The 67,043-nt window shown below is 37.7% G+C and overlaps 1 protein-coding gene across 1 annotated transcript; it reads left to right on the top strand.

The window, feature by feature from the left end:
- The first annotated feature begins 15,153 nt into the window (after positions 1-15,153).
- LOC129741806 (uncharacterized) lies at positions 15,154-28,523 on the top strand. The gene is made up of 4 exons (XM_055733597.1): positions 15,154-16,653; positions 17,647-17,827; positions 24,550-25,432; positions 25,586-28,523. The coding sequence occupies exons 1-4, from the start codon at positions 15,154-15,156 to the stop codon at positions 28,521-28,523; spliced, it is 5,502 nt and encodes a 1,833-aa protein (XP_055589572.1).
- The last annotated feature ends 38,520 nt before the right edge of the window (positions 28,524-67,043 follow it).

Raw genomic sequence — 67,043 nt, 5'->3', positions numbered from 1 at the left:
TTTGTCATTTTTGTCATATTTGTCATTTTTGTCATTTTTGTCATTTTTGTCATTTTTGTCATTTTTGTCGTTTTTGTCATTTTTGTCATTTTTGTCATTTTTGTCATTTTTGTCATTTTTGTCATTTTTGTTATTTATGTCAGTTTTCTCATAAACATTGAACATATTCGTATTTTCTTGTTTTGTTTACAACTCATTGTCATTGAAATCGAAGTTAAATTTCTTTTCATCTCTTCAAGATTGTAGCATGAAATATGCAAATATTCTTAAAATTTGTCATGGAATTTGTTAAGGGATAGAAAAACCAGATTTGTTTGTGAATGTTAATTCATGTTAATGAAGCTTAAAAATAAAATACTTGCTCAAAACGTTAGCACAGATTAATGGATAAATAAATTTTATGCAGTTTTTCAATTAAACACTTTACGGAAACAAAAGTAAGGTGAGTTTAAAAAAAAAGTTGGTAGCTGAAAGCGACACCAACAAGTGGCACAAGCTTGATTCGAATTTATTCCATAAATTCGAAATCAAACCGAGCTTCCGTTTTGACAGCAAATTACAGTCCTCCAGTTTCGCGTTCCCACGTGGCAATCAATGAACAAAACCAGCACGAGTTGCTCCATTGTATCTGGGGAAATTTTAATTAAACGAAATAATCATTTTAATCCCTTCCTCTCCCTTGACAAATGCATTTAATCGATTCAAAAACAGACATCAGAGCTACTGTAGCAGGAAAAAAAGGTGTAGCAGAGAAAGCATATTTGGGTAGAGAAAACAGGACGATAATAAAAAATGGGAAAATCCGAATAAATGGATTCCATTACGTAACACAACGGAAAATGTAACATAAACAGAGAAATGTCATTCCATTTGGCTACAATTTCGCATACAGCAGAGTGCCTGGCTGGAGTCACGCTGTGATCGCCGTTAAACATTCATTATCGCAGTGATTACTTTTTCCCGTGGATAGCTTGCGTATCCTACTTTTGTTGAAACCATTTTGCTTTGCGTTATTTTTCTCATCGGAACGAAGGGGTTGGGAGAATTTAAACCACCCGTTGGCAGTCGATATCGGTAGAATTGCCATATGAGTGTTTTCTGAGGCACGAAGCAATTGATGTATTACACAGACATTTTTAAACACTTTGTACAACCTTTTTTTATTCAGATTTCCAGTCATCGGAGGAAATCGATATCGATCGTAATCTATAGTAACCTTTGAACGATGTTTTAAGGTCAACATGTTATAAAACACAGGATAGTACAATTTTTTTGATATGATTTACTTATTTGATTCATTCCTTAAAAATATAGATTACAATTCACCAATCGAAAGATAACCAGAATGCCATTCGAAAGCAATCACTTTAGAACAAATATCGGATTAGCATCTCGATAGAGGGTTTGTTCATTCTGGTTCAAACCGAAGATACCATTCCTCTATTTTCATTTTGTTATTTGGATGATAGAGGCTTAGGGCTTCGTTTTCGGAAATTTGTTCCATCGGAATAACATCGTAAAGGTACATAGCCGACCGATAGTCTGGCCCATTAGCGAGAGTTTCTCGTTTTATTTGATCTAATCGAACAGTGTGTTCGATTGGATTTGTCCCCTCTGGGGAGGGCAACAAAAAATGCTCAGTTGTTTGGTCTCGATAGCTGTGCTATTTTAATCTATTGGTTTCAGAGGCAGGCAATTTAAACAGTCTGGACATTTTTTTGTTTTCGAGTGCAGCAAAAGTCTTGTTCAGGTCTAGAACAGTGGTTTTTTCAATTTTTTTTCCTCAACGCCCCCCGGTCCCGACATTGATAAGCTTTCCACCCCCCTAGGAGTACTTTTGAAAAAAAAAAAATTTGTAGAAATACAACCCAAATTGGTAATTCTGAGCTCTTCCATCGCCCCCAGGGGGCGGTAGGGATCACTTTGAAAATCACTAGTCTACAAGATCCAGGAGAGTGGCATCTTTGATAGATGTTTTTAATACATATAGGATTGAAATCTGTTGAAAACGCAGGTTTCAGTGGGGGAATAGAGTTATCTTTATTCATGTTTCGTCAGTCTAGTCATTACATAACTACACAATTCATTAGCGATTACTATTGTCGCACTCTCCACTTATCATATTCCCTAACCGAGAAAGTACTCATTTCTCAAAGAAAACTTTGATACTCTTACCCAGATTATCTGGCAAGACTGTTGACTTTCTGTAGTTTTTTTCTGAGCTGGTGTTGCGCCGGGAAACGTGTGCAGAGACGTTCCTCGAGATCGATAACCCATTTACGAATCACCGTCAGTCTCTGATCTGAACTTGCGTTTCAAGGCCAAGTTAGGTTGAAGCTTCTCTGGCAATCGAGTTTTGCGAAACTCAGCAAACGCTTTGCACTTTTCTCTTCACGCGTGTCGTCAAATTCTCATTCCGTCTGACCTGTGCTCCGATTTCACATTCCACATTTGTACCGGAAATAAAACTTTATTCTGCCTCCGGAGGCAGTTCGTCCGTTGACTCGACGGCTTCAAAGACACCCGATACGTACTATTTACAATCTATGTATGTATATTCTTTCTGAGATCGTAAGGAATATTGATCTCTTAGGGTGGACTACGACCACTGATGATAGAAATATGGATAGGCAAATCATAGCTTCCCTGAGGGTCTTGGTTTACCTTCCACGTAAAATCCAAGCTCTGAGAGGAAGAAGCCGAAGAAAGGTCTGAAATACTATGCTGCTTTCCTGTGGAATGGCATTTCTTGATCCCCAAAAGAATGCCACCCCCTCTTTGACCATCACGATCCAGGCGAATAATATTGTGGCTGTGGAAGTTGAAATTCATGTTTGGAGAGAGCCAAGTTTCGCATAAAGCGAACACATCACAATCCACCCACCCTTTTCCTTGTACCTGATACACTTCGTGCGGGGAATATGTCTTCTCGACCTCAGTCGTTTATGGAGTCCTCACTATCTCACGGCTGGTGCCATTGTCTGCGATCACCAGTTAGTCAAGATAGACAAAGTCTTCGACTATCTCCAGCTCATTACCGTCGATCGTGACTTCGTTACTGCCGGACAAGCGGGCTCGATCGTTTCGGACGCGCAGACCAGCATATAGTTACATACATCCCTCTCCCAGAACCCGAGACAGGATGTATAAACGTGGCGCTCCCAAGCCACGCGCAACCACGCGGTGATCATAATTGCATCGTAAGCAAATATGATCACTTAAATACCGATAGCGAAGGCATGCTCGTTCTCTTTGGTTCCCGACCCGGCAGCAGTAAGTGGTTCAGCAGTAGGAAGTGCAGTTAGCAGTTAGTTTAGTGATAGTGATTAGTGAATAAGTATGAGGAATGTGAAAATAAAACTTTTTTAAAAACATCCTCGGAGACTCGGTCTCATAATTGGCGCAGCCGACGGAAGCAGCTTTAGTGAATTCTGATGATAAAAAAGTGGATAAAAGTCGATTAATAACCGACTTAAAAAAGTGATCTCGCGAAGAAAGCATCGGAACAACGCGGATGACCTGTCATCGTTTCGAGTTGAGGATCCCCCCGTCAGGACCACTACAGCAACCTACCGTCACGACAGCAAACCGAGGTAAGTGATATTTTTTTTATTACTTTTCACCTCAAATCAAAAAGATTAGTGTTTATCTTAGTGAAATTTGGTACTACCAGATAGGCCTCTTTTCACTCGAGTACTACCAGATAGGCTCGAAAACTAAGCTAATCGCTTATCTTTTTGCGTCCGGAAACTGCACTACCAGATAGACAGCTTTCGCGACAGGGAGTGAGGCGACACATTCTGTGTGCTCCCAGTTAAAACAAAGTGATAGCGTTTTATTTTTTCCCAGAGTACTACCAGATAGGCTCTGAAATTTAGAAAATTGCTAAAATTTTGTTGGTATTGATCTGTACTACCAGATAGGCAGATCTCTACAAAAAGTTAAAATAAACCACATAGTCACCATTTGAAACGCGCATAAGGCGGACTAAGCAAAAAGCTCGCGCTGCTAGTTCACGCCAAGTGTTTATAAAAGGAGACTGAAATAAGATTCCCTCTGCTCGTTCATACTGACTAAGCAAACTAAAGGGGTTTCATCAATTAAATTAATGCCAAAAGAAAGAAAGCTAAACGCTTTGAAAAAGGCAAGACAATTATTCAGTTCGGAAATTATCTTTAGTGATATTTCGGATTCAGAAATTTCGGAAGAATCTGGTGAATTTTCACACGTTCCTATAAAAAATCCCCCCGATTTAGGAGCACTGAAATTAGAACAAACAAAAATGGAAGACCTCGTGGCGCAAATCACGCACCTAACCACTATGGTCAGCCAAATTCATTCAACCCAAGACCAACAACAGTTGGCAATAAACGCACTAGCAAACAATAATCCAAATTCAGTTAATGAACCAACAGGGAGATTAGAAAATTTATTTGCTATACCAGACCCCATAAAATCAATTCCTAAATACGACGGAAACAGGAAGCAACTTCCAGCTTGGCTGGATAACGCTGAGAGAACACTTAACGTTTTCAAACCGCTGGTCACAACATGCCAGTATGAAATTTATGTTACAGCCGTCATAAATAAAATCGAAGGGAAAGCACGGGACATCATTTGTCTGGCGGGCAACCCGCGTACCTTCGAAGAAACAAGCGAAATCCTCAGGAACGCATTAGGCGACAAGCAGGAGCTGACCTTCTACAAAAGCCAATTGTGGCAAACGAAAATGAAGGATAACATGTCCCTTCATAAATATTACCAAATAATTACCGAAATTGGGCAAAACATAAAAAGTTTAGCCAAACAAAAAACTATATACAAACAAAATTGGGATGCAATAAGCTCATTTATTGACGAGGACATCCTTGCTGCATTCATTTCTGGCCTTAAAGAACCCTATTTTGGGTATGTGCAGGCCGCAAAACCGGAGAACATCGAGGAAGCTTACGCTTTCGTCTGCAAATTTAAAAGCAGAGAAAGTATTGCACAACAACCCCCATTCCAAAAGAAAAATTTCAAATATCCAGTAAATGACACCAATGATAAGGAAAAATCTAACGATCAGAAAAATACCTACAATAGTCCCCAACCAATGGAGATAGGCTCAGTTAAAAGTAGGTTAACGCTGAACCGAACCATAAATAATAACGAAATTAAAAACGAAGAAATAGATGATGAAATAGACGATTTAGACCTAAATTTTTGCTTCGTCCAGACAACCAAAGCTGAAAAACCAGTCATCAATGACCGAATCAACCTCACGGTAAACAACTTTGAAACAATTACACCAATCCCATTAAAACAAGGATCTGTAATTAATCAAACAATTCTAGAGAGCATAATTAGTACAGATCACCTCTCACATCTGGAAAAAGAAAAATTATTTGACACAGTATTAAAAAATCAAGGTGTCTTACTCAAACCATATCTTTTTTGTAACAAATTTACGTTATTAACAGATCACAAACCCCTTCAATTTATCAAAAATTGCAATAAAAATCAGAAAATCCTAAAATGGAGAATGGAGCTAGAAAGCTATGACTATACCCCTATTTACAAACCGGGTAAAACCAACGTAGTCGCAGATGCGTTGAGTAGAAAAATAGAAAACGAAGTCGAGTTAAACTTTAATAACACAAATTCTCCAATTTCAGAAGTCTCTCAAGATACATTTTCAGAAAATGGGTCGAGTCAAGGAGAGGCATCAACCAGCAACCCACCAGAAGAGGAACACAATCACACCGATGATGGCCAACCAGAAGAAAATCCATCACAATCTAACAATGTTCTTCCTGCAGCAACGGATAACATTTTAAAAGACAATGACGAAGATGACGATGACACTGAAACGATTCATTCAGCGCAAACTTCCGACGATCACTTTATTCATTTCACAGAAAGACCAATAAACTTTTATAGAAACCAAATCATATTTAAAAAAGCAAGCTTTACGAGCGACTTAATTTTCAACCCCTTTCCAAAATTTCGAAGAGTGACTATAGCTAGAAAAGAATTTAATCACGACATAATACGTGACTGCATAAAGAAATTTCATGATTACAAGCAAACGGCTATATTAGCACCAGAAAATATTACCCAACTTATCCAAGATGTATACAAGGAACACTTTAATGAACACGGACACTTTGTAATGACTCAAAACTTGGTAGAAGACGTTAACTCGGACGCCCGTCAAGACGCCATTGTGAGCAAAGAACATGACAGAGCCCACAGAGGAGTCACAGAAGTAGAAAGTCAAATTAGAAGAAGTTATTTTTGGCTCAAAATGATTGAAAAAATTAAAATGGTTACAAAAATGTGTAAGATTTGCAATATGCATAAATATGAACGTAAACCTTACAACATAAAAATTTCATCAAGACCCACGACAGACAGACCTTTTGAAAGAGTTCACATGGATATTTTCCAAATTAACAAACAAAATTTTTTATCTTTAGTTGACGCATTTTCAAAACATGCGCAATTGATCCCTATGGATACTAAAAATTTAACAGACGTCAAAAATGCCTTAGCACAATATTTTATGACTTTCGGAACCCCAAGACAAATCATAACTGATCACGAAACTACATTTTGTTCAATTCACTTGAAAAACTATCTCGACAATTTAAACGTTGACCTCAAATATGCATCGTGTTCAGAATCGAATGGACAAGTAGAAAAAACACATTCGACAATGATCGAGATCATAAACACTAATAAACACAAGCACCAACACTTGAACATAACATCAATCGTTCTATTAGCTACAGCACTTTACAATAATTCAATACATTCAGCGACACAATACTCGCCTAACGAGGTAATTTTTAGACAAAACAATATTCAAAACCCTCAACAAATTAACGAAGAATCTACTCAAATTTTCAATAAAATAAAAATTAATTTAGAAAAAGCTAAAAACAAACAAGATAAACAGAATAAGAACAGAATTGAACCACCAATCATAGAGGAAGGCAAAGAAGTATTCGTCATTCCTTACATTAGGAAAAAATTAGATCCAAGGGCAAAACCGACAAACGCTCAAGAAATTACAGATAAAACGTTCAAAAATAATAGGCGCGTTAAAAGGCACAAGAAAAACATAAAAAGACTTACATGACATGAAAATCATGTTTTCTAGATTATAAAAGAATAGTCAACCTTTTCTAATATCTTTTATTTTTCAGATGAAATCACTTGCGATCCTACTATTTGTCTCTTCAATCACCGGGTCAACAAAATGTAACTATTTAGGAATTAGAAACCTATCAAACGACCCGATGCTTTTGTTAAAAACCGGAAACTGTAAAATCCAATCAGGGATTGTCAAAATTATACATCCGATTAACATAACCAATTTGGAATCAAACGTATACAATTTTGTAAAAATATCAAGGAAACTAGATACAAACCATCCGATAACAAGTTTAGTTATTCAGAAAAGCAGACAGCTAGTAAATAACTTACACCTGTTGAAACCGCTGAAACCAAGAAGAAGCAAACGATGGGACCAGATTGGAACCGCCTGGAAATGGATAGCCGGAACCCCGGATGCACACGATTTGGACATCATCAACAAAACTATGAACGAACTCATAGAACAGAACAACCAGCAAGTCAGGATCAATTCTCTCATTGATTCTCGAATTTCGGAAATAACAGGGACGATCAACAAGCTATTGGAACATGAATCCATGGAAAACAAATTAATTATGGAAGAAATGGATGCAATAACCCTCCTCCTATACATGGACACGACGAATCAGATTCTAGAGCAACTAGAAAACACAATCCTGAAGACAAAAATTGAACTGCCAAACAGTAAGCTACTATCTCTCCAAGAAATCCTCTCAATCGAAGCTATTCTCAACGAACAAGGTATCGAAACGAAATTCCCCGAGGAAGCTCTAAAATATGCTAAGCCAAAAATAGCATTAAAACACGATACAATGCTATACATACTCGAAGTCCCTAAAATCAAAGGAGACTGTGACATAATCCAACTCATCCCATTAACAGTCAACAATCATGTGATTACCAACATTCCAAATCACATAGTGAAATACAAAGAACAACTATTTCAAACCGAATACCCAGAAAAATTGATTCAACGCGATGTCTTTCTTAATCCCCTGAAAGATAGCTGTACTAATTCAATTATATTTGGAAAGAAGGACAATGCAAATCTGTTTTAGAAGATGCCACAAGAATCTCATTAGTTGACAATAACAAGATTCTGATCAATAACGCAAGAGGCTCAAGATTAGAAACAGATTGTGGACCACATAATCGAGAGCTGCATGGCAATTTTATGCTTAAAATTTCTAACTGTAGCATTACTATAGACGGGCAGAAATTTTCTTCAGAAGAACGTGTTAGTAATACCGAAGAAATACAAGGAGCCTTTCCAAATCTTACGATGAAGTGGAATACTATTCAGGATCACAACATCTCATTAATCCACAACGAGACGATCCAGAATAGACTGAAGTTAGACTTGATCAAACTTGAACACTCTGGATTCCGAAAATTTTCGCTTCCAGCTTTCGGTATAATCATTTTGATAACTCTAACCTTTCTTTGTATCTTTAAGAAAAGAGTAACTATCAAAATAAGGAATAAACCACGGGAAGCAGCAGAAACCAAGAAATCAACAGGCGGCTAAGTGTCGAGGACGACACTTTTTCACCCCCCGGAGGAGTTACATACATCCCTCTCCCAGAACCCGAGACAGGATGTATAAACGTGGCGCTCCCAAGCCACGCGCAACCACGCGGTGATCATAATTGCATCGTAAGCAAATATGATCACTTAAATACCGATAGCGAAGGCATGCTCGTTCTCTTTGGTTCCCGACCCGGCAGCAGTAAGTGGTTCAGCAGTAGGAAGTGCAGTTAGCAGTTAGTTTAGTGATAGTGATTAGTGAATAAGTATGAGGAATGTGAAAATAAAACTTTTTTAAAAACATCCTCGGAGACTCGGTCTCATAATTATATACTTCGTCTTTTATCATCCCAAGCAACCAAAAGTCCTATAAAACAGGTACAAAAACGCTTACCCAGCCCTATCATTGATATGAAGTACGTTCTATGCAGCTCAAAATTTAAGTTCTTATTGATACTTTCAATTTCCAAAACAAGTCTTAATGATCTTCTATTCAGCTTTCAGCGGCCTCTTAATTCAGCTTCCAAAAAAATCACAAAATGAGCATAAAAATCTCGCTCTATCTAAAACTAAAACTCGAAGTGGTAATTTGATTTTGAAAGCACATCAATGCACTTTTTATGACTGGGGGGGGAGCTGGCAACCTTGTTGGCCATGCACGCGTTTTTTTCGGGTCGCGTTTAATCGGCATTTTTCCGAGGATTTATAAGTGTTTTTTCGCGTTGAATCAAACTGTGTTGTGTAGTTCGTAGTGCTTTGCTGAATGAGTGTTCAATTTCACTTGAAAAATCTTGCCGGTGCTTTAAATTATGATGAAAAAAAAAAAAATTTATTACATTTGTTCCACGTAAAAATAACACCAGTTGCCGACGCGAGTGTTGTTGTTTCTCTCTATCTTTTACATTACATACGCCGGAAAACGAAAACTATCCGTGTTATTCCGTCTTGCTCATACGAAAGACCTATCCCATGTCTGAAAAAGTTTTCACGAGTGTGTGAAGGATGGATTGAAAATACGTCCCGTCAAACAAAGAAGTCAACCCGAAGATAAGTACCTCACCCTATTTCTTCTTTTTATCTTCTTTTTATTTTCTTTATTTTGCGACAAGTTAAAAATATATTTCATGTTAATAATTTTTGTGGAAAAGTCAACTGGTTCACATTTTTTAAAATATAGATGATGTTTCACGTCAACATCAAGTGCATCTCGTCCGTCTATACCACTTCTTCCATCCTTGCTTATACTTTCATTCTTCTACATAGAGCACAGCAGTTCTCAAACCCAAAATGATTATTCAAAAAAAAATCTATTTTCATTCAAAGTATATTATTTTTATATTCCAAATTTCGCTTTTGTTTAGTTTAGTATTGATTATTACTTTAAATTTAATCTTCAATAGTGAAAAACCTTGAAAGTTCATTTTTTTTTAAATTGAACATATTAAGCTAGCTCGATGCAACATACTGAAAATTAATAGTAAATGGTAATGCAAAATTGTTTTTAAAATATTAGCTTTTTACCGTTGATCAAAAAAAAATATAAATTGGTACCGCAACATAACCACAACAATTTTATTGATACTTCTCAACACAATGTTTGGGCAACCCTGACGCACCTACTAGTGCCGGTCTTCAATGAGCGCAATGTAATGCAATAATTCATCCTGGAAGAAAGAGATAGAAAATTCCCTTTCGCATATTAAATACTGCAGCGTGACATTAGACTGGAAGGCGCGAAATGTTTCAGCATATGAAATATTTCGATATGTTTATTCCACACAATCTTGTGTACAAGTCAACATACAAGAAAAGTCTTCATTTAAAATGACAGTTATTGCAAACACACCCATACCTTCAGAGTTTATAATGGTAATATGAACAGCAAATTATTAAATACATTATTGAAGTAACAGGGTTGAGTAAATGATTATTATAAGATTAATTGGCAACTAAACGATATAGGATTTTATATCAATTATCCATTTTATTTAATCGAACCAATCATCATTAATCAGTTTTTTTGCATTTTATTGAACTCATATTACAAGTTCGATTACAAACATTGATTTAAAGTACTGCATCGCTTTTTTCATTGAACTTAAGACAAGAGTATGTAAAAACTTGATAGCACTAGATTAAAGTTTTGTTTTTGTTTTTAAACTTAACTAAATAACTATTTTTCCAGGTCATTGCTGATGGGTAGCAAATAAACAGTTAAATTTGTAGTACATAATTGGATAAATCCACGTCGGATAGCAATTAAAAGAACTTCAATAAGTTTTAATTTCTTACAGCTCATCGTTTATGGAATTGAGGGCATTATCACACCATTTTTTCATGCTACATATTATATTTTTCAGGCTTTTAATCTTTCCTTTTTCTTTTTTTTATTTTATTTAATCAACATCCGTCAACATACAATTTTTTTTTCCTCCAATTTTCAAGGATATAAGAGAGCAACATGAAAATTCAGAGGATCTATTAATAGTCAACGCTTTGAATGTCTTTCACATTAAACATTTTATTTCAGCTGTATGTCGTCGCTCATATTATCCCATGCTATCTTCATAACAGGTACTCTAGTTTTGAACATAATTTTAAGAACTCTTTTGACATTTTATAATCTAACATTTTGACTAGTTGTTCCTCATTATTTTGTAATTATGCTTCCAGTTCCCTCTTCTTAAATGTATTCCTAATTATACTCATTAAACTTATGTTAATATTTAACCTTGGTTTTTAACCGTTGTTCAGTAGTATTGACGGTAGTATTATGTAGTTATTTTAATTGAGGTCCTCAGGACCGGAGAGATGCAAATGCCGAAACCATTAATTTTAAATTTAATATATCAATCGATTCTTAATACCTAAAGATCTTAATATTTTTTTAAATATCTTAATTTTTTTATAACGGCTTTTTGATTGAACCAATATTGATAGAATTTTGAAAAATGAATGGGAAAAATAGAGCACCTCGACAAACTTGAAGAACGTGTTCTCGGAACTATCATTAGGGCACTGACACCTTTTGATCCTGAGCGCCTCAATTATTATGTATACAATTAATTAATCAATATTCTCAAAAAATGTTGTACGTATATTAACGATATTTCCATTCCAGCTCCGCTAAGTAGCATATTCATTTTTGTTTCAAAAATTGTCTTTCTATTTTTTTTTATTCAACACATACAATATAATAAATCTCATATATGAATTAAATCATTAACTAAATACACGTCCATCTTTTATTGGATATATTAGGGTACTAATTTAATATAATTGAGCAATTATATGTGGTTACTACTCGAATATGTCAACAATAAAAGTTGGAAAGTCTAATCATAATTACATGACCCATTTGGTCATGCGGCTATGATCAGGCGGGGCTTATTGACAAGGAAAGTAACCTCGGAATGTGCAGCTAGGTCTCTGTCATTCTGAAATGGGTTTCTGAAATTTCAATAGAGCTAACACCACCAGCACCCGCAATTGAACTATTTTAATCAGAATGATTAAAATTCACTCTTTTGCATAACATACCTGCCAGCTCAGGGGGTCGTTGGAAGGAACACACACACACACACACACACACATCAATGCACTTTTTATGACTTATCAAATCCCGTTTTGAGCACTTTTGTGCCCTTTATGTGACTTACCAAGTCCCGTTTTGAGCACCACTTTTGTGCCCTTTATGTGACTTTAGTCCCGTATAGCGTACGTATATATCACTTTTGCAACTTTCAAGTTCGTTGATGAGTACATATAGTTCACTCATGGGAATTGGGCAAAACAAGTCAAATACAACGTACACATTAATCACTTTTGCAACATTCAAGTTCATTAATGAGTACATAAAGTTCACTAAAGCGGAATGGGCAGTTGATTCTCTCCGTCAGCCAATATGTAACTTTCAATGCATTCATTAAAGTAAATATGTGACTTTTGGTTGCTTGGGCTATCATCTCCCGTTGTTCTCATCGTTCGATTATCTCATTTTATCATATTATCATCTCTACATTTCATTATAAAATCTTTACATTTACATCCATTCACATAATGTAATTTTTACATTAAAATTCAGACCTTTTATCACGTTATTTTCGATGTAGCGGCTACTCAACATGCTCTTTTTATTTTGCGGTCTTCGCGAACCCACAATCCACAGGCTGTCCTCTAAACTTGCCTTGTAATAAAATACAGCTGTCCTCTCAACGCGCGGGTTGTATTTTGCAGTCTTCCCATCTGGCAATTCAATGGCAGTCCTCTCAACTCGCAATTATTTCAATACAGCTGTCCTCTCGACACGTTCTTTTGATTGTGCGGTCCTCCCAAACCCACAATTCACAGGCTGTCTTCTCAATTCGCCTTCCAATTTCAAGCTGTCCTCTCAACTCGCTTGAAATTTCTATCGATACGTTCAGGCTGTCCTCTCAACTCACTTTTAAATTTCAAGCTGTCCTCTCAACTCGCTTGAAATTTTTATCGATACGGTCAGGCTGTCCTCTCAACTCGCCATCCAATTTCAAGCTGTCCTCTCAACCCGCTTGAAATTGTGAACATGATAAAGCTGTCTTTATGACTCGTTTATAATATCACTTTATATTTCATCATGTCTTCTCAATGAAGTTGGATTCATTATTTCCAGTTTTGGCAATGTTTCATAACCCGCTTATTTCCAAAACTATGTAAATATGTTAAGTTTTCAGTTTTTTTTCACTTCAATCTAGGTAGCCTCCAAAAATCATCCAACAGCGAAGCTTTTTGTTTCAACTACTTTTCATATTATGAGTTTTTCAATTATTTTACCACAGTTTTTTTTTATCGATGGGTAATTAATGAACTGTATGATTTTCAGGCAAGAATGATTAAACTGAATTAAGCGTGAATCAATCGCTGACCACACTTTTTCGATTCAATTTTTTTTTTCAAAAATTTCTGTTTTTGAAGAGAAATTACCTGCCACGGTCGCCAAATATGCAGACCTGTCCGGAGCTCCGAAGCTCGGAAACAGCACTAGTGGGCCATCGGATCGCTAACTGCAGCGGGAACGGCACGCATCACTCAGCTGGCTCGCTGACCGACCGACTGACTGAATCACTGCACGCTTGTGTGGGATGATGCAGTATCCGTTTATTCCATTCACATGGAGAGAATGTAAGATATACCCATACATCCATTCGTGCGCTACACAGGACGTACCGCAGCTGTTTACCAAGATGTTTCAAATTTGAACACCAGATAGTTTAATTCGGGTCCTAAGGGTCCAAACATGAAATCGTATAACAAATCATAACTGAAGTCGTTTACAATCGATCGTAAAAAATGTCGTCTGAAGTCAGTTTAAATCGGATATGATAGAAAGTCCGCCATATTTGTTCATTTTGAAATGATTTTGCTCCTCTGTTTGCTTCAAGTGAGAAATCGTCGTCACGTTCTCTCTGCTACAGCAGTGCGTCCAGATGGCTGAAAATCAGATAGGAATTGAGTAATATTGACCAATTAGAGAACTGGAAAACATTGTCGCTGGAAACGATTTGAAGTCTGTGAGCGTAATATCTTGCCTCCTCTTGTTTTCTTCCGATAGGTACGAATAAGCTGTCGGATAACACCCAATCGGTGTAGTTTTCGTCACTTAAAAAAAAGGAAATTTATGTAGTTACTAGCTGATTTACCCGGCCTTGCTCGGGTTTGCACAAAATATGAATCAAAATGAGTCGTTTGACTTTACGAAATTTTGGTAGCGTTGTATTCAATATATTTAATATATTTATTTTGAGAAAATTTTACCCATGTTGTGCCATGTGCCATGTATGTAAGCTTTGAAAGTTTTGTTAGTGTTTTGCAAGTTTGAATGAGAATATTTACTGTGTTTCCCTTTTTCATATTTTTGAAACACTTATAGGTAGTTATGAGGTTCGTATTCATAGAAATTAAAAATAATTTCCCATGAATGCTTTTTTATTTCATCACGAAAAACATGTTATACCCACTCTTTCTGTTACGGCCACGATTCCCTCTGGCTGCCCTAATAATTGAAACCTAAACAAATCATGGCACTGGAAGCCCGGCGAAGAAGGAGGAAAACGTCAACACCTATAAAAACAATATGGGATAGAATCTCGGGAAGCATGTGGATGGATTGTTAAACACGTTATATTATATCGGTTGAAGGATTATTTGATTATACTATATTATTGGAAACTAAGGCACTAAATTGTAAGTGAATTGAAAGCCATTGATAAAACCTATCTAAAATTAATAAATTTTCTAGCTTTAAAGCTGTTCATACTGCTACGGGAAAGTGTTTTTTGTCCGACCGAATCACATAACCTTGTCACGACGTCGAGCCGTGACAAAACTTTAAAGAATTTAACGTATTTGAAACCTCAAGTTAGTCGCAGATCTAATTTCGAGATGCCCGGAACGAGGAACCGTCCAAAGTCATCATGCAAGTTATGCAAGAACCCGGATACTCCAAATATGGTAGAATGCGAAAAATGCCTTGGATGGTTTCACTTCGACTGTGTTGGCGTGGGAGATTCTATAGCAGATCGTCCGTGGAGATGTCCTGACTGCGAAAAGGGCGGGAAAGATACGACGGAAGGTGTTCCGAAAAGTGTCGATGGTAGATCCCAGATATCTCGTGTAAGTAACACGTCATCTACGCGCGCTGCGAAAGCGGCTCTAGAACTGCAGGTGTTGGAGGAAAAAAGGCAGCTGGAACTTCGACGGATTGAGGAGGAGAAGCGCCAAGAAGAAGAAGAAGCCGCCCTTGAGCTAAAGCGCCGCGAAGAAGAGCGTGCATTCGCAAAATCCCAACTGGATCGGAATAAGGCTCGTCAAGAAACCCTTCGGAAGTTAGAAGAAATGTACCTGGAGAAAAAGCATAAAATTTTAAGTGCGCAAATCGACGAAGCAGGCAGCCGAAGAAGCGGTATAAGCAGTTTTCCACCCACACGAACCAAAGAATGGGTAGAAAGTCTGCCATCCATTAGCGGTGACGAAAACCAAGAACCGGTGCTCAAAAAAAATCCACCGATGAACTCAACGAGCCTTAACAAACCACCTGGAAGAAAACCAGAGTTCGACATTTCGGAACTTCATCCGGTTAGTAGTGGCCAAGAGGTTGCTACTCCGATGCCTCATCAGCAAGATCGAGAAGACCAAACTCCGCCAAGGAGACGAACACATACTGAAGCCCAGCTCGTGGCTCGTCAATACCTACCGAAGGACTTACCTCCCTTCACGGGTAGCCCAGAAGAATGGCCCGTGTTTTATAGTAGCTACGAGATCGGAAATAAGGAATGTGGATTTTCCAATGTGGAAAATCTCCTTCGGTTACAACGCAGCTTAAGTGGTGATGCTTTAGAAGCAGTACGAAGCAGTCTTCTAGTACCGGACATGGTTCCACATTTGATGGAAACTCTGCGCATGCTTTACGGCAGACCGGAAACGCTGATCAGCTCTCTTCTGGTCAAAATACGGAACACTCCAGCCCCAAGGGAGGGTAAGTTGGAAACGGTAATTTCCTACGGGTTGGCGATTCAAAATTATTGCAGTCACCTAGTGGCAGCAGGACTTGAAGCACATCTGTCGAATCAAACATTGCTTCAAGAGTTTGTCGAGAAGCTTCCATCAGACATCAAGTATAAGTGGGCAGAATATATTGAAGCAGCTCCGGTAGTCGACCTGGGGTTGTTTGGAAAGTTCATTTCCGGAGTAATTCGCAAAGCAAGTGCAGTCACCGTCTACACAGCACCAGGAACTAACTATAAGTCTTCGAAAGCAGAAGAAAATAGGTCGCGAGGAGCTGGAGCAAAACCAAAGAATTGTGCTCATCATAGCGACTACCGGTCAGGAGAAGGACCAAGTGAAGTTACAATGACACAGCGCAGCGGAAGGGTTTGCTCGGTCTGCAATGAAGGAAATCACTGGGCAGATAAGTGCGATAAGTTTAACAATATTTCGGTTGACGAACGTGTAAGGGGTTCATTTATAAGAATAATGTATTACAACACGCAAGGCGACATTAACTCTTGAGCACCCCTCGGTAAGTCGACATACAATATCCGTCTCATTCTTCGACCTCCTCTTCCTCTCTCCTCGGCAGTCGAATCAGTCAAAAGGCTCATCGAATTGGCGATGCAGGTCCGCGCGAGCAGAAAGCATCCTAGTAAATATTTAGGCGGTTGGAAAATATCGGAATGGAGATTTCCTTTAGATAGCAAAACTCGCATTTTACATTGGCGACCGTGACAGGACCTTTATTTTATTGAAATAAATTTACAACCTGAAATATCTAAAGGAAATCTCCAGGTCCATTTGGAAAAAAATGGCGGTTTTCGAAGAAAGTGATCCCGATTGTTTTTGTGAAACATTGTGAAAAGTCGTTCTAAGGTAGAAGCACCAGCTGAAAGCAAATAAGGTGAGTTGAATTAGGCTAAGTATCAACTGAAGTTGTTGTGAAATGATAACACTAGCGAGAGTCAAGCTAATATCTTAGAGAGAAAAGTCAGCGAAAAGTGAAGCAAAAAAAATGCCAGCTCCCCGGCAAGTACGCCAGCTTATCCGGCAGAATTGCCAGCTCTTCGGCGAGTACGCCAGCATACCCGGCAGAAATGCCAGCTCCCCGGCGAGTACGCCAGCTTACCCGGCAGAATTGCCAGCTCCCCGGCGAGTACGCCAGCTTATCCGGCAGAATTGCCAGCTCTTCGGCGAGTACGCCAGCTTACCCGGCAGAAATGCCAGCTCCCCGGCGAGTACGCCAGCTTATCCGGCAGAATTGCCAGGTCTTAGGCGAGTACGCCAGCTTACCCGGCAGAATTGCCAGCTCCCCGGCGGGTACGCCAGCTTATCCGGCAGAATTGCCAGCTCTTCGGCGAGTACGCCAGCTTACCCGGCAGAAATGCCAGCTCCCCGGCGAGTACGCCAGCTTACCCGACAGAATTGCCAGCTCCGCGGCGAGTACGCCAGCTAATCCGGCAGAAAATCCAGCTCCACGGCGAGTACGCCAGCATACCCGGCGGAATTGCCAGTTCCCCGGCGGGTACGCCAGCTTATCCGGCAGAAATGCCAGGCTACCCGACGAAAATGTCAGCTAATCCGGCAGAATTGCCAGCCTTCCGGCGAGTACGCCAGCTTGTCCGGCAGAAATGTTAGTCCTTGGTGAATACGCCAGCTTACCCGGCAAAATGCCAGCTATTCATGAGTAAACGTCAGCTTCAAGACAGTCATATTGTCAGTTTTTTAAGGTGGAAACGCCAGCTGAAAAGTCGAACGCCAATTGAAAAGTCCTGAAAGATCATTCCCGGCGTTATGGTCACCTAAGGAGAAACAATCTTTAAACAAGATTTCACGATATGCCGATTGCATGGGATCCATCGATACGATAGTTAGTAACTGCCAGCAGGTTCTGAATCAATACTTGTACAGTCAATAGCTTAATTTATAAATATTGAATTCACGAATACCACAAGTTAAAAAAATATAAAAGGATGATCAGGTCAGTAAAACTGAATTGTTGTTACTTAATTAAAAATAAATTTGGTCCTAAGATGGGTCATGTAATATACGAGGTTCAGGTAATGCGAAAGTAGCCACATCATGCTTTCTTTCGATAGGAAAGGAGAGTAGCGTCGCCTAGAAGACACTAGTAGTTTCTATCATGGGAAACGCGTTAATGTTGTTGGACGAAAAGCGTTAACTCGGGACAAAAGTCTGATCGTAAGTTTTGCTTTTACTGCTGTTTTCGGAATACATGCGCAAGTACGCCAGCCTAGGATGATATTTCAATCTGGGCGAGATTCGCCAGCACATTGAGGGATGAATGACATCCAGATGTTAAAATCCGAATGATCAAATAAATTTAAAAAATCGCCAGCACATTTCTAAGACGAAGAATGCCAGCTCAAGTTGAGGTTGTCAGCATATTTCTAAACTAAGTACGCCAACCAGAGTCCCATACACAAATCACTTACATGCTTAAATTTAGCAAAAAAATTGCCAACCTAGTCCATGAATGCCCTCCGATGTTTCAGGGAATAAAAGCCAGCTTAAGACAACGAAGGCCAGCTATCGTTGTTACATTATATTTTCATCCTTCGTTTTGGGTGATGAACAGTGGCTACCGAAATGAAGGCATTGATTTTGACTAGTTAGTTTAAGTCCCACGTTTAATCTTTATTAGCGGAATGATTTAGAATTGTTTGTGGAGCTGATAAGCTTGATGAAATGGTTAATGATAGCCGATATGGTTGTTTGTTGTAATTTTGAGTTGGATGCAATTTAATAAATTTATTAAATTTTAAGCATATTATACTGAGCTGCGGAAAATTAGCTAAATTCATTGTGCATTAATTTTTAGTAGCTCCTCATTGTTGATAAAATGATATCAACTGCCTGTTGACAAGTAAGCCGAATCACATGATCAAAAACGGCTGATGTGGATATTTGTTGCAATTTATAATTGGATGCAGTTTTATGAGCATTGTCTTGAAGATTGTTAAAACACTTTCTTTAGCATATTAGATGGTACTTCGGAAAGTTCCCAACAGATTACAAGACAGGAAACGTAAGATCCTTAGTCGTAGCTTTAAGACGATTCCAACTTGAATTCAAACTTTGGAGCATGAGTTTTTTTTAACAACAGCAATCATTCTCATTATTTCGTTTTTTTTTGTGATTGGCTATGTTGTTCTCATATAATTTCCCACAAACGCTAATTGAGCCATACAATCAATTACATTACATAAACAGGTGTCTAAATCAGCGTGGGAGTTTTACTGCTGTCTGTTTGCTTACGAGTACATTTCGCAAAACTCGATTAGCTTTAAGTTGATAAAACTAAGTACAGTTAGTAAGTTTTGCAGTATAGTTTGTATGATTTTTGCCTTTCTTTCAGAAAGGTATAGTTATCGGTCGATTTGGGAGATCATTAATTATGGGTCTTAGATATACCTTTATAGGTACCTATCGAATCAGCTCGACGAGTTCAGACGATGTCAGTGTATTTGTATGTATTGGTGTGATTTTTTATAAACTTTGTCACTACGTTTTTGCGAAACTGGGAAGTACAATAAAAATGATTTTTGTCTTAAAAAATTTGATTTTTTTCCCTCTTCAATGTATAAAAGAAAGAAAAAAAAACAAAATAGTTTGAAAAATAAATTTTCATAGTAATTATCATCAAATCATCACACCAAAAAACGTGTCAATTTAGCTGGCTGGCCACAACAAGCAATCACTAAAATCAAGATTATCGTATATATGACGTCAAATTATATGTGACGTCATAGATACGCGCTTGCTATCGAAAAGTATGGACCTGTCGATGTGTGAAAGGGGGAACAGACAGGCTTCACTCCCTCTCAGGTTTGATGTCATGGTGACAGAAACCGTATGGGAGGAAGACGCCAGTTTATATTTTCCCGGCCAATGATTGAAATTTTTTCATTTTAATGATTCAGTTTACACCGAACCATTTCAAAAAATTCGGAACCGAAGCTCCGAATTATAAATTATATAATGGTTTTCACCAAGGGGTACGACCCCGAAATTTGTGAAGTCGTTGGTGAGTACGTCATGCCCACACTGCATGGTACGAAAGCGATAGTAACTTCGCCCAACATTATATTCAGGAACAGATTGCTCTGAGAAGGGGAAAACAACACGGGTACGCGGACGATGTATGCACATCCTCTCATCTTCTCACTTGCCGGTCGTGCTTACGAAGCTTTTTCTTAAGCAGCAACGACAGGAGAGTATTTCGCCCGTGAAAGCAAATTAAATCTAATAAGACAAATGCTACTGAATCCTCTCGAGCTTTAAGCTCTCGAGCTTGTTTTTTTGTTCCCTTTTCTCTTCCTCTCTTCAGATCTAACGTTGCGTTGTTGTTGTTGGGGTTGGTGTCTAGAGAAAAACGATGACGGCTTGGAGGTCAATCTGAACTTTCACTTGCTGAAGCCAATGGAAGATGACAACCAAACAGTAGCGCCACCAAACCCTCCATAGTAGAGTTTGAAGCATTTGGGATTTTTTTTGGAACATGCATATAAAGCTAAAAACCTAATAATCATTATTGACAAAGTTGAAGAAACAGAAAAAAAAATTGACTAAATAGACCAATTTGACGAAATTGACAAATTTGACATAATTCATTGATTTGACAAAATTCACTTGATTGAAAAAATCATAAAATTGACAAAATTTATAAAATTGACAAAATCGAGAAAATTGGCAAAATTGACCAAATTGACGATGAAAAACTGGATTAAAATTAACTGAATTGACAATATTGATAAAACTGACAAAATCAACAAACTTGAAAAAATTGACAAAATTGACAAAATCGACAAAATTGACAAAATTGACTAAATTGACAAAATTAACAAAATTGACAAAAAAGATGACAAAATTCACTAAATTGACAAAATTGACAAGATTGATAAAACTGACAAAATTGAGAAAATTGATAAAAATGATTAAATTAACGATGACAAAATCGAAAAAATTCACTAAATTGACAAAATTGACAAGATTGATAAAACTGACAAAAATCGACAAAATTGACAAAATTGATTAAATTGACCAAATTGACCAAATTGACGAAATTGACAAACTTGGCTTAATTCATTGATTTGACAAAATTAACTTAGCTGAAAAAATCATAAAAATTGATAATATTTATAAATTTGACAAAACCGAGAAAATTGGCAGAATTGACAAAATTGACGATGACAAAATCGACAAAATTCACTGAATTGACAAAATTGACAAGATTGATAAAACTGACAAAAATCGACAAAATTGACAAAATTGACCAAATTGACCAAAATGACCAAATTGTCAAAATTCACAAAATTGACAAAGACAAAATTGACAAAATTCACTATATTTACAAAGTTGACAAAATTGAAAAGATTGACAAAATTGACTGGCGAAATTTACAAAATTGATCCAATTGACCAAATTGACAAAATTGACAAATTGACAAAATTTACAAAATCGAAGAAAATTGACAAAATTGAGAAAATTGGCCAAATTGACAATGACAAAATCGACAAAATACACTTAATTGACAAAGCTGACAAAATTGACAAAATTGACAAAATTGACAAAATTGACAAAATTGACAAGATTGACTAAATTGACTAATTTGATAAAACTGACAAAATTGACAAAATTAACAAAACTGACCAAATTGACAAATTTGACAAAATTGACAAAATTTTCAAATTTGAAAAAGTTGACAAAATCATGAAAATTGTTAAAATCGACAAAATTGACAAAATCTAGAAAATTGGTTAAATTGACAAAATTTATCAACTAAGAATGCTGACAAAATTATGAAAATTGAAAAAATTTACATTATTGACAAAATTGAAAAAATGACCAAATTAACAAAATTAACAAAATAGACCAAATCAACAAAACAGGATAAAAATCTCAAAATAACAAAATTAAAAATACTACGCTTTCAAAATTTTCAATACTTTTAATTTTCAAAATTTATTCTACCGATTTTCTGCATTTTGGTATCGTATTTTACTCTAGCAATTGAAATTTTGTTCCAATGATTTTATCTATGTATTTGATTCCTCTACTTGAGAGGTTGAATTATTTGAAATACATGGTCAGGCATCTTTTTTCAAATTGTATTCTTAATTTTTATACCCCTTCCATTTTGAAGATATCATATGCTGTAACTCCAAAAGGAGTAAATTGAGTTATTCCAGAATCTAGTCATTCAAAAATCTCCAACGAGTTGCAAATAAGGTTATTTATATGAAAATTATGATTATATAAAAATACTTTTATCCTAATAAAAACTTTGAATCTTTAATTCCTAAATTCATTTTGGATTTATTGCGTATGAAATTCATTTATCATAATTCATAATTCATTTTGTTTTATATGTACCCAAATCTAATTTACAGGCTGAAAGAAAGGCTACAATCCACTGTCAAGTGTATTAAATCGGGTTTTTTTATTGAAACTAGGATTTGTGACCAAGGAAAGCGTTTTCTGAACCGTCTCTCACGGTACCGCTGCTCAAACCTTTGGAGCTGTTGAGTGTTATGCCGAGTCGTGTGGTTTGAATAAGCTTGTTAAATTGTCGAAACAGGACAGTATTTGCTGAATGTAGTGCGTTAAGGTTCCACGCTTTGATAAGCTGAGTTTAAGGTCACAGTCCCAGCAGGAGACGCCGACTGTCGTGCATAGTAAAGGGCGGCGCCTTGCTCAAAATCGTCTGTGGTTCCTAAGGGTTTAGGTCCAAGAATGAATCTACCTTTCACTAATGCCATTGCCTCTTAAATGGGTTCATTCACAGACTCATTGAGAAAGGGATTCTTCCAGAAGTGGAGCGGGAGCTATAAGGGACATAGCGAGGTAGCTTTTGGCTTAGGTGCTGTTGATGGAGTCTCGGTGCTTTGTTTTGGAGGTTTTGGAGCTATGGTGATTCTTTTTGATTCCTGTTTCGAGTCGTTTTGTTTCACCCAGCAGCACAGGATGATAATTTCGTCGGGATTCCGTGGAGTAGCTTTGCTGTGAAGACCGGGCGTTGACGGGAGAGTCCATTTTCAGGGGTAGTTGAGTGTCCGATGAACGAATCCAGCTTCAGCTAACAAAAATTTCCCATCCTTTACGACGACTGTGTGCAAAATATGTTTGTTGATTTACAAACGTACACGATAAAATTAATTCAGTCTAGTCTAGATAGAAATAATGTTATCGGGTACCACATTTGAAAACGGTGTAAATATTATCATCCACATACACATTTTTAACAATGAAGAGGCATGCTTTGAGCTGTTGAACCTTTATTTAAAAAAAAACCTGGAAGTCAACTCAAATTAAAGCTAATCGAATATTCACTAATCAAGAGATGCATTACAGCTTTCTCTAGTACAATACACATTTTTTTTGGATAGTGTTTACATATTTTAAAGTACAAAACCCAGCGTTATAAAGTTCAGTATAATTCGACATCACTTTCTGTTTCAAGGATGTATAACCCGGCAGAGGCCACAAAATTGAAGTATCAAGTAAAATTAAATTGTCATTGAGAAGTCTATGGAGTAGATTGATTCGTACCTTTTTAATACACCATTTTCGATGGAGTTTAGTTTAGTTTAAGTCCGATTTTTTTTTTTTTGCGTTGATTTTTGAGAACCGTATCATTTAGCGATGTTGGAAAATATTAGCTCAGCAAACAGCAAGAGGCAACACTTTCTGTTGAACTGGCTCCAGCACTAGGAACTTTTTCGATAGTCGCCAGTTAATGTCGCCGGCGCTGATATTGGCGGAAACCCCAGTTTAGGATTCAGCGACAATACACGTAGATTTTTTTTTTCATTTTTTATGGAGAAGAAGGGGAATGTAAGGGGTTCATTTATAAGAATAATGTATTACAACACGCAAGGCGACATTAACTCTTGAGCACCCCTCGGTAAGTCGACATACAATATCCGTCTCATTCTTCGACCTCCTCTTCCTCTCTCCTCGGCAGTCGAATCAGTCAAAAGGCTCATCGAATTGGCGATGCAGGTCCGCGCGAGCAGAAAGCATCCTAGTAAATATTTAGGCGGTTGGAAAATATCGGAATGGAGATTTCCTTTAGATAGCAAAACTCGCATTTTACAGAACGCTTGAAGATGGTTCGCATCTATGGCTTGTGTAGAAGCTGTTTAAAGGCTCATTCTCCGTGGCCATGCCGCCGTCCAAAGGAATGCACATACGAAGGATGCCGCATACGTCATCACCCTTTACTCCACTTTCCCTCGCCTCAAAGTCCACAAAGTCAACCATCTCTCCCGCCTCCAAGTCCACAAAACCACCACAGGGTTAACTGTTCTGTTATCTATCGCATTCTTCCAGTTACCATATACAACCAATCTAAATCAGTTGATACCTTTGCTCTGTTCGACGAAGCTTCGGAAGTGACGATGATAGAGACAAGTCTGGCGCAGAAACTGGAGTTGAAAGGCTTTCCAGACCCTTTACATCTGAAGTGGACTGGAAATGTAACCCGTGTTGAAGACAATTCCCAGACAGTTCAAGTGGGAATATCGGAGAAGGGGAAAGGCATGAAGTACGTCCTGAAGAATGCACGAACCGTCGATGCCTTGGAGCTTCCCGTCCAATCGATTGATACAAAAAAACTGGTCGCAAACTACCAACATCTAAAGGGGTTGCCTATTCAAGATTATAGCTTTGCCCGACCACAGATCTTGATTGGGCTCGAAAATGTTCATTTAGCAACTCCACTCAAGGTGCGTGAAGGGTTTCAGGGCCACCCCATCGCAACGAAAACACGGCTAGGGTGGTGCTTATACGGAGGTGTTGTTGATTCTATTGAAAAGAGATCCCATCATGTACTACATAGTTGTTCTATCAAAGAAGACCGTTTTCTTCATGATTTGGTGAAAGATTACATCATGGTAGATAACTTGGGGGTAGTAGGAAATATACCAACACTAGAGTCCCGAGAGGATAAACAAGCCCGTGAAATTTTAGAATCTACAAGTCGACGTATCCCCGGAGGATTCGAAACCGGGTTGTTGTGGAAGAACGCGAATGCTGCCTTCCCTGATGGTTTTCCAATGGCGGTCAAGCGTCTTCAATGTTTTGAGAAAAGGATCTATAAAAATCCTGAACTTGTACGCAAAGTGAAGGCACAAATCGAAGATTACTTGGTGAAAGGCTACGCCCACAAAACAACGGCTTCAGAAATCGAGTCGGCAAACCCCAACAAAACTTGGTACTTGCCCCTAGGGTGTGTTTCAAATCCCAAAAAACCTGAAAAGCTAAGATTAATTTGGGATGCATCAGCCCAAGTAAAAGACGTCTCATTCAACTCGATGATACTTAAGGGACCGGACCTCCTAACACCACTACCGTCCGTTCTTTACAGGTTTCGAGCCAGAAGAATCGCTATATGTGGCGACGTGAAAGAGATGTTTCACCAAATCAAAATACGAAAAGAAGATAGATCAGCACAACGTTTCCTCTGGAGAGACAACCCCTCAGATCCACCTTGCATCTACACAATGGACGTGGCAACGTTTGGGTCAGCCTGCTCGCCATGCTCGGCTCAGTTTATTAAAAACCTCAACGCCGAAGAATTTAAACACCTGTTCCCAATGGCTACTGAAGCTATTATTCATGGAACCTACGTGGACGACTTCCTAGATAGCAGAAATACTGAAGAAGAAATCATCCGGCTGGTTGAAGAGGTTAAATATGTACATTCTCAAGGAGGGTTCGAGATACGAAACTTCGTGTCAAACTCTACGATCGTTCTAAATGAAATCGGCGAAGTTAATGCTCCTCTTTCGAAGGATTTCGGTCTGCTGACGTCAGAAAAGGCTCTTTCGGTGTTGGGTATTCGGTGGTTACCTAAACTTGACATTTTTACTTTTACGTTAAATCTCCCGCAACTGGACACTAGACTACTAAATGGTATGCTTCGCCCAACAAAACGCCAAGTGCTTAGTACAGTGATGAGTCTGTATGACCCACTCGGAATGCTCGCCGCCTTTGTGGTTCATGGGAAAATTATTATACAGACCCTATGGAAGACCGGGTGCAAGTGGGATGAACCAATCGATGATAGCACGTTTGCTAATTGGAAGCGCTGGACCAACTTATTTTCTCGTCTTGGTGAAGTTCGAATCTCTCGACCCTATTTCGGACAAGGTTCACCTGAAACTTGTCAGCCAATACAAATGCACACCTTCGTTGATGCCAGCGAAGAAGCGTATGCTTGTGTTATCTATTTTCGCTATTTCGATCGCGGTTTTCCGCGCTGTACTTTGGTAGGCGCTAAATCAAAGGTAGCTCCAGTAAAACCACTCTCGATTCCACGCCTCGAACTACTAGCTGCTGTTCTAGGAACACGAATGGCAAACTACATTCAAGAAAACCACCAAATATCGATCTCCCAGAGATTTTACTGGACCGATTCCTCAACTGTGCTTCACTGGATACATGCTGATGCTCGAAAATATCATTCCTACATCGCTTGTAGAATCGGAGAGATTCTCACATCCACGAACTTGAACGAATGGCGATGGGTCTCATCTCGTGATAACGTTGCGGATGAAGCCACAAAATGGGGGCATGGCCCCTGTTTCGAAGAAAGTAGTAGATGGTTCCACGCTCCTGAGTTTTTGTGGGAGCTCGAATCAACTTGGCCAAATCAGAAATGGCAAGCCGTAAATGTGCAAGAAGAACTACGATCTAGCTGCTTTCATCATCAGACGAGTAAGGAAATGTTAGTGGATTATACACGGTTCAGCAAATGGGAACGCATACATCGTACGATAGCCTATGTCTTCAGAATTTGTACGCGGAAAGAAGACGACCAAGTCAGCCCTCTTGAATATTTGAAACAAGAGCATCTTAAGAAAGCAGAGCTGGAGTTAATCCGAATCATTCAGCGGGAAACCTTCCAAGATGAGATAACTGTGTTGCAGAAGTGCCGAAATGGCAAGCGTGCGGGGGCGGTGCCGATCGCTAGTCCGCTGTATAAATTGTCGGCGTATATCGACGAAGAAGAAATTGTTAGAATGGACAGTCGTATCGGCGCTGCCCCCAACCTGCCGATCGAAGCTAAGTGTCCGATTATTCTAGCAAAAAACCATCGTCTAACTTTTCTTCTTGTAGATTTCTACCACCGTCGGTATCTGCACCGTAACCACGAGACCGTTTTCAACGAACTACGACAGCAGTTCTACGTGCCTGGATTGCGAAAACTGATTCGCACCGTTACAGCTCGATGCCAGTGGTGCAAGGTGTACCACAAAAATCCAACTCAACCGAAGATGGGACCTCTTCCAAGAGCGCGTCTCGTCGCGTTCCAGCGACCGTTTACTTTCGTGGGTCTAGATTACTTCGGCCCGCTCTTCGTTAAAGTAAAACGCTCCCATGCGAAACGATGGATCGCACTTTTTACGTGCCTTACCACCCGAGCTGTGCACATGGAGGTCGCTCATAGTTTATCAACAACATCCTGTAAAATGTGCATTCGAAGATTTATCGCGCGACGAGGGGCCCCTGCTGAGATATACTCGGATAATGGTACAAATTTTCGAGGAGCAGCGAATGAACTTCGAGAGCAATTGCAGAACATCAATCAACGATGTGCCGAATCTTTTACGAACACGAATACTAAATGGGTTTTCAACCCTCCAGCGGCTCCGCATACTGGCGGAGTCTGGGAACGTCTTGTGCGCTCGGTAAAGACGGCTCTAGAATGCTTTCATGATGCGCCTAAGGTCCCCGACGACGAAACTCTCGAAACTATCATACTAGAGGCCGAAAATATTGTCAACAGTCGACCTCTAACGTATATACCTCTCGATTCGACTAATCAAGAGGCTCTCACTCCGAACCACTTCCTGTTGGGCTCATCAACGGGTGCCAAGATGCCCTCACAAGAACCAGTCAGTCCACTTGAAGGTCTACGCAATAGCTGGAACCTCGCCAGAACCATTTCTGACAGCTTCTGGAAGCGGTGGTTGAAAGAGTACCTTCCGACGATTGCCAGACGAACCAAGTGGTTTGAAAAAACCAAACCCCTCGAGCCAGGTGACTTAGTGTTCGTGGCCGACGAGAAAAGGCGCAATAGCTGGATTCGGGGCCAAATTGAAGAGGTTTACCCCGGAAAAGATGGGGAGGTTAGACAGGCAATGGTGCGCACGAATCACGGCCGTATTCGACGAGCTGCAGGGAATCTAGCAGTAATCGACGTCGTTGATGATGGTAAGACCGAACTAGAAGCTGTGACCTCGTCTTACGCTGGGGGGAATGTTACGGCCACGATTCCCTCTGGCTGCCCTAATAATTGAAACCTAAACAAATCATGGCACTGGAAGCCCGGCGAAGAAGGAGGAAAACGTCAACACCTATAAAAACAATATGGGATAGAATCTCGGGAAGCATGTGGATGGATTGTTAAACACGTTATATTATATCGGTTGAAGGATTATTTGATTATACTATATTATTGGAAACTAAGGCACTAAATTGTAAGTGAATTGAAAGCCATTGATAAAACCTATCTAAAATTAATAAATTTTCTAGCTTTAAAGCTGTTCATACTAGATAATTGTTCTCGACTGGTAAAACTGTATAAACGGGAAAATATTTCGGCTTTTTCAGTCAATTCACGGATCCAAAACACCTTCTCTTCTTATTCCGACGTTTCGTTCTTTATTTGAACTTTTTCACAGGAATCTACAACAAACATTACAATCTCTTAAAGAACTAATTGACAACATAGAACAGTAGAAAACTTACAGAAAATTGTGTTTCTTCATCTGGAGGATCGATAACAATTAAATTCACATACAATAATTGGACACTTTTTACCATTAAAAACGCTAAAAGATATTAAAATGAAAACTTAGATGAAAAGGCTTACTTAAATATTTATAAAATGAAAATTACTGCCTAGAGCAAACTCCAAACACGAAAGAAAATCTCAAAAAAAAACTCAGCAAACAAACACTCCGATCACTAGCTGGTTGCACTACCAAATGATGTTGTTGATGTAGCAGTACCGGTCTGTTTGGGTATGTTTTTCTTCGGTCTATTTCCTTTCTTGATAGTGTTGAGGATCCCGGAATATGTAGAGCTCAGATGGTCAACATCGGATCTCTTATTCACTGTTGCATCTGTGTTGATGATGTGACAAACTTCCAGTATGGGCAATGCAGACTCCCGACGGCTTTCATCCAGAATGGCAGTACCTTTTAAATTGAAGCGATGTTCTGTCTCTATGCAATGTTGTAATAGAGCCGTTTTCCCTTTGAGTTCAGAAATTTCGTGTTGTTTCCTTGGGCTATTGTTGATGGCATATTCAGTCAGTAGCTGATTCAATTTGTTGATATTACTTGCATGGCCTCCTATGCGTGTTTTCAACGTGTTGGTGCTATATCCAACATATTTCGCTGGGCAATCGTTGCACGAAATGCAGTAAACAACGTTATTTTTCATATCTGGCGGAATTGGGTCTTTGGTTCTACTGAAAAGTTGGCTTGTAGTTTTTTCATAACGAGCAGCTAATTTTATGTTGGGAAAATCATTTTTCAAAACATTTTGTAGCTTATTCGTCAATCCGCTGACAAATGGACAATTTCTAGAGAAACATTTGAGGCTCATTACGACATCCAATAAAAAGAAATTCGACAACATTTTATCAGCTTCAACTCATCCTACTCGCCGTCGCAACAATTCACAAATCATCATACCCACTCCAGCACCAACCAACATCGCAACCCGAATGCCAACAACACAACAACCAAACCTCTCGAATTTCAATCCCAAAGCCATACACAACGCTACAACCATATCATTACCAAAAGAAGCCGAACTCATCTGGAGCTTAGGACCTAAATTTGCACTACCGTACACAAACACCAATGAAATTCCGTTCTACCATATCATAGCCGACCTAGAAGCTGTTCTCGAAACTTCTACAGACAAACTAATCCGTGACCGCAATAGATGCCATCTCGCCAACTCCATACAAAACTTTTTACACAGTCAAAAGCACAAGCCGAAAGAAGCACTCTCCAGTTTGCTCTCTCATGCATGCAAGGTGACGAAACAATTTGCCAAAGATCATCCGGACCTAATAGTAGTGGAGTCTGATAAAGGTAAACAAACCGTTGTTATGTATGAGAAAGACTACAACACCAAAATGCTCGACTTACTATCGGATCGAAACACATACACAGTACACAGCCGCAACCCGACCTCAACATATAAAGACAAGAACAACAACTTGGTAAACCGACTATTGGAACTGAAACTGATCGACAAAAAAACAGCACATCAACTTCGCACACAATCACCACAATGCCCACGGATTTATGGATTGCCGAAAGTACACAAGAGGAATTTGCCGCTCAGACCAGTGGTTCCGAATATAGGTGCACCATCGTACATGCTCTCCAAATACATCGGCCGGATCATAAGTTCATCGATCAAAAGCTCCTATAACATCACCGACTCTTTTTCGTTTTGTGACTATATAAACAAAGTAACACTACCTGAGGAACACATTTTGGTTTCCTTTGATGTTGTTTCCTTGTTTACATGTATTCCACGAAGTTTAGTCACTTCCACAGTCATACAACGTTGGGCAGATATAAAAGAACACACTAACATAAATCTTGATTTGTTCCTTGAGATAGTGGAGTTCTGTCTAGAATGTAGCTATTTTTCCTTCCGTGGGAAATACTACAAACAAATATTCGGCACCGCTATGGGTAACTGTATGTCACCAGCAGTAGCTGAATTAGTTACAGAATCTCTCCTTGACTTCGTTGTTCAACACTCTCCCACCCCGTTACCAATTTTGAAAAAGTATGTTGACGATCTGCTTTTAGCGTTACCAGAAAACAAAGTCATCGATGTTTTGAATATTTTTAACTCTTATGACGAAAATATTCAATTTACACATGAGATCGAACAGAACAACCGAATACCCTTTCTGGACCTAACACTAGTTCGCCAAAACGACCAAACTATCAAAACTGAATGGTACAGTAAAGCTATGGCATCGGGGCGGTTCATGGATTATTATTCTTACCACCCGTTACACATGAAAATCAACATGGTCAATAATTTCATCCGAAGAGTACAGAAATTCAGCACCAATCTCACCGGAGAAGAAATTGATCGAATCATTGATGAACACCTAAAAATAAATCACTACCCAGTTTCACTTCGCCACAGAATCAGGAACACAATAGCAAGAAATAATTCAACGCAAATTGTTTCTCCCTCTCCACCCGAAACTGTACGATACAGATCAATTCCATTTGTCAGCGGATTGACGAATAAGCTACAAAATGTTTTGAAAAATGATTTTCCCAACATAAAATTAGCTGCTCGTTATGAAAAAACTACAAGCCAACTTTTCAGTAGAACCAAAGACCCAATTCCGCCAGATATGAAAAATAACGTTGTTTACTGCATTTCGTGCAACGATTGCCCAGCGAAATATGTTGGATATAGCACCAACACGTTGAAAACACGCATAGGAGGCCATGCAAGTAATATCAACAAATTGAATCAGCTACTGACTGAATATGCCATCAACAATAGCCCAAGGAAACAACACGAAATTTCTGAACTCAAAGGGAAAACGGCTCTATTACAACATTGCATAGAGACAGAACATCGCTTCAATTTAAAAGGTACTGCCATTCTGGATGAAAGCCGTCGGGAGTCTGCATTGCCCATACTGGAAGTTTGTCACATCATCAACACAGATGCAACAGTGAATAAGAGATCCGATGTTGACCATCTGAGCTCTACATATTCCGGGATCCTCAACACTATCAAGAAAGGAAATAGACCGAAGAAAAACATACCCAAACAGACCGGTACTGCTACATCAACAACATCATTTGGTAGTGCAACCAGCTAGTGATCGGAGTGTTTGTTTGCTGAGTTTTTTTTTGAGATTTTCTTTCGTGTTTGGAGTTTGCTCTAGGCAGTAATTTTCATTTTATAAATATTTAAGTAAGCCTTTTCATCTAAGTTTTCATTTTAATATCTTTTAGCGTTTTTAATGGTAAAAAGTGTCCAATTATTGTATGTGAATTTAATTGTTATCGATCCTCCAGATGAAGAAACACAATTTTCTGTAAGTTTTCTACTGTTCTATGTTGTCAATTAGTTCTTTAAGAGATTGTAATGTTTGTTGTAGATTCCTGTGAAAAAGTTCAAATAAAGAACGAAACGTCGGAATAAGAAGAGAAGGTGTTTTGGATCCGTGAATTGACTGAAAAAGCCGAAATATTTTCCCGTTTATGCTGTTCATACTGCTACGGGAAAGTGTTTTTTGTCCGACCGAATCACATAACCTTGTCACGACGTCGAGCCGTGACACTTTCTTTAAGGAAGCTTGAATAGCTTTGGCTTTCTATTTTTTATCTTCAAATGATTAAACTATATTTTTATTTATATATATATGAAAAATGCTCCCCCGTATGCTATATTTAAGTTTCATTTGCGCAGAAAATTCTAAGAAGGCTTCCGAAACTTGCGGCAGCTCGTGGCCTTCAAGACTTCCAAGCCAACGGCCATGAGTTCGAATCCCAGTCACGGCATACACAGTAAACTTTTGTGGTTTAGTGGTTTAAGCATTTGTGAGATGCTAGCCATCATGTTCTCGAAAGATGTACGCTTAGAATTAAGTAAAAGAAAACTCTTCGAGAAAACATTAAGTTTCATTGAGATTCTGTATGTGTTTGATTTTGGTTTTTAAACTTGTTGAAGACTCATTTTTCATGTTTTCAATTGTTTGTGTACTTTTCGTTGTTTTTTTCCACACAGTTTTATGATTAGATTTTTTTAATGTTCCAAGTTCCACTTATAGTTTTTTGAAGTGATCTAAATGAAATTTTCTCGGAATCCAAATCGCCCATTTTACGATGTTATAACAAAAGATTTTTTTCCAATTTTTCCATTCTTGGAAAAACAAATCTCATTAATTATTGTGAAGAGTGATAAGGTAAAAATTCTTGAAAATAATTTGATTGAATTCGTAGAACTTAACGGTTTAAGTTTTCGCATAATTGGATGGTAAAATGAACACATTAATGATCAACATTTATACAAAAGTCATAGATTGACCGATAAAATTGAATTGTATAAAACTTAAAACCTCACACTTAATTTCAAATAAAGTTTTTTGCGTTGGATTTGTTTTTTTCCAGATAATGCACGTTAAATTTTTGAGTCCTCCATTTAGATTTCTCGACGGCTTTCAAAGCATTGAAATCACAGCTCTCAACTCATAACTCTGAATTTAATTATTTTATGAGGAATTCTAAAAATACGGAAATGATTGGTTCTATAAAGCTTGATTTAAAGAAAATAGCTCAATATGTTTTCAACAATCCATCCAAATTCATAATGAAGATCAGAGGTGCAAAGAGATCCCTTTACGCTACATGCAGTGCCGATTCTTACAGCCCGACGTCAGCCACGAAAGAATCATCTTGCAAAGTTGCAAACTGATTCTTTTCCCCTTACGTGCAGAACGTCGAACGTGTTTGCAAGTAAAAGTCAACCGCGCGATGACTGCACGTTCCGAAAATTACAAACGATTCTCCGAAGTTAGGAACAGTTGCAAACTTGCAAGCCCGAAGATAAAATCCCTTGAGCCGAACAGAAAAAATCATTTCCGAAGATAGCTACAGTCTGCAAGTTGCTTGCTTGCAGACTTGCAGCGCGGCGATGCGTTTGCAAACGGCGATACGTTTGCAAACTTGCAAGTTGCAAGTTACAGAACGGTGGACTCGTTCTTGTGCGGATGGATTCGTTCCACTAACCTAAGCTAAGACCGACCGAACCGAATCCACGGAGGAAGAAAGTGATAGGCCGAAGAACCACCGCCACCGACCATCAATTCAGTTGCCGTTCAGCCATCGAAGCGTGCGCGCGTAGCGTATGTACATGGCTATCAGCATAACGCTCGGCGCGCCGTACTACAAAAGTAAGGACATGATGGAGTTGTTGTTGGTGCCTTCGTGCTCGTTTCGTTTCCTTCTAAGACGGATTCGAAAGGAAGTGGTGCCCAAATTTTATGGTCGAAAGCGTGATATGTTTAACCGTGGAACGTCCAGCTTTTTATAAGCAGTTTCGTAATATCTGAAATATATACAACTGTAGAGTAAGATTTTTAAAATTAAAGTTTCTACGAAGATTGCAAGTAATTTTGGCTATGAAGTCAAAGAAATTTTGTTGGTTTTTTCCTTCTGTTGAAACGAAATTCTGATGAAAATTTGTACCAAAATGAATCATAGATATTTTTCAAAGTATAACTTAAAACGCTTTACAGTCTTCAGCAAAGAAGTAAAACATAATATATAGTCAATGATTGATTTATCATAGAACTGTTTTTTAAAAGCCTTATCAGTAAAACTGGATGCGATAGACAAAATCTCACCAAATATTCGAGTTCAGTACGCCAAAATCATTCAAACCAGTTATAAAACATTGATAGAAGATTTGAATCAAACAGAGTGTGGAGTTTTTGAGTTCAAGGTTGGAATGACGACGAACAAGCACTGAATTTCTATTGAGTTTTGAACTGAGCTGTACAAACTTTCTGTAAAAAACCAAATGAGTGTTGCAGACCACAGAAGAAGACATGACTCCCAAGATTACTTGGTAAAGATGACGTGATTCTTATACATGTCTAAGCAAATGAAACTGAATTCTAAATTTGAAATTTACACAATTTAATCTGTGATCCTACTAATCAAGTGATCCTGCCTTCGGAAAATCGATTGAATTTTCGGGACGTAACTTCAAAGAAGTTTTCGGGACGAAACTTCAAAGAATTTTAACGCAGCACTGTTTTAAAACATCATAGATGATTTTTCCACATAGTTTGGATCAGTTTTATTTAACAACTTTGTGTTCATAAATAACTTGTAAGATGACAAAGTTATAATCAAAACTAATTTGCTTGTATTAGCTTTGATGATTTATATCAATCACCCTGGTATGATAATTGAAAACTAAAATAACAGTTGGGCACCACTTCCTTTCGAATCCGTCTTAGAAGAAAACGAAACGAACACGAAGGCACCAACAACAACAACTCCATCATGTCCTTGCTCTTGTTGTACGGCATGCCGCGCGTTATGCTGATAGCCATGTACATACGCTACGCACGCACGCTTCGATGGCTGAACGGCAACTGAATGGATAGTCGACGGCACCTCGGCCTATCACTTTCTTCCTCCATGGATTCGGTTCGGTCGGTCTTAGGTTAGTGGAACGAATCCAACCACACAAGAACGGGTCCACCGTTCTGTAACTTGCAAGTTTGAAAACGTACATCGCACCATCCCGCTGCATGCAAGCAACTTGCAGACTGTAGCTATCTTCGGAAATGATTCTTTCTGTTCGGCTCAAGGGATTTTATCTTCGGGCTTGCAAGTTTGCAACTGTTCCTAACTTCGGAGAATCGTTTGTAATTTTCGGAACGTACAGTCAAAGGATTTTACCGCGCGGCTGACTTTTACTTGCAGACACGTTCGACGTTCTGCACATAAGGCAGAAAGAATCAGTTTGCAACTTTGCTAGACGATTCTTTCGTAGCTGACGGCGGGCTGTTAGAGTCGGCTAAAAGTCGTGCGCTGCATGCTACATGTAGGGATCTCTTTGCACCTCTGATGAAGATAAATCATTGCATCCATACTTCACACACTGTATATTCTTATAGACTCCAAAGCCCTGCAGCAGTGCAGTGGTAGGGAGTACTTTAAAAACCACTACAATTCAAGTCAATACATACTTTACAGGTTAGTTGTATTTTTTAATCCGAAATGTTAGCTCATTATTGCACCCAAAAATCTCGTAGCTACCGGTACCATGTGCTTTCAGCAGTAGAAGGTACAAAAAACACCCGCCAAAATTTCCCCTTTCAAATCTTTAACACTCAGCAAGCATTGATTTGCTTTCCAGTACACGTGAACTCTGAATAGTCGTTTCTTACGCCCGGCCCATGGTGATGGTAAAAACAACCCGCCAAAGGAAACGAAAATCGGCTGCCAAATGGGTGCCATGACTTTTGATTTGTGGGAATAAAAACGAAAGTTCTATGGGAGGGTCCCTTTTCTTAAGTGGGAGGGGCTCAGAACTATCACTAAAACCTTACCCTGGTCCAAATACATCTCTGTACCGAATTTCAGACTGATCGGTTAAGCGGTGTCGATTTGTATAAGGTGCATACAAACAAACAAACATATATAGTCCAACTCATCTTTATATATTAGACTAGCTGATTTTCCCGCATAAATAATGATTGTTACCAAACGTTTCCTGAAGAAGTCAAACGACGATTTGATAAAGCGTAAAAAAACGTTTAGCAAACGGTTATTGTTATTGTAAAATACATTGCATAAATCGTGAATTCCGATTTGATGTTATTTTTAATATGTCGTTAGGTTATGTAACTGTTAAAAACTGTTAAGGCACTTATATGGAAGAACTGTTCTTCAAAAAGTACGGATATCGTCCGAAAATCGATCATGGAAATCATAATTTGATATTCAAACTGTAAATGTTAAAGTAATTCTTGAAGTAACATTATAAACAGACACTAACAATGAATGTCGTGACAAAATTTGTCATAATGATCTTCCAATGTAATGCGTACGTTATTTGGAACCGTACGTGAATAACACGCACACATATGAATAATTTTGGGAGTTTTCGGATTGGAAAAAACTAAAAGATTTCGAATTATCATTTTATTTATATAATTATTATCTTATAGCATACCTTACTTTAGAAATGTATTTCCCACAAATAAGATAACTAATATTTATTCCTTCATGAAGCATCATTTGTCTGGTTCCGATAGCTCCCAATTGTGTAGCAGCCAGCAGCCATAGTCTGAAACAAAAAATAAAATTGTTCTCAATATTCTATAAGATACTTTCGCTGATTTTGTTTTTGCTATCAATTTTTGTTGAAATGATGCAATAACAATAAACTTTTTCACTTACCTGTTACAACAAAACAGTCCGATACCCCTTGCCGCGGTGTTGAAACTTTCATCGGCATCGCGCCGCCATAACCGGCTACTTGAATGTGGAAAGGTAGCTGTAATCTATCGAAAGATTGAAACCGGCGTTCCAAAATCTCCGATTTTGACGACATTCTCGTTATTGATTTCCGTCGAGAACCAAAAAAATATCGCGAATATCCGGTTTGTTTGTTCATCCGTTGGACCCCAATCGGAGACTTTTTTTGCTGCTGGGAGTTGAACTAGGGGAACGCGAAAAACAACAAGTTGATGTTTTTGTGTTCTTCTCTTCCAGTTGTCGGCAGTGGTGCCGACTAGATAGATTTTCCAAAATTGTACCAATATGAAATTAAAATGTGACAAAAAAAATTTATAACTTTTATGTTTCTATTTCGCCTGTTTGCATGTATGATAGCCTATAAGCTGTGTATACACACCAAATTTGTATTTGCTGGTTGTTTTTTTTTAACATGCATTTTATTCAATGACAATTACTTAAATTCGTATTGAGTTCGGCCATGGATTCGTAAAGAAACTTTTATATTTTTATTACATAATCTTGCATAAAGCGATAAAAATGGTTAAGAGCATCTTGTAAATCAAAGAGCTTAGACGCTTCGTTTAATATGATGAAAGTTTAAAAAAATTAAAACTGTTTTCGTAAATGTGCTTTAATTTTCGTACAAAACCATCTGGCATCTCTGACCGTGCGTTTTGTTCATTTTGACGTGAGCATGGCCGAAGGGATGAACGGTATGTGTGACGGTTCGAATTCGGTTTTACGATTATAAAAAAATTGAAGAAATCGTCCATACCATTCTGTCACCTTTCCAAATACCATCACGTTTTCACATGAACGTTCATACTTCGTTCTTATCGTTGGCAAAATAAAGTTTGAAAGAAAAGGTACGTTTACAGATACTTTCACTATTTCTGAAGCCGTAGATGTTTCATATTGACTGTTTGAGATATGGTTTTTTAGTATGCGGGTTACCCGGCCTTGCTCGGGTTCACAAAAGATATTAATCAAAATGAGTCGTTTGATTTTTCGAAATATTGGAAGCCTTATATTTATCATTTTAAGAAATCGGGCCCATTTTTGGTCACGTAAGTTTTGAAAGTCTTTTAAAAGTTTTTTTTTGAGATTATTCACTGTGTTTATCGATTTCATTTTTTTAGAAAAAGCTTATAGTTTTAAGGATTATGAATTGAATTTCAAAATAATTTCCTTCTTCTCTATCACAAAAAACTTTAATCTCTTTTGGAGGCTATCCCACTTTTCAAGATGGATGATCTCCCTGTACAATGGTAGTTTTATTTAATTAAAAATTTTTAAAAACACTTCCGAACCTTGTTGAACCCTGATTAAGACTCATTTGGCATGTTTTCAATTGTATGTTTGCTTTCTTCGCTTTATTAATTTAACACTGTTTTTCTTAAATGTTGAAAGTTGCACTAAAAGTTTCTTGGAGTTATCGAAAAGAAATCATCTTTGAACTCTGTTCCACTAATTATTTTGAAGAGTGATCAATGTTAAAATTCTTTGAAATCATTTGTTTGAAATCGGTTTTTTTTCAAAATTGGATGGTTGAATTGAACACATCGTTGACCAAAAATAAATCAAAAAGTATAAATAAATTGGCCAATGAAAAAGGATTGTATAAAACTGAAAACCTCAGATTGTATCATCTAATCAATTTTCTAATCCCCCATTTAGATTCCCCGGCGGCTATCAAAGCTTTGAAATTGCAGCCTTCAACATATACAGTTGCGTTCAAAAAAGAATGAAATCGCGCAAAGCTGCGCAACTACTTCCAACTTTGATGAGCTGCCATTTGTCTCTCGGTTGATATTTTATCAAGAAAATTTCACACAATTTAGTTCAACTATCCAACTAACACTCTACAAAATTTGAAGTCTCTACAGTGCTGGGAAACAAAGATACAGCTATTCCCGTGAAAAAGGGAAATTTGGAATTGCTTCCCTAAACTTGCTGTGTCTTTGACAATTTCCATTGAAAAACCTTGAATTTAAGTTCAAAGATATAAAAATGTTTGATCTGATATCAGGCCAAGTTTCGTCAAAATCGACGAACGTGATCAAATATGGTGCCGGGTAGAAAATCAGCTTCATTATCGCCCAACATACGAATTCATTCTTTTTTGGACGGATGTTTGTATGGAAAATATCGTTATCCATGTATTCTTGGTTTTTTTTCTTTCAGAAAATCAAAATTTATTATAAAGAATATTGTAAATTGAAAAAAACTTAATTCGTGCTTTGTTTAGGAAGAGAAAATTTTTCAACGGAGTTCAAACTAAGAATAACAGAGTTTCAGAAATGACCTGCTAATTATACCAATAAACAAATTTGATACACAATAACATCGAGTGTTCAATTCGTTCTTGTGTTTCAATACCAGCTCTGTTGGAACAATTTCTATTTCTAAACAAAGCATGAATGAAGTTTGTATCAATTTACAACATTCTTTATGAAACATTTTGATTTATTGAAAGAAAAAATCAAGAATACATGGATTACGATGTTTTCCTTACAAACATCCGTCCAAAAAAGAATGAAATCGTCTGCTGGGCGAAAATGAACCTCCTTATCTACTCAGCACCATTTTTGACCACGTTAATCGATTTTGACGAAATTTGGCCTGATATCAGATCAAACATTTTTTAATCTTTGTACTAAATTTCAGGGTTTTTCAATGGAAATTGTCAAAGACACAGCAAATTTAGTGAAGCAATTCCAAATTTCCCTTTTTCACGGGAATAGCTGTATATTTGTTTCCCAGCATTGTAAAGACTTCAAATTTTGTAAAGTGTTAGTTGGATAGTTGAACTAAATTGTGTGAAATTTTCATGAAAAAATTTCAACCGAGAGAGAAATGGCAGCTTATCAAAGTTGAAAGTGGGTGCGCAGCTTCACGCAATTTTGTTCTTTTTTGAACGCAACTGTCTGTAGCTCTGAATCTAATGATTTTTTCTTTCTCTATAAGGAATCCTAAAAATTTGAAAATGGTTGGTTCAAAGCTGGAGTTTATGAAAATCGGTTCATTAGTTTTTCAGCATTCAGTTCAAATAGTTATTCAGCTGAAGAAGCCAATTCACTGTTGACTGTTCAGTTCACTGTATATCCTTGTAAACTCTCAAAGCCCCCCAGCGGGGCGGTAATCAGCACATTGAAAATCACTACAATTTTAGTTAATATATTCTTTACAGGATAGTTGTATTTTTCAATACAAAATGTAGGCTCATTATTGCATCCAAATATCTCGTACCGGTACCACGTGTTTTGAACAGTAGAAGGAAAAAACACCCGCCAAAATTTTACTTTTCAAATCTTTGATGCTCAGCAAGCTTTGATTTGCTTTCCAGTTCACGTGAACTCTTGATGGTCGTTTCTAATGCCCGGCCCATGGTGATGGTGAAAACAACCCCGCCAAAGGGAAAAAATTGGTTCTGAAAAATGGTTGCCATGACTTTTGGTTTGTGGGAAAAACGAAAGTTCTATGGGAGGGTCCCTTTTCTCAGGTGGGAGGGGCTCGAAACTATTACTAAAACCTTCCCATGGTACAAACACATAACTGTACCAAATTTCAGGCTGATCGGTTAAGCGGTGTGGATTTGTATAAGGTGCATACAAACATATATAGTCCAACTCATCTTTATATATTAGATATTGCCTGCATTTTGGTATGCAAATGCTGTTTTTTCAACCTTCATACGACCATTCCATAATGTGCATGGAAAGTATATCAAAACAACATAATAATATAGCTAAAAGATTGTTTGCTGGGTACACTATTCGTTGAGCCAGTCGTTCCGTAGAGTTCGTTCCACATGCCCAATGACCTTCTCCGCAACGCTGTTGATGGCTGTCAACAGTCCTCGAGAAAAGCTTCGTTAAGCTCGCACTTTGTCGGCAGCGCTGCTTCCAGCGGTTTCGCGGAGTCTGTGGCGACCTCAGGCTGCTTCGGTCTCCGATACTCAACCGTGGTAGGCGTCGGTTTCGTATATTGTTCACTAGAGATAGTTTTGGGCGCATCTTCATCCTCACCACACCCAGAAATCAGACTCCACTCCAATAATGAACTTTCTTGGAGGTGGAACTATCGGTATTAGATTCTATGCCGGAGCGTTATTAACAAGCTTTCTTATCACTGCATTTTCCTCGTGGTACAACCGCATTGCATATGTTTGAAAGAGATCAAACAAAACATATCCCATATCCTACCAGCCAAGATGAGTTGTGCGTGTGTATGTAAACCAGCTGACACTAAAAAACAGTTTCTAGTGTCCCATTCCCAACCCATTCACCTTCCATTCTCATCCCTTTCATATCAACGACAAAATCAAAAGGCAGACGGCAAATGAAGTGCGTTTTTTGGTAATCGGCAGTGGCAGAAGGACAATGAACTTTAGATTGCTAACCGACTCAGATGGTGCACTACGTAAGATATTCGACTAGCAAGACGAGATTAGAAGTTGCAGTGAGTTCGATTCTCATTTAAATTTGTTTTCGGGTAATTTTCCAATAGTATGAAAATCCCGTAAAATATTTTTCTTGTTTCGCTTGAATGTAGTAGTCATGCATTATTTGGCTTGGAAGCTCGAGCCTTTATGTCAGTAGTGCTTTTCCTTGGTACAATACACTTTTCAGCGCATTTTCGAGACAGAAATTTGCTGTATAGGCATTGTATATTTTCAGCCTCTTCTATGGGTGCAGATAGTGGTCAGACGCGATGTTGATGCACCGACAAATTTCGATATATTGTATACATTTTAGTGCAACAATTTGAAATTTCGCACAATCTTACAGATCCTGATCAGTTGTGTTTTGTAACTTCGTAGTACCAAGATGATCCTTGCATATGTTTTATATTACTATTTTTCAAAACAACTAAAGGCTTTACAGTTAAAAGCGCTGATCAATTTTGTAGAACAATTTCATATACATATTGTTTAGTGTCCGACTGCACCACTCCTCCAATGGGACGCTTGAATTAGCTAGTATCCGGAACGGAAATCTAACACTCGTTTTCGACCCAACAGCCCAGATCTCATTTATACAAATTGAAACCAAAATATTTGTTCCCCATGATTGTACCTGGCCAATTTTTGCCGGTGTCCATGTTCGACCAAAACAAAATTCCATTATGAGGTGGCACCTACACCATCTATTTCCCATATCTCATCATCACAGAAATGTTCTAACGTATGTAGATTGTGGAAACGTGCAGTAGGACGGCTCAAATTTTGAACCCGAAACTCAAGGGTGCTCCATTTTGGCTCTCTTTCTGACACAATGAGCTGAAGGTACATTTCCCAAAACAATCCCGATGGTTGATGATATTTGCTAGAGTTACCTAGAGCCGTGCCACAGAAACACTCGAAACGGGAAAAAGGTTTCGGGAACGACAATTCCAGAGCTCTCACACACATGAGTGCTGTCTCGGCATCGACCCAGCATTGGAAGGGGATCCCGGAGACATAATGCGGTCAGGATGGCCCCCCGGAAAGTGTTTTATATTAGTTTTCGCACTTACCGATGCCGAGAAACCTGAACGGCTCTTCAGGAGGAGAGTCACCACACAGATCACAGAATCCAGCAGTTGGCAGCTACATATCTATCCACTCAGCACCAAACAGCAGCAGCAGGAAGCACCCAAGGAGCCACTTTTGGTTGGTAACAGGCAAAACCGGAAGCTCGGAAGCATCTGTATGGGAGAAAATTTAGATTTCACTTGCCGTTCATTCTCACCAGCAGCCACCATTCCGACACTAGACATTCGCATATTTTTCCCACTGCTTGTTGTTGGGTCATAAATAAACAAAACAAATGAACACTTTCCAGCGCCAGTCAGCATAGGAACGTTTTCCGGCAGCCCGGAGAAAACGAAATCTATGTTCCCTTTTTTTTTTCTTGGCCACAGGTTTTGTTTTAAGAAGCGAGAATAGGGAGTCTACTGTGATATTTGTGAGAATATAAAATCATTCAAAAGTAAGGATTTTTTTGAAAAAATAAGGTTGAAGGGTGATACAGTCAAAATTTGGTCAAGGGAAAACGCGTGTAAATCGGTGAAATCGTTTATTTAAAAAATCAAATTAAATTGCTTTTTCAAGTTTAATTAGTATAAATATCAGGAAAAATATTCAGTTAGGCTTCCGCTTTTCTAAATCCGAATTGCCGGGCCTTACGCTGAAACCCCTGCCATCAGGTTTTGTACAGCCACCTTGCCCACCTTCTTTGCCGCAGAAAGCCAGTTTGCCTTGAACTGTTGCTCGTCCTTACAGTTTTTTTGGTCTTCTTTAGGTTCCGCTTGACAATAGCCCAGTATTTCTCAATTGGGCGGAGCTCTGGCGTGTTGGGAGGGTTCTTGTCCTAGGGAACCACCTGCACATTGTTGGCGGCGTACCACTCCATGGCCTTTTTACCGTAATGGCAAGATATCAAATCCGGCCAAAACAGAACGGAACAACCGTGTTTCTTTAAGAAAGGCAGCAGACGTTTATTCAAACACTCTTTCACGTAAATTTCTGGCTTGCCAAACCAGATATTTTTTCGCGAACTTTGACAGTTTCATGTGCTTGAAAATATCTGCTACCTTTCCCCTTTCTTTTGCCGTATAAAACTCCTGTCCCGGAAGCTGCTTGTAGTCGGCTTTGACGTAGGTTTCGTCGTCCATTACCACGCAGTCAAACTCCGTCAGCATCGTCGTGTACAGCCTCCGGGATCGCGCTTTTGCCATCGTATTTTGTTTATCATCGCGATTTGGAGTCACTACCTTCTTGTAAGTCGATAGTCCGACTCGTTTTTTGGCTCGATGCACGGTTGTAGACGATACACCCAGCATATTTGCGGCATCTCGGAGAGAGAGGTTAGGGTTTCGCTTGAAACTATCGGTAACTCTCTTTGTCGTCTCAGTGGCTTCCGGTTTTCGATTTCCCCCCGATCCAGACTTCCTAGCTGTCGACAAATGTTCCCCAAACACTTTAATTACATTTGTGACGGTTGATTTAGCAACTTTTAGCGATTTTGCCGGCTTTGCGTGAAAGTAGCTCGGATTTTGGCAACTGAAAAGTGAATTCCAAAATCAAAATAGGAGCAACATTTTACACACACACACACTTTCAAAATGAGGGGTGTTCAGGTTTTTTATATGCAAAATCGAAAGAAATACCTTTTTCTCTTTTTCTTTTTAAAAAATGTTTTATTTAAGATAAGCATATGGGTGCTGCATACATTCAGGGGTAAAAAAATTCTACAAAAAATTCTTCTAGCTGAAATCATAAACAATAATGATTTCCAAGAAATGAATCAATCTTTATCAAATAATGTTTCTATTAAAAGTTATAAGTTAAAATCACAAACACAATTTCAATAACACCCTATCACCAGCTCGCATTTCCAGTACACCAGTCATTCTGTTGGTGAACTGAGAAAACCCCTCCCAAAAAAAATAACCACCTATCCGACGCAGCTGACTGGGCCCCCGGAAAACAAACATAATTTTTCATTTCGCCGAACAATATTTTTATTTTAATTTGATGTTTTAATCTAAATTTTTAAAAGGGTTAGACTCCGGCCGGATAGACTCTCGGATTCGGGAGCAGGAAAATAAATCCCATTTGCAGCAACGGCAACGTTTTTCCCAAGGTGTGAAAGTCCTGTGAAGCTACACTGAGTTGAATCTTTCGGCTCGGTGCGGTTGAGTTTAAGGCAGCCGGAAATGAAAATTTATATGACGAGAAACATTGCAAAACGAACGGAACGAACTGGCTTGTAGCTTTGCTTATGTTATGCGAATGTGAAAATTCGGAATGAAAAGGGAAAAAAAAGTTGGAAATAATGAAAATGTATAGTTCACTCCGGACCCGGAGTCGTGCAGATGTACTACTCTCGGTGATGTCACCAACAAATAACAGCGACTGATTGTGTAGCGCACTGAAACGAACTCGCTGTGACAGAGTGTTAATTAATGGATATTCACGTGATGAAATATGAATTGACAAGATACACTGGAACTCAATAGGTTTAATTATGGCGTCTTGATTTAATTATGGCGTTCACATTTCAAAAGAGGTTAATTTCCAGTTGGATTATTTGTGCAGATTGGTTGTGTGAATAACTTTTCATTAACTTTTATAGCATTATTTCATTTCATAAGTGTATTTCAACATGAAGTTCGGTTAAGTTCGTCAGTTTTCTGATAACCTAATCTTGAAATTTTCTGTGTCTTGCTTATCCGTTAGATTAAGTTTGCCAATACATAATCTAGGAAAAGTCCAGTCCGGCCCGGCTGCCCGGATTTCGTTTCTAAGAGCTTTGATTTCGCCCAAATTTATTAACATTATCTGCAAAAACAAACAAAAATCTGAAAGTGAGTTTTTAATATTTAATTTCTTCTTTCAATAATGAGTTTAATCAAAATAATCATAAACGAATTTTTAGAAGCCTGAAATGCTGTTAAAAATCTACTGAAAAATGGTTTTCTTCTTATTTTTTTTATGAATATTACCTTGAGTCTGACCAAATTGGCCCGGATATTGCCCGGAGTTTAGGTTAAATTTTTTAATTCAAATGCTTTCGCCAGGCTTTAAGATAAAATAGCCCGCATTTTCCCGGCCCAGATATCCGGTTCCGGTAGTTGTTGAAGAACAAACGAGATAAGCGCATTAAATTTGTAAGTGTTAAAGCTTTCTTCTTGAACTCACTTTAATTTAAAAAAAAAATCCTATAATAAACTACAGCTTTGAGTGTTGACAAGCAACTGCTGAAAATTATTTTGAGGGAAAAAACATCAAACGAAGGGTTAAGACCCGTAACTAAAACTTCAGGGGTTTTTTTTGTGTTAGAATTGAAACCAAAGAATAGTGTACTTTATATAAAAAAAATAAAAATACTGCTTTTTTATAGATTTTCACCAGATTTACATTTATGAAAACGTATCATTATGTAAATAAATTATTCACAATAAGCAAAAGTATGCGGAAGTTTTTTCTTCTGTACATGGTTTATGATGTTATAAGTTTTCACATGATTTAAAATTTGTTGCTGGGATTTGCTGGGAACATAAATATAATATATTATTCAAACATTAATTTAAATTTTCCATTTCAAAATTTGTTGTTAAGTCACTTCTAAAACCTATAATCACATGATGAACTGTGACGCAATTTTTATACGGTGTGTTGTAAAATTCCAGTTAATAAAAATATTGAATTTCCGTCAGCCGATGTAGCTCGTTAAAAATTTGAATATTGAAAAACTGACTGATTCATGATGGCAAGTGTATTCAGGAAACAAAAAAAAATCATAATAATAGTTTGTTTCAAATTTTGACTTTTGACCAGGTTTTTGGGCGAAATACTCATGTGTGCGGCTATCAGTCTCGGATTTTTAAGTAAAAACGATTGTTTTTACAAGTCGTTTTTACGTAAAAATCCGAAACTGATAACAGTTAAAAATCCTTTAAAAAATCAACGAAAACAGTCGCATTTATGAAGAATTGCAAATCCGCTAAAGAGGGGGGTGGGGGGTAGAGTCTAACACTTTCAAAAAATCGATTTTTTTTTATTTTTTATTTTCTTATTGTAAAACATTTCAAGAATGTTGTGTCAAATTTTCAAGTCAATTGAAGCAAAACTGTAGAAATTATAGGCCTTTATCTCCTCCTATCTAAAACTGCAAGTAAGCAAGAGCAGAAACTTCAAACGCGTTTTTCTCGAAAGCACATTTTTTAAGTCCTTGGACATCGTCATTTGAAAACTACTTCACCGATTCTTTTCAAATTTGGAACATATTTTCTACATATAAAATACCAGACCACAACGTTTTTCTTTTTTATTTTTTTACTTTGGGGAGATTTTACAGATAAAAAATGGCGGATTTTTCCGTAAAAAATCGTAGTTTTTACTTCAAACAGCCACAAAAATTTCATAACACTTTTTTTAAGTTAAATAAAAACGTTGGGGTCCAGAAAAACTTCTATTAAAAATATTTTGCTCTGATTTTTTGACTTCAGATGATTCTGTGCTGAGATACAGTGTCCACCGCAAATCCGGTTTTCAAAAAGGCATCCTCGAAATTGCTCCGTCACCGGCTCATTTTTCAATATTTTTCTACGAAAAAATTACTAGCTGTTCTTTTAACAATGCTTTTTATAATGCAAAAAATTTGAATACATTTGTTTGAACGATAGCTCTAATAAAATCGTGAAAATGGTGTTTTTTTTTACCCGTTATACCCTACCCCCTCCCCATAACTTTTGTTCTGAAACTCAAATCTTGGCACTCAAAAACCCTAGCTCGTCTTTGGAATGGGTTTTTCTAAAAAAAAAAAGCAAACAGATTTAGAACATGAAACCAACCATTTTAGCTTCAAAATTCATGCATCCAAAATTAATTTAACACATAAAAAAGCTGCTAGCCATGTAATATGAGATTACTATTCACAACAATTCATTACTTTATCACTAATCACTTTGATAATTTAAAAAATCATTTATGTCATCACAAATTTTAAACTGATTAGAAATATTCCTCGGATAACCAAATGTTGCCTTAAAAAACTAGAACTTTTAGTTCTGGTTCTTCTTAATGTTAAGTTCACAGCAAAAGAGGATAAATAACACAAAGCACAAAACTCACATTTTTTCAAGCTGCAAAGAATCTATGAGCTAAATTTGGTTGATTTGGGTGCACTAAGGCCAAAAATTGAAAAAGTTTTTTTTTTCTAGCAGCTTTTGGATTTTAATGAAAAAATAAAAAAAGCTTTTTCGAAACTTTTCTATATTTTTGACAAAAATGTAAAACCTTAAAAACAATTTTAGGTTCTAAATCAATGATCAACTTTCCACAAGACCGAAAGTAATTTTGAATTCAACAAAAAAAAGTTAAAGAAGTTTTCTTTTTTTTAACTTTTACCATTTCTGTAAAATACCGGAATTTTGATCGAATTTTTCCAAATTAAATTTAAGGAATTTTTGTCTTCAATAAGTTTGATAAATAAAAAAAAGACATAGGTACATCATAGTAGTCAATTCAGACTTTACAGAACTTAATTTGGAAAAAAAAATTCTTTTATAATGTCAGAAAACTTGAAATAGTATCTTTTATGTCTTTAAAATTGAAGAGTTGAACTTTTTTTGATCATCGAATCTCTGAAATAACAATATCTAAGCTGAAAATTATTCTTTGATTAAATGGAGGATAATAAACAAATTAAGAATCAGTTTTCGCTAGTAGTTTTTTTTTTGGTATATTAGTTTAATTTCAATCAAATGTGATCTATTTTTAAACTTATTATACTTATTATAACTTATTATAACACCAAAACAAGAGACGCAGACAAAATCTGTCAAAAGATTTGAGTTCAAGAAGCCATAATAAAATTTTGTATATTTTTATCAAAGAAAATCACTTTATTTTATAGTCTTACTATATAAAGTTTAAGACCTTTCATTCATTTATTATGTCTGTGCCTTTTAACTCTAAAAACTGGTGTTCGAGAAACAATCTTTTTGTAAGCTTTTTAAATAAGAAAAACAATTGACGGCGAGGAAATATTCATAGCTTAAAAAATAAACCATAAAACTTGCGCTTTGAAATTGTTGATTTCTTATTACTATAAATTGTCTTATTTGAATCGATCCTGATTTATTTTAGATAATCAATAAAAATTATATAAAAATGATTGGAAAAAGCAACTTTAGATAAAACTTTTAGTACGCAATGTAAATTGAATAAATATTTTCTTTGTGTTTTCACTTTTCACTTAAAAACTTTCTTTATTCCTTTTTTAATACATCCAATTTTTTTTTAATGATCATCCAAGAAATTAATTTTGCCTACCTCTTCTATGTCTGATGATGAATGATTAATTGAACACGTTGAGTTTTAAATATAAAAAGTTTTATTTTTGCGTAAAAAAATGATTTGTCAGCAATGTCATCCCTTTGATTCGAAAGAATATAAAAATATTTCGTCCCTGACTATGATCACTTGAGATAAAATAAAATATTTCCTCCTTTTTATCAACACTAAAAGCAATCATCACTTGTTTTGAATAAATTTTCTCAAGTTGAAACTGGATATTATTTTTTTTCCTATTTAAGAATTCATATTTATAGATCGTGATTGAGTATTCTTTCAATTCCAAGTAAAATATTAATGCGAAGTTTTTCAGTCAACACTGAAAAATCAATAATGAAAAAACGTTCATAAACATGATAGAAAATATACAATTATTGTTATTTTGCCAAACAATTTTAATCAAAGTTAATTGTTGACCTGATCTGAAATTGATATCAAAATTAGGATTGAATGTTTTTAAAATATTGTGTTATGTATTTTGTTTTCTATTTCAGAGCACTGATAATTATATCCGAAGCTTCAAATTTTGGTCTTATTAAAAATTTTAATTCGTTTTTATTTTCAGGTGCTTCAGAAATATTGATTTGAAATTAGTAGTCGTAGATTATAGCTTAAATGTATTTTTCAGCAAATTTTTGGAAAGTTTACTACTGACTTATTGATTAAAACATCGATTTGATATTTTAATTCTAAAGAATTTTCGATAGTATCAGTAAAATTTATTATTTTATCGAGATTGTATGATGATTTTAAGCAGAAAAATGGTTCTAGAAAGGAAATTTTTATTTATTGTTCATTTTTGGTATCGTTATTATTCCTCTCTAGATTTGAATTTCGAATTCAGAATATTGAATATTGAATATTGAATTCAGATTGCAACTCAAAGCATCATATTTTTTTTGTTTTGAATTCATGCCCTCAAACCTGAAACAAACAAATTCTGATCTGCACTCAGAAGAATACTATTATTCATGCCATAAGATTCTCTTATGAAGTGGCGCCATAAGAAAAATCAATGAAATTCATAAGATTATTTTATGACGCGAATGAACTCTGCAGATGAACACCTGCTTCAATGAGAGGTTGTGGCTTTTCATAAGAGGGTCTTATAAAAACAGGAAATGTCACGTTCGATGAGAATAATTCAAAACAATTGATGTTAAAATTTATTTCATTGTTCGGCTAATTTGTTTGGAACTACATACATTATTGGTCACCATCAGCAGCACATCAATATCCGGTTCCAAAGAATTTGTTCGGCCGCATACGGCATTTTGACCTTGGATTTTTTCCTGGTCATCGTGCTGAAAAGAAAACAAAAAAAAAACAAATTAGAGCTTACTTTTACAAATATTTTTAACGATTACAAAAATAAACTTAAATTCAAACTTACCATTTAACCCATTCGAGACGGCGACTTTTTTCGAAAGCCTCCCCTAGGAGCTGTAGAGGATATAGTTTAACTAATCTCAAAGTGAAAGCATCGCTTCCTGCAATATTCACCAAGAAGATGGTTCCTCCAAAATCCTCCAAGATGACGGTCCATCCATCTCTAAGAAAAAGGCAACCAATGGAGAAAAAAATTAGTCATGTTTGGTTCAGCAGTTTTCACTGCTGCCAACAATTTAAGAGTTAATCTTGAAGTTCATTTCAGAATAATCGTAAAATTACGACAGGAGCGAAAAATTTTTATTCTTTGATTCGATCAATTTTTATCTGAAAAACATGAATTCAATGAAACTTCCAAAATTTAATCGTAAATTCACAAAAAATGTCCATTGCACACCGTGCAGTCCGCTCCTCGAAATAAAATTATTTCGAGGAGCCGCATTACACACACGGTGTGCAATGGGTAGAAAAATAAAAATACACCCTTTTTATTCGTTCGTTTAATTTTTGTTCGGTTATAAAGGAAAGAATATACAGCAAAAAATTTTATGTAGTGTGGTTGAAACCAACAATAAGTTTTTTTAAACTTTATCCAAAATGTGTTTACTTTTGTGGTTCATGAGCATGATTTAAACTTTGTCGGTTTTAACCCAACTTTTCTTGTGTCTTCCTATTGATTTTTTCTATCTAATAACTATTTAAGTTGTTCAACTATTTAAGTCCGGCTAACAAACTCTTATAATAATTTAGATCTATATTTAAAAAAAATATACATTGAAAAATCTTACGATCGTCACATAATCTTGCGTATATTCTACTGAAAAGAACCTTGCAAGGAGGGTGATTTGCCAAACATTTCATGAAGGTACATCGAACGGAACGTTAAAATTTCAAAAATTTCAATATAATACAAAACAAGAAGTTACAAGAAAATCATGTTATGATTGTTTGAATACATTCCATGAAAAAAAATCCATGATGATGATATTATTAGCAATTACCATAGAGCTGAAGTTTATTTCATTTGTTTTTTTAGATAAATTGTTTAAAAGTCACCAATAATTTATTTTATTCAATCATACTAAACATACTTCACTTAACGAATAGCTACCGTAAATAATATTTTCAACAATAAGATACAGATTTCACCTGGGTGAAAGTGGAATTTACTAAAATTACTCCGTCAAGGGCTGGAGAACCCAACAGCACGCTCTAAAGCTTGATAATTTAAAAATAAGACTTAACAATACGAAGTTTACACAAACGCTATACACCAGGTCTTAGATGCATATACATTTCAGTTATTCTCCCCTCACCATAACCTTAACAATCACTGACGCACACTTCCAGAAAAACAGCACAAATAACCTGCAAATGACCTACTGTCTGTATCGACGAAACGAAACTCTGTCTGCGCTACCTAATTTTATAAGTCGTTTTCAACCTCAGATATTTTGAAGACATTTTCATACACAGTGAAACCAATGCCAAATTACGATTATCTATGCTTTTAACATTCTATTGGTTCAAGAACCATGAAAATTGGTCCACAGGTTTATTCAAAATCATGAAAAAGTTAAAACTACTTCCATTGCACACACGGTGTGCAATCGGTCTTATAGCCTCGAAAAGTCATTGCACACACGGTGTGCAATCCGTCTCGAATGGGTTAAAAGAATAAAACTAATTATTCCACAACTTCGTTTGACGACTGAAAAATGACTGATGGAATGAATGTGTTCATAATTTTTCCACAATGCCGTTTCTTCTATTTTTCATAAGAACTTCGTATAAAAATTGAAAGAGTTTCATAAGACTCTTATGAAAACTTAGTTAGGACGCAAAAAAGGGGTTCATAAGACACATCTTATGAAAATTATAATAAGATTTTGCCTGACTGTGGAAGTCGTTTTTACAACATTTCAAAAATCGAGTAGTAATTCGGCAAAAGTTTCCAAATTCAAATTTTGACTCAGTTTCAGAATTCAACTTCAGAGTAAACACCAAAACTCAGATTCAGATTCAGCTTGTAAGTGGGTTTTTCAATGAAGATAAAACATCAAAATAACTAATTCGCTGAGGAATGCAAAAAGCAATTGTTTAGTATCAATGTTATTGACAACTAACAAGTAAAACTTTTCTATTTATAATTAATATCAGTGTGTTAACTTTTTGTCTGGAATCCCAAATAAAATGGTGAGTATGTGTTTTTTTTAATTTGTCAAATGAACAAACCTGAGTTTTTTTTTAAATAAAAAAAACCATATGATTTTCAATCATGGTGATGATTTTTTGTTAAAATATGTACTTAGTCTCTCAAAAATTTCTGTTCTTCAGTATATTGGAATGATGATTATGATGATTAAAATTTGCGCTTCGTGTCATATTGACCCGAACAGCTTTGGAAGGTTAATTAAAAATTTCATAGACTCCTTGAAGGTCCAGAAGAATATTTTTATGCGCCTAACTTACAATACTGTCATATTGACACTCAAGAGCGGATTAGAGTTCTGCTAGAGATATACTGATAACACGCAGAAAACTATTATCATTCATAAGTAATGTAAAACAAATTGCGTTTCTTATGTCTCCAATGGAACTCTGTTTCAGGGAAAAGCAGCAAAAGGCATCAAATAAGGACAACAATCAACAGATTAATTCTGATTACGCTACAAGGTTCAGGGGAAATATGAAAACGCAACAAATTGCAGTCAACAAGAAAAGTGCTGCGCCGTAACGTAACTAGTGGCACCCGATTGTCTAGACTCGCAAGTAGACAGAATAGCTACTTTCAGGTGCATTTTACATACTAAAGGTGGGTACTTGGTGCCTCTTGCCTGGGTCCTGTTTGCATGTATTTTGAATGAAACCATTCGCAACTTGTTACCAGTTTCAGACTGTCGTCGTCTGCAGGATCCCATTAAACAAACTTCACTTTGGCGTTCCAAGAAATCAAATTACTCTATTATTATGGGGTAAGGTTTCTGTTTGGCATTGGCAATGTACATGGTATTGTATGTTTACATTTTTATACAAACTGAAACAAATTTGAGGTTAAGGTGATGGAAATGCAAAATCTTGACGCATTGAAAATGTTTGCTTAATCATGTTATATAGACGCAAAGTTTTCAAATTATTTCAATTATAAGCCTCTCCTCACGGTGCTTGGAAAATTGCTCAATTGGCACTGAAGCATTCCCGACTTCAACTATCAAACTTATCAAAAAGTGGAATCATTTTCCAGCCAACACTGAAGTTGTTATTCAAGAAAGTTAATCAAATTTTTATCAGTGTAAGTATTAGCTGGTTTCTGGATCCTTCTACTGTATAATTTGATTATGTAGTTCAAAAATTCAACGCTTCAGCTTTTGCCTTGACGTCAATAGCCAAGTGCAGATGTTTGGCACAACGCTTCTGAATTATTGATAGTCTGATTTGTGAAACTTAATCGACTTTACAGAATTCCGTTATAAGGTTGACGTTCTGTGTTATTCGACGTTTGTAAACAAGAATTCTTAAACCAATGGGTATTACGGTTTGAAGGTTCCTGTTTTGGCATTTTGCATGGGTTGAATTCTTAATCAACGTTTTGAGAATTGCCAAAATCAACAAATTATTTCAAATCACGTACAACGGGGTTAATCGAAATCGGACTATTTTCTAAATATTTCTGTCAAATTAAGCTCTTTAGGCCAAGGTGTGCTTTAGTTGGTGTATTATGTAAATCGGTAGTCCAAATAAACTGGAACTTTATTGAAAAAATTGGCTCAAAACCACCTAGAAAGCAAATTCAACAATCTGTAATACTCATAGGAAATTTGATGCAAGTGCCATGTTCACATTTACGAATCTGGAAAGAAAAGATCATTCCACAAGGGCCCAAAAGCCAATTACTACTGGGGCCACCTTTTCATCAGCAAATTGTAGATCAAAGGCTCTGGTATGAAATTTCTAGCCGCTAAACCCAATTCAGCTGTTTTGACGAACAACGTCCTTTTGGTGCAAAGGAAAAGCAACCTCACAATCAAAGTGGGGCTAATGATAGAGTAACGGCGTGAAAGCTTCTGCAATTAGAGCTGCCTTTCTTGGTCACCCCCTTTCGGAGCTTATAATTACGAATCGTAAAAGGTGCACCCAAGAATGTCAAGCCATTTGATTACTGCTTAGCCTGTACAATTAGTGTTGCTCCAGGGCAGAGAAAACTCAGTCAACTTATTCAGTACGCACGTCTTGATGGAGCCTTCTGAAAATCAATGATTGATGCCAAACGTTAGAAACGGAACAGCAATGAAACAAAAAGATACAATAGTAGGGGAGAGTGGGGAAACGTGGGCCACTTTTAATATCTCAGATGTGTGTTGAGATAAAAATCTCAAACAAACTGTCATCGTCGTCGCTTTGCGTGAGCATATATTCCTATATGTTGTTGACAGAAACACGCATCATATGCTTCTTCAATTTATCAAGCTAAAAAAAGTTAGAAAAATTTACTTACATAATTAAAAAAACACCCGCTAATTTCATCGATGGGGGAACCTAAAGTGCATAACAAAAATATGCCAATACGCTTATGATCTTAGTTTTGTCATGATCTTCCACGTGGAAAAGAATTTTTTGATGAAACATCAATAAGTCACACAAACGCAACCAATTTGCAAATCATAGCTTGTGGGGAATCGTGGGCCACACATCTTGAATCACCTATATTTTTAAGTTTTTATACACATTCAGAACTTAAAATAATTTTTACCTATCTGTAAAGTTTTCTTATGCCAAATGAAGAGTTATGAAAAATATTTTGTCCATCCGATATGGGAAATTTTGCCAAAACGTTCGCGAGCCAGGTTTTGGAATCTATGCGATCATACACAGCTCTCTTTTCTATTTCATCATCTGAAATTACTTTAAAATTATTACTTTAATTTATTTTTACTTCTACTCGACTTCTATCTCAGGAACAAGAGACCCCTCGAGCTGGGTCTGAGGGTCTGCCTGCTACTGGGTAACTGTAAGGACGTCGCGGACTTTCGAATGTTCACCTTACTAAGTTGGGCTATTGCAATTAATTGAAAACTATTTATTTAGGAAATTTATGATTTTATTAAAGAAAATGAAAAGAGACCAAAACTATTTCTATTTATCTGTGTTTATTGTAAAGTGTATGTGTGTGGGGTGTGTTTGCGCAAACTTTTCTTGGTACGTACCGCTGCTCCTGATGACTACGATGACTCTGCTCCTGCTGTCGTTCAAAATGGCGAGCTCGTCAGCTCCTATGCCACTCTGACGTGCACCGACGGAAATCAATGCACCGGAACGATGGGTGGGAATGACCAGTCCGGTAGTAACGGTCGGACCTGGTCGCGTGGAGTTCTGCTTTGCTAGGCGCTTCTCTCATAAACGCAATCGACTGACCCGGGCTGGCCCGATTGGTCAAGCCGAGAGAGGCCCTCCTTGAGAATTAGGACCCCTTTTCGGTCCGAGGGAATCCTCCTTAATAATTATGGCCCGCAGACCAGAGGATGTCGATGATCCTTTACGGGTTAGACGTAACGGAAGCAAAGTCCGTTAGGCCGTGGGAGTGTGACGGTGAGTTTATTTTATAAAAACAACCAAAAGGTCCTGGATAGCTTCGACAGCCTGCTACTTCCAAAAGATTTCCACCTTCAAACAACTTTCTACAATAAACCCACAACTCCACTCTAACGTATTGTCACACTCGCCGCCTAGATTCAAATGGCCGAATCTGGCCAGGGAAAACCGCCAATTTTTAAATTCAAAATGGGGTGTTGATGAAGCAGGGTTGAATAGTTCCCACACCCATGTTCCACACCTATTTCCTTACTCCGACATTTTTCCTAAGTCCCACTTATGTTTTGTGTACAGTGTGTTGACAATTTTACAGTGTGTTGACGATTATTTAAATTACAATTCCCAAACTAACTAATAACAATTTTGACAATCTAACTAACAAATTTTTAGCAATGTGAACGTTCACTCAATTAATTAAACGGCACCAACAAAAAAAACATAAAGATTTTGTAACGAACGGTTACACTTTGCACCGCCCCGGCTAAAATAAATGATTAAACTAGTTTAATTATTTATTTTAACGTTAACCAGACAGCCTCATTATTTAACTGACGTATCAAAATTTCATCCATCCAATTACAAAATCAGCTTTTGCTCCCCTATCGACTAAAACTAGCCAAACGATTAAGGACATCTACACAACAAGTAAAAGGACGTACAATTAAAGGTCAAATTTGAATTTAAAAATTTGCCATAATATAAAACGTGCGCTAACTTAAATATGCAGAGTTTCTAAACACATCGAGGTGAATTTATTTTTTTTATGGTAACCGATAATCCATTCCAATCGGTTATCTCGCTCCTCTTTATTATTGTTCGAGTAACAACTATTCAGTGATTGCTCCGGTATCATCGCGCGCGGACGAGTTTAATACTACGGTCGTTAAGTATATTGAAGAACATTGAAAATAATAAGTGTAAAAATGCGGACAAATTGAAAATTTATGACATCTATGCATGCGGAATCGAATAAAATGTGGCAGAGTTGATGATTGTTGGGAAAGTTTATTCATTTAACGTGTCTAAATTATGTTAAGTTGATGAAAGTTATCATTTTTAGCATGTTTCGACCAAGTGATCAGTTTGGCCAATCATGGAAAAATCCTAAAAACAAGTTCTTTCTCCTGGTGATCTAAAACTAAAACTAAAAAAAACGGTAAGTAAAAACCACATGTTCATTTAATAAATCTAAAATTCGCCATTGTTATATGAAAGCTTACTTTTATTGGGGCCCCCTAAAAGCTTCCTATTTAATATTACTTATAAAAAAACTAATTATCTTATCTCTGATTCCTTTCAGCTTGATGATTAGTTCTCTCATCTACAACCACCATCTCAGCGGCCTAAAGCTTAATGATAGTGACGTCTTACTTCTCACTTCTCACTACTAAGTGAACGATCGACATGCACAAATGCACATGTCTCACAAACCGGTTGACTTATCAACGGTTTGTTTTGGTTCTTCTACGCCAACCAAATGCTTACTCAGCACACAATAGCTCATCGCAGTTCGATGTTATGGATCCAATTCACCTTGGCGAAGATCAACCGACGAACTGCTAAAGGACTGCTTCTTCTGTTCTTGGATGTATTTCTCTTGCAACTCAACGGACTTTGGATGATGATGACGACTAGTAAAACATCGACGGATACGAACTCACCACACGCGTATCAGGTAATCACGTTGCGTATTATTGTTGATGCGATTTAATAACCTGCTATAAACTTTTTAGGTATGTTGATATTTAATCATCTTCGACATCTGGCCGTAAATCAGCTGCTGAAAAAATACCAATCTTCTTACCATTTTCATCTTCAAGCTCATATGAACTCGAGCCTTTCTTTGCAATTATCTTACAAGGGATGTAGAGTGGACCATATTTGGAATTGTAATGATCTGCTGCAGAGGATAAGCGAAAGTTCCGCTTCAGCACTTTTTGACCTACCCGATATTCAGGTCCAAATTTCTTGTGACGAAGGTTGTATGTTTTACGACCCCTTTCGTAGCTCTCACCTAAATTCTTACGAACAATCTCAAACGCGTTTTCCTGGATGCGCTTCATATGGAGTGCCCGTTCATCCAGCGAGAGATTTTCACCATGGTCCAAACTGTGTTGATTTCCGTTTGATACGGCTTCGTGACCGAAGATAATTTTGAAGGGCGACATTTTTGTTGACGAGTGAACCGTGGTGTTGATCATCTCTTCGACTTCCGGAACGCGCGAATCCCAGACACGTTGATCATCCTGCATGTATGTGCGCAAACAAGCATTGATCGTCCTGTTAACCCTTTCTACAGGATTATTCTGACTGTGGTGTCGCGAATTTGGCCAATGCTTGATTGCTTTACGTTTCAGCAAACCCTGGAATTCCTTTCCTAAAAACGTGGATGCATTGTCGCTTATAATGATTTCCGGTGCTCCATACTTCCTGATCCACAAATCCTCAACAATTCTGCAAACTTCCTTGCCATCTATTTTCCTCACTGGCACTAGAAGGGTCCATTTTGAAAAAAGGTCCAACAGAACCAATAAATGGGATTTACCACTTCTACTGCGAGGAAGATTCTGAATAAAATCCAAAGCTAAAATCTGAAATGGTCTACTGGTCAACTTTTGGTTTCCCATCTCCGGCGCATTTCCGGTAGTCGATGGTTTACATTGCTTGCATGTCCTGCAACTATTAACATGCCTTTTAGCATCAATGTACATCCGTGGCCAGTAGTATTTCAGTTTTAGTTTTGCAAGTAATTTCTCAAAACCAGGATGTAACGCATCCTCATGCTCCTCTACCAAAATTTTCTTTCTCTGCTCAATAGGAATGCACAACTTCCACTCGAACCGGTAATCTAAAACGTCTGATCGAGAACCCACAAATTTGTACAGCCTTCGTCCCTCAAGTTTCAAATCAGCGCTTGTCTCATCTCCTTCCTGAGCCTTCTTGTACTGCCTGTTATACCATTCATCGGTGGACTCTACTGCGGCTACTTCCACGGACCTCGACAGCGCATCCGCCACTACGTTGTCCCGACCCTTCCTGTGACGAACCTCCATATCGTATTGCTGAAGAATCATTCCCCACCTGCTAAGTTTCGACGAAGATTTCCACTTGGTGTTTAGGATAAAAGACAACGCTGACGAATCTGTAATCAAGGTGAACCGACGACCTTCCACGTAAGGGCGAAACTTCTCGATGGATTCCAACGCAGCTAAACCTTCCTTCTCGGCGGCTTTCCATTTCCTCTGAGTTGTGGTCAGCTTCTTCGAAAAGTAGGCAACGACGCACTCCTTTTCCTCGATTTCCTGAGTTAGAATCCCCGCTATTGCACTATCACTCGCATCTGTTTGAATTGTGAACGGCAAATTGAAATTCGGACTAACCAGAATTGGAGCAGTTATCAACCTTTCCTTCAGCGCCCGGAATGCGTTTTCCGCCTCATCTGTCCACCTAATAGTTTTTGGTTTTCCCTTGAGCAAATCTGTTAATGGCCCTGTTAAATCGCTAAAGTTTTCCACGAAACGCCGGTAATAATTAACCATGCCCAAAAACCTTCTTAACGATCTGACAGATGAGGGACGTTCGTAGTTCACTATTGCCTCAACACGCTCAGGATTCGGACGAAGACCTTCTCCAGACAGGATGAATCCAAGATACGGGAGTTCTGGAACGCAGAATTTAGATTTTTCTAAATTTATTGATAGATTCGCAGACTTCAACCGATGAGCCACCTCTCTGAGGTTTCTCAAGTGTTCTTCGAACGTGTCGCTTACTATGACGATATCGTCTAAGTAAGCAAACACGTTCGGCTCTAATTCGCCATATCCTAGGATTTGGTCCATCAGATTTGAAAGTGCCGCGGCGCTGTTAACCATTCCCATAACGACCCGAGTGAACTGGAACAAACCACGACCGAAAACACGGAACGCAGTGTATTTACGCGAGTCAGGATGCAACGGAATCTGCCAAAATGCTTTGGACAGATCAATGGTGGACAAATACTTCGCTGAACCCAATCTTCCCAGAATCCGGTCCTGATGTGGTAGCGGATAGGCATCCTTCCGAGTCCTCTCGTTGAGTTTACGCGCATCTAGACACATTCGCACCTGGATTTGATCTTCCCCATCTTCGTCTGGTTTGGTTTTAACTACCGGCACAATCAGCATCGCCCAATCGCTAGTGGATTTCTCCACGACACCTGCCTGAATCCACTTGTCGAGTTCCTTGTTGACGTGTTGTTGTACGACCGGTGACCATGGATACGGGTTGAGTCTAACAGGATCGGCGGCCTTAAATTCCTCCTTCAGCTCGATTTTGTGGGTCATCAACGGCGTTGTTCCCAATTCCTGTCCTTCCTCAAAAACTTTAAATTCACGCTTTACTTCTTCTATTTGCTGCTTCTGTGTTGACGTCAGCTGAAACTCTACGCTTTCCACGAATTTTCCTGCTCCACCAACTATGTCTAACTGCTCCGGAATTCGACCCCCTATCTTGACTTCTACGTTGAACTGCTTCCAAAAATTGATACCTAATATCAATTTCCGCTGCAGATGAGGTGCAATAATCGCCACAATCAATCTGGTGACTCCATTAAACGTGACCGGCAAATTAACGTAACCGTGGACTTCTAAATTCCTTCCCCCAGCAGTCGTAAGCTTGGTCGCCGTTTGGAACACCTTCAGTCTCAGCTTCTTAACCAACTTCTGCGCTCCCACACCTAGAACCGAAACCTGGGCTCCGCTATCTAACAAACCCCTAACTTTAACTCCCATCACGTCAACTAAAGCAAAAGGCCTATTATCTCCTTCGACATCTACAACCAGCTGCGCGACTTCACTGAAAAAAGATGAAGGTGGAGGATTCTGCTTGAAAGAACGACGCCCTCCTACGCCGACTTTCTTCCGTTTTTTGCACAAAATGGGCACCTCTCGGTGGGAAAATCATGGAATCCACAAACTTTGCAAAAGATTTCAGGTTTAGCCAAACATGCCTTGAAGAAATGATTTTTCCCCTTACAGTTGAAGCATGTCAAGCTGTCTGGAACGCGATACGACGAAATCCTTCTCATCACCGATTCCGCGCTGTTACCTTCCTGAGGATCGTCCCTATCTGCCTGGCTCTGGTGCTGCTTCCACTGTTTCCGCTGTGCCTCCGGATTTACTTGATTCGGTATCCAATTGGCTCTGTCGTTCCCCCGATTCTGGCTCTGCTTGTAAGACGGACGATTTTCCTGCAAAACTTCGTTCACCTGTGCTCTGCTTGGCTGGTTCTCTGGTTCTCGTTGCCGAAATTGGTTCCCATTAGCCGAATCTAATTTCCTCCCCCAGATTTTCAATGATTTGAGTGTTTTCACCCCTTTCACCAACAAAACGTTACGAAGATCTGGCCGCATGTTCCGGAAAACAATATCGAACATTCTCTGCTCAGACAGAGGGACCGACATTGCCTGAAAATACTCGTTTATCGCGTTGAAGTACTCGTTAAATTTTTCCCTGTTCCTTTGTTTGCGATAAACGGCCTGCTGCTCGTAATGAAAATCTAGATCCGGCGATTGGAACTCTAGTTTTAATTCCGCTATTAAACCTGCCCAATCTTCGAATTCCCCGTTTTTCTTGGCGTTCATATACCAAGTACGGGCTTCTCCTCCAAAGAGATGAAAAGCTTCCCGATACAGATCCCTGGTACTGAACCCTTCTGCCTCTGCCATGAATTCCACCTCCTCAATAAATTTGTTCAACCTACGTCCTTCGTCCTTTCCATCGTATCTGAACTTCCACTCTACAACTGATCGTGGTCGCCTTTTTCCGGTTCTAATTTCTCCTTCTGAATGCTCGCTCTCCTCTTCTTCATCTTTAAGCTGCGTTTCTCTACGACGTGTTAGATGTTCCTGTTCCTTCTTCCTATCTTCCTTCTCTGTTTCTCCCTTCCACTGATCCTTCTGAGTTTTTGCTGTCAGCTGAAGTTCCTTGAATTTCTGCGTGACAGTTTCCTCAACCAATTTCGTCAAACCCTCCATGAACTGCTTTACATCCATTCCTGCTATCATGGGGTTCGTATTCCTGATATCCTGTTGATTGCTCTGAACGTCTACCGGCTCAGAGTTTACAGCTCTACTTTCCTCCTCAGACTCCTGTATCTCCTCATCAGAACTAATGTCTAAACCTAAATTTCTTTCCGATGATTTGGTTTGTTGTTTTTGTGGAAAATACTCCTTCATCAACCTTTCTATACAATCCAACACTTCCTCCGCGTCGACTTTGTCGCTCAGACGCTGCAGCCGGAAATGCAAATGAAGCAATCTTGTCCTAGCTAACGGTTGAACTTCCTTCCTAATTCTTTTGTTTTCTAACATTTCTTTGAGTTTTGCTACTTTCTGAGTAACAATCTCAAGTTCTGAACTAATATCCTCAGAATTTTCTATACTTGTAACTGAATACTCATTATTTTCACGTTGCAATTTTAAAATATTTCTCAATTTCCGTTTCATTACATCACGAGATTCCCCGTGGACTATTGGAATTCCTCGAATCATCAACTCATGCTCCAGTTCGTCGTCGAACAAGTGATCAACATTCATTTCCCGGTAAAACGACTCCATTTCACTGATCTTGTCAAATGATAATTTAATAAAAACCAATGACGAATAAAAACTTTGATAAAACTGAAAAATTAACTTCTGCAAACCATCAATTTGAATAAAACTATTTTACAGGCTGTCTTTTATTTAACATCCAGGACCTTTGAAAACCAAAAATTGTAAATTGTCCTTACTTATCCAAACACGTCCAACTCTCGTAGCATGTTTAGCCAATATCCCACCCCAAAAGCTGAAAGCACTTGAATGAAATCCCTTCTTCAATATCAATCAAATATAAGTGTCAGTCTGTAGTGTGAGCGTTGGCGTCTGGATTTTACACAACTAGAATTCTAATTGTGTATTCTCCTTCCACCCGGCGAAAAATCTTTAGATTTTTTTGTATACTAAACGTGTCCTCCAGTTACCTTTCGCGAACTAATAGTTGGGCGCCAAAATATTACTTTAATTTATTTTTACTTCTACTCGACTTCTATCTCAGGAACAAGAGACCCCTCGAGCTGGGTCTGAGGGTCTGCCTGCTACTGGGTAACTGTAAGGACGTCGCGGACTTTCGAATGTTCACCTTACTAAGTTGGGCTATTGCAATTAATTGAAAACTATTTATTTAGGAAATTTATGATTTTATTAAAGAAAATGAAAAGAGACCAAAACTATTTCTATTTATCTGTGTTTATTGTAAAGTGTATGTGTGTGGGGTGTGTTTGCGCAAACTTTTCTTGGTACGTACCGCTGCTCCTGATGACTACGATGACTCTGCTCCTGCTGTCGTTCAAAATGGCGAGCTCGTCAGCTCCTATGCCACTCTGACGTGCACCGACGGAAATCAATGCACCGGAACGATGGGTGGGAATGACCAGTCCGGTAGTAACGGTCGGACCTGGTCGCGTGGAGTTCTGCTTTGCTAGGCGCTTCTCTCATAAACGCAATCGACTGACCCGGGCTGGCCCGATTGGTCAAGCCGAGAGAGGCCCTCCTTGAGAATTAGGACCCCTTTTCGGTCCGAGGGAATCCTCCTTAATAATTATGGCCCGCAGACCAGAGGATGTCGATGATCCTTTACGGGTTAGACGTAACGGAAGCAAAGTCCGTTAGGCCGTGGGAGTGTGACGGGTGAGTTTATTTTATAAAAACAACCAAAAGGTCCTGGATAGCTTCGACAGCCTGCTACTTCCAAAAGATTTCCACCTTCAAACAACTTTCTACAATAAACCCACAACTCCACTCTAACGTATTGTCACACTCGCCGCCTAGATTCAAATGGCCGAATCTGGCCAGGGAAAACCGCCAATTTTTAAATTCAAAATGGGGTGTTGATGAAGCAGGGTTGAATAGTTCCCACACCCATGTTCCACACCTATTTCCTTACTCCGACATTTTTCCTAAGTCCCACTTATGTTTTGTGTACAGTGTGTTGACAATTTTACAGTGTGTTGACGATTATTTAAATTACAATTCCCAAACTAACTAATAACAATTTTGACAATCTAACTAACAAATTTTTAGCAATGTGAACGTTCACTCAATTAATTAAACGGCACCAACAAAAAAAACATAAAGATTTTGTAACGAACGGTTACAAAATAACGAAATGAATTAGGAAATCATAGTTTTGGGCCAACTCATAAACTTTGCATGTTATTTGGTCAATTTGGATTTGGTGGCCCACGATTCCCCACCATTTGTCAAAATCCAAAAAATATTGCTTTTTTTCAAACAGTCAGAATTTGGGGAAAATAACTTATTACAATTTTTTTTTAAAATACGTTATGATACCTTGAAAATGTAGAAAACCATACCATTTTTTATTTTCATTTGATCTTTTATAATAAAGAAGTTATGAAACAACGAAAAAAAGTGGCCCATGATTCCCCACTCTCCCATACCTTGAAGGTGTTTTAAAATCTATATTTGGTATTTGATTATTCGAATAGTTTTGAGCAGACTCCATACTGAACCTGGGGCCTTATGATAACATTACTATTAATGGGAATTGAGTTATCCAAAAACTATAAAATGTTACTCAAATATTTATATTAATTTTTTACATAATTTTTAGTCTCATGACATAATTTGTGGAACATAATTCTTAAAACTCACTCGGCCCATAACCGTTCTCCAATTGTTAATCATTCAAGTTTTTTTTTTTTTGTTTTGAAAACATATACCATAAATTTATTTTATTCTAATAATCTTGCTCTTAGATAATTTACTTGATATCGCTTCTTCTGTCTGCTACATATACATTACACTTTTCACATAAAGTATCATAATGGGTAGTTAATATCGATCATGTTCTGGCAATTAGGATGACGACGTCGATGTGAATGATGATGATGATGGTGCTGATGAAGCTGACGGAACATGAATTGTTTGATTAATGTCTACGATAAGGACGTCGTAATGTGTAATAATGCTCCAATAAGTGGTACTTTGTTCAGTTTTTTCACTTGTAGAACAAGAGAACAGTAATAACAGCTAAAGTGACCATTCAATGACGCTCGAGGTGATGAAGGAGTACATATTAGCCTATTGGAAGGTGCTCCTGTGATTTGGTTTCGAGAATGACCTGAGCCTATAAATAATGATAGCCTCAAGGCAATGCGATTACAATGGTAAAAGTGTTTGCTTGAAAAGTTGTCCGACCACACCGTTAGATGAACTCAAAACCTTCAGCAACGATGGCTATTTTCAACTTGTGGTTTGCTCGTTCCTTACATTAATCAATTTGTGAATGTATGGAAGCTCCAAAAGGGTCAACCAACAATCCTCTTCTCGTGATTCGCCCATTAAATACGAATGCTATTCGAGAACCGGCTTCATCATTAATGCTTAGCACAAAAAAAATCTGGAGTAATCCTTACTTAGCCACCGGCCTCACCTGAGGGACCTGAGCAGTTTCGGGAGCTGCCTCGTGGCCATGGAAGCAGAAAGGCAAATTCTGTAATAAATTTTTAATGAACGAAACGATATCCTTTTTGTGAATATAGTGCTCCCTTGATACCTAATTAAATATGGAAAAATGTCATAATGCGCTATTTGTGGAGTACGCTTGGTCTTCTGACGTCGATGCTGCCGAGGCAAAATAGGAAGGTTCCTCCTCTGTATGTGTGCTGCTCGGAATGGTCCGAAATATGACCGGAACCAGGCAGCACTTTCGAGATGAGAAAGGTAAACGTTTGCTCAATGCCTCATCTCTGGCATCGTTCGGAAGAAGATCCTGCTTGCAAGGGACAATTTTGAGCATGCTGGCTTCTAATCTTAAATGTTTGGTATGGAGGACATGCCCGATGTACGATGCTCGGTAAGGCGATTTAACGAAAATTTTGTATAAAATTAATCCATACATTGTTAGATTTGATTCACCCTGTCCAGTGTTATCATAATTATTTTAACTCTAAAGCTGTTTATCATACTGTTTAAAGTTAAACTACCGATAGTGTACAAATAAATCAACATGTTATAAATTACTAGCTGACCCGGTGTGCTTTGCTACACCTTTCCAAATCAAATAATATTTTAAGAAATTATTAAAAAAATTTATTGTTTTGTTGGCCCATTAAAGCAAAATGGAAAATTTTACATATAAAATGAGAGCTCTAGCTGAAGTTTTGAATTGCAATACAAAAATGACTTAAACTAATTTCCTGAATTTTGAACTATAAATTTGTGATAAAGTTCCGATAATTTAATCTATTTTTTTAAGCTTCGCCCTGAAATATGAGGGTCTCAAATCAATCGTACGCAAAAATCTAACTTATAAAAAATGGTTGTTTTTGGTTGATATGTTTTAAATTTATGCTAAAAAACTGATAAGAGACCCCTCTGTCCTTCCCATCACCCCCTGTTGAATGGAGGTCGTGGTGTTTAATTATCATATTCATATTTTTCCTAACCAAGAATCCTCTTACATCAAATAAAGTTCTATTAGCTGATAAATTTTTGAGCTTTACAACAAAATTTATATAGAGCCCCCTCCTTTCTTTTACTCTCTACATTGTTAATCGTAAGGATCTATAACTATCGTGGAAATATATCTCGTATCCAAATACCTCTCTATGCCATATTTGTGTCGTTGCTTTGTTGTTCAAAATTTCATAAGGCCCACCTCCCTTTAGCTATGTACATACTCACTGGAAGTAGGAGGGTGTATCAAATAATCAAAAAATCATATCAGAATCATTTTCCATGTATTGTTTTGCACATTTCTTGGATTTTGTAAAAAAAAAGTTAAACATAAGCTTTCCTCTTCTCTTCCTATGTTCCCAGTTCTATTCTCCTTCAGCAAGAATTGTTTCACATAAAAATATCTGTCGTATTGAAATACCATCTCATGCCAAATTTAGAT

Source organism: Uranotaenia lowii, chromosome 2 (genome assembly GCF_029784155.1).
Source record: "Uranotaenia lowii strain MFRU-FL chromosome 2, ASM2978415v1, whole genome shotgun sequence".
NCBI classification, from domain to species: Eukaryota; Metazoa; Arthropoda; class Insecta; order Diptera; family Culicidae; genus Uranotaenia; species Uranotaenia lowii.
Note: the sequence above shows the minus strand (reverse complement) of the source record. Positions and strands in the feature narration are given on the sequence as shown.

Bases quoted from the DNA above. Each gene is read 5' to 3' on its own strand.
- LOC129741806 (XM_055733597.1), top strand. From the start codon at position 15,154: ATGGTAGAATGCGAAAAATGCCTTGGATGGTTTCACTTCGACTGTGTT. The intron at 17,828-24,549 runs GTTAGTCCTTGG...GCATTCTTCCAG, and splicing joins CCAGCTTGTCCGGCAGAAAT to TTACCATATACAACCAATCT. The intron at 25,433-25,585 runs GTACTTGCCCCT...CGTTCTTTACAG, and splicing joins GCAAACCCCAACAAAACTTG to GTTTCGAGCCAGAAGAATCG.